We start from the raw sequence: 72,089 nt of genomic DNA, 5'->3' as shown, positions 1-72,089 counted from the left end.
TAGCCCAAGAGTTGGCGGTGGGTGGTGATGACTAGCTCCCTCCCTCTAGTCTTACACTGCTAAATTAAAGACGGCTAGCACAAATAGTCCACGAGTAGCTTTGTGCGAAATTCAAAAAACAAACAGATTGCCTATGTCCATGTAAATTAAGTAACATATAACATATATCCCATGTGGTCTAGTGGCTAGGATACCTGGCTCTCACCCAGGAGGCCCGGGTTCGATTCCCGGCATGGGAAGTTGTCATTTTGGTCCGGCATAATTAAGCGTGTTGAGGAAGCGTGCGACTCCTGACATGAGGGTCGCGGATAGCATCCCGTCGCGCCAAAACATGCTCGCCCTTTCAGCCGTGGGGCCATTATAGTGTGACGATCAATCCTACTATTTGTTGGTAAAAGAGTAGCCCAAGAGTTGGCGGTGGGTGGTAATGACTAGCTGCCTTTCCTCTAGTCTTACACTGTTAAATTAGGGACGTCTAGCACAGACAGCCCTCGAATAGCTTTGTGCGAAATTCAAAAAACAAACAGATTGCCTTCGTTTAGTTTTGTACGAAATTCAAAACTAATCAACATCAATTTGTAAGAGCCTTGCCTATATTCACATAATCCTTTCAAACACAACTACATGTTAATAAACACTATTTTCATTATTTTATGCTATCATTCATCTCCTAACACTCAACACAACTTTTGGGACAAGTTTCAAGAGAATGAGTTTCAGGGACGTTTGGTGATTTGTCCTGATGGGAAATTGAAAGCATAAAAGGTAAATTATAAAATTGAAAAATAAATTGCACGACGGCTAATAAAGATAAAATTATTAACTTGTAGTCCAATTAAAAATAAAAACAAGATATATTTACTTTATCTACATCTTAATTCCACACTCCTTATCTTTTGATTGAATAAATTGTTACATCTTCATAAAAAACCATCAGTCTTTATTTTCTTAAATAGCTTTTTTCTCTATCACAATTAACACTGAACTTGCAAATCTTTCTCGTTGTTGTGCATTTCTAGTGGGGCTTTGTATTCTTTTTAAATGAGAGAAATAACACTCAACTAAGACACCGGCGACTGTAAGAATCAAAGCTAACTGATACAACTTTGTTAGTTGTTCCAGAAATGCATGTTACCTCGCATTTCGCAAACAATAAAGTAATTCATTCGTTTGTTTTCCTTGTAAATCAGCGTCACTTTTCAAAGCATTTTCCATTATCATCTTGCAATGATATTAGTACTAATTCAAAAAATGTTTTCAAAAAGCTCAAGGAATGCAATGCTTTTCAAGGTTTGAAATCAAATTTCAAATTTATTATAAACTGCATTCAAAATTTCATAAAATAACTTTATGTATGTAATTTAATGTCTTCTCCGATATCATTTCTTATTCACTTAGAGGGGGTGGTGTATAATCCATTGGCTGCTGTCCAAAATTTATTGAAATCTTCTGACTTTTTTTGTTGTTGTCGATATTTAATCTGCTTTATTCATACAGCACGGGATGTGTCAAATATTCTATTCTGTAAGACATCTGCTATAAATTTGTATATGAAGAAAATACCCGAAAATATATTCAACAAGAAATTGAACTCAAAATATCTGACATCCATTGAATGTGCTTTTCAACAGATAAAGGTTTTAGTATTTTACTTGCCAAAATTATCAACAATATTTTGAAATAAGTCAACCACTTCCTTGTATTCCAAAACAGTTTCAACATGGCAGTAATTATAATTCCAACAAATAGGGACCACTTTCGGGAACCTTTTCTTTGCTTAGATATCTAAAGGGTGCACATGTTTTGCTGATTACATAAAGAAATAAATAGAACGATTTAAGTTTTGAAAGAATCTGTAACATACCTTAATCTTCGTCACAGATTCTAACACTAAATTCAATCTACGTGCTCATTCAGCTCAATTCATCACGCTTACCCCATTATAGGTTTGGGCAAAATCTTTTGACCCAATATTTAATTCATCGACTTAATTTAATATTTTCTTGTATGTACCTACTGCTGTTCGTTGTGCATTAACATTTGTAAACCCCCAAAAACCTATTGCAAATTTCACTACCTTTAGTCACATATCGCACAACACTAGAAAGCTATAAAATGGTTCTTGCATCAGTAGCTTCATTTGAGGTAACAGCCACAAACAAAGAATTACTTATTTTGCTTTTAAATTTCGTCATCAATACTTCCCATACATAATTAATGAAGTCATTCTGGATTCTATTTGACAGGGCACAAAAAACACTCGATTTCTCTAAATGAGATTTCAATAAGGCATCATACGTCTATTAATCTTTTTTTAAAATGCTTCTTTTCATCTACACCTTTTTATTGCACATTTTCACATTATTTAATGATGGTTATTTAGTTGGAATTCAATCCGGGATTTTAAAAATCTAGTTAGGCCTAGAGTTGAAAATATATGACTGGAGAAATTTACAAATCTTTTAATTGCCTTATGCATTTTATTTAAGTCATTACATCCGCTTGAGTTCCTGGTTCCAAATTTACATCAAAATAATAAACTTGGCCAGTAGAAAAACTTCTGCAAAGAAAGTCAAGCGTTAAACAAGTTGTCCTGTCCCATTAAGTTATCGATTCCCCTCGGTAGACTCATCAGATAGCCGGACGGCTTTCCTATAAGAAAATACACACACACTCACATTCGTTTACGCTGAAATTTTGAACGCACTACTTTGTTTTTTCTGTCAAGCTAAGAGGTGACATCGGTCTTCCATTTTTGATGATGTCTTCTTTATCACTAGGACTCTTCGTACCAAAATTGTTTACTAATTTTTCCTAGTATCTTTTGCATGCATATTCGAATGTGTAGGAAAAAAAGCTAAAACCAATTAAAAAGAAAGCATTTTGCGAGTTGTTGTCCAGATTCTTCCAAACAGTGCTTTCATTCGTATAAGGTGGTTACTGATTATGTACAGTATAGTATAATGCTTCCATATCAATCAGTTGCAAGCTCATAACTTCATATTTAGCTGATGCTTGACGATAAAATTACAATCCTGGAAGATAAATCACCTCACTGAGGTTTGATCTCTGAAATCAGGTTAAAGTAATGGCCAAACACTAGGTTTATAAGACCTGTCCAAACAATCGTTCCAACTGATTACTTTTATCTGTATGTATTTTCTCTAAAATCAATAATATCTGTTGTGTTACAATTGGTATAGCATTTTGTGTGAACGTCTTTCATCTGGTGCGAGATGGGTTTTAACTTCTCTCTGTCCAGGAGACTTGCTGCAAATGGGCTCCAGCATCGATTGCAATACCATATTCAGTAATTATGGGTTCGTGCTTGAAGTATTAAAACAATTACGTATTTCAAAATGGGTAGTATGTATATTAACACTTTTATTGATAAGGAGAGAACAACGTTTCGACCTTCCTAGGTCATCTTAACCTGAAGATACATTTTTATTTCGAGTGGGTTTCTCGTCATCAAGAAGCACAACAATCAGCTGAGCATATCAAATATTTGGCATACTTGTTCCCATTCATCTGATGTTCAGTGTGGAACCCTTAGAACTTGCATAATTTAATATGCTCTTGTAAGCACAAGAAGTGGAATGTGGGTGAGAAGCTTGAATCTCTTTTGTCAAATTCAGTATTGTATGACTGGAGATAATTGGGCTCGTGGGATTTAGAATAACAGAACTGTTGATGACATTTCTTAAGAATGTCACCTTCTCCTCCATTACGTGGTCCTGATGTATACCCTCTCCCAGTAGATCCCAATTCACTTGACATACGATTTACTCGCACTTTTGTGTTAATTGAATGATATCTTGCTATCATTAATCCGCTTTGAGTTTTATAAACGATACAGTATTTGAATCAAAATATTATAGATTGGATAATAACAAAATGTATCAGTTTTATTAGGCAATGTAATTTCTAATGTGTAATAATGATTTTAACTCTAGTAAGAAAGTCATGATTTCATTGGCCGATAGTTGGAACATTGTTTCCCATACTTTTGTCGTCTACACCACTCAAATAAATATGGTTTCTTGCGCGCCTCCCTGCTTTTTTTTTTTTTTTAAGGAGACAAAAAGTAAATTAAGTAACATAAAACATATATCCCATGTGGTCTAGTGGCTAGGATACCTGGCTTTCACCCAGGAGGCCCGGGTTCGATTCCCGGCATGGGAAGTTATCATTTTGGTCCGGCATAGCCAAGCGTGTTGAGGCGTTCGACTCCTGACATGAGGGTCGCGGGATAGCGCGCCAAACATGCTCGACCTTTCAGCCGTGGGGCATTATAGTGTGACGATCAATCCCACTATTTGTTGGTAAAAGAGTAGCCCAAGAGTTGGCGGTGGGTGATGATGACTAGCTGCCTTTCCTCTAGTCTTACACTGCTTAATTAGGGACGTCTAGCACAGATAGCCCTCGAGTAGCTTTGTGCGAAATTCAAAAAAACAAACAGATTGCCTTCGTTTAGTTTTGTACGAAATTCAAAACTAATCAACATCAATTTGTAAGAGCCTTGCCTAGATTCACATAATCCTTTCAAACACAACTACATGTTAATAAACACTATTTTCATTATTTTATGCTATCATTCATCTCCTAACACTCAACACAACTTTTGGGACAAGTTTCAGGGACGTTTGGTGATTTGTCCTGATGGGAAATTGAAAGCATAAAAGGTAAATTATAAAATTGAAAATAAATTGCACGACGGCTAATAAAGATAAAATTATTAACTTGTAGTCCAATTAAAAATAAAAACAAGATATATTTACTTTATCTACATCTTAATTCCACCCTCCTTACCTTTTGATTGAATAAATTATTACATCTTCATAAAAACCATCAGTCTTTATTTTCTTAAGAAGCTTTTTTCTATCACAATTAACACTAAACTTGCAAATCTTTCTCGTTGTTGTGCATTTCTAGTGGGGCTTTGTATTCTTTTAAATGAGAGAAATAATACTCAACTAAGACACTGGCGACTGTAAGAATCAAAGCTAACTGTACAACTTTGTAAGTTGTTCCAGAAATGCATCTAACCTGGCATTTCGCAAACAATAAAGTAATTCATTCGTTTGTTTTCCTTGTAAATCAGCGTCACTTTTCAAAGCATTTTCCATTATCATCTTGCAATGATATTAGTACTAATTCAGGAACTGTTTTTTCACCTCTTCCCGTTTCTTAGTGTCAAAATGCTCAAGGAATGCAATGCTTTTCAAGCTTTGAAATCAAATTTCAATTTTATTATAAACTGCATTCAAAATTTCATAAAATAACTTTATGTATGTTCTTTAATGTCTTCTCCGAATCATTTCTTATTCACTTAGTGGGGGTGGAGTATAATCCATTGGCTGCTGTCCAAAATTTATTGAAATCTTCTGACTTTTTTTGTTGTTGTTGTTGTCGCCATTTAATCTGCTTTATTCATACAGCACGGGATGTATCAAATATTCTATTCTGTAAGACATCAGCTATAAATTTGTATATGAAGAAAATACCGCAAAATATATTCAACAAGAAATTGAACTCAAAATATCTGAGATCCAATGAAAGTGCTTTTGTACAGATAAAGCTTTTAGTATTCCACTTCCCAAAATTATCAACAATATTTTGAAATAAGTCAACGACTTCCTTGTATACCACGAAAGTTTCAACAAGTCAGTAATTATAATTCCAACAAATAGCGACCACTTTCGGGAATCTTTTCTTTGCTTCGATATCTAAAGGGTGCTCATGTTTTGCTGATTTCATAAAGAAATAAAGAGAACGATTTAAGTTTTGAAAGAATCTGTAACACTCCTCAATCTTCGTCACATATTATAACAATAAATTCAATCTACGTGCTCATTCAGCTCAATGGACATCACGCTTACCCCATTATAGGTTTGTGCAAAAACTTTTGACCCAATATTTAATTCATCGACTTAATTTAACATTATCTTGTATGTACCTACTGATGTTCGTTGTGCATTAACATTTGTAAACCCCCAAAACCTATTGCAAATTTCACTACCTTTAGTCACATATCGCACAACACTAGAAAGCTATAAAATGGTTCTTGCATCAGTAGCTTCATTTGAGGTAACAGCCACAAACAAAGAATTACTTATTTTGCTTTTAATTTTCTTCATCAATACTTCCCATACACAATTAATGAAGTCATTCTGGATTCTATTTGACAGGGCACAAACAAACACTCGATTTCTCTAAATGAGATTTCAATAAGGCATCATACGTCCATTAATCTTTTAAAATGTTTCTTTTCCTCTACACCTTTTATTGCACATTTTCACATTATTTAATGATGGTTATTTAGTTGGAATTCAATCCGGGATTTTAAAATCTAGTTAGGCCTAGAGTTGAAAATATATGACTGGAGAAATTTACAAGTCTTTCAATTGCCTTATGCATTTTATTTAAGTCATTAAATCCGCTTGAGTTCCTGGTTCCAAATTTACTTCAAAATAATAAACTTGGCCAGTAGAAAACTTCTGCAAATAAAGTCAAGCGTTAAACAAGTTGTCCTGTCACATTAAGTTATCGATTCCCTCGGTAGACTCATCAGATAGCCGGATGCGGCTTTCCTATAAGAAAATACACACACACTCACATTCGTTTACGCTGAAATTTTGAACGCACTACTTTGTTCTTTCTGTCAAGCTAAGAGGTGACATCGGTCTTCCATTTTGATGATGTCTTCTTTATCACTAGGACTCTTTGTACCAAAATTGTTTACTAATTTTCCTAGTATCTTTGGATCCATATTCGAATGTGTAGGAAAAAAAGCTAAAACCAATTAAAAGAAAGCATTTTGCGAGTTGTTGTCCAGATTCTTCCAAACAGTGCTTTCACTCGTATAAGGTGGTTACTGATTATGTACAGTATAGTATAATGCTTCCATATCAATCAGTTGCAAGCTCATAACTTCATATTTAGCTGATGCTTGACGATAAAATTACAATCCTGGAAGATAAATCACCTCACTGAGGTTTGATCTCTGAAATCAGGTTAAAGTAATGGCCAAACACTAGGTTTATAAGACCTGTCCAAACTATCGTTCCAACTGATTACTTTTATCTGTATGTATTTTCTCCAAAATCAATAATATCTGTTGTGTTACAATTGGTATAGCATTTGTGTGAACGTCTTTCATCTGGTGCGAGATGGGTTTTAACTCTCTCTGTCCAGGAGACTTGCTGCAAATGGGCTCCAGCATCGATTGCAATACCATATTCAGTAATTATGGGTTCGTGCTTGAAGTATTAAAACAATCACGTATTTCAAAATGGGTAGTATGTATATTAACACTTTTATTGATAAGGAGAGAACAACGTTTCGACCTTCCTAGGTCATCTTAACCTGAAGATACATTTTTATTTCGAGTGGGTTTCTCGTCATCAAGAAGCACAACAATCAGCTGAGCATATCAAATATTTGGCATACTTGTTCCCATTCATCTGATGTTCAGTGTGGAACCCTTAGAACTTGCATAATTTAATATGCTCTTGTAAGCACAAGAAGTGGAATGTGGGTGAGAAGCTTGAATCTCTTTTGTCATATTCAGTATTGTATGACTGGAGATAATTGGGCTCGTGGGATTTAGAATAACAGAACTGTTGATGACATTTCTTAAGAATGTCACCTTCTCCTCCATTACGTGGTCCTGATGTATACCCTCTCCCAGTAGATCCCAATTCACTTGACATACGATTTACTCGCACTTTTTGTGTTAATTGAATGATATCTTGCTATCATTAATCCGCTTTGAGTTTTATAAACGATACAGTATTTGAATCAAAATATTATAGATTGGATAATAACAAAAATGTATCAGTTTTATTGGGCAATGTAATTTCTAATGTGTAATAATGATTTTAACTCTAGTAAGCAAGTCATGATTTCACTGGCCGATAGATGGGACAGTGTTTCCCATACTTTTGTTGTCTACACCCGTCAAATAAATATGGTTTCTTGCGCGCTCTCCTGTTTTTTTTTTTTTTAGAAGGAGACAAAAAGTAAATTAAGTAACATAAAACATACATCCCATGTGGTCTAGTGGCTAGGATACCTGGCTTTCACCCAGGAGGCCCGGGTTCGATTCCCGGCATGGGAACTTATCATTTTGGTCCGGCATAGCCAAGCGTCGCGGGTTCGCATCCCCGTCGCGCCAAAAATGCTCGACCTTTCAGCCGTGGGGACGTTATAGTGTGACGCTCAATCCCACTATTTGTTGGTAAAAGAGTAGCCCAAGAGTTGGCGGTGGGTGATGATGACTAGCTGCCTTCCCTCTAGTCTTACACTGCTTAATTAGAGACGACTAGCACAGATAGCCCTCGAGTAGCTTTGTGCGAAATTCAAAAAACAAACAGATTGCCTTCGTTTAGTTTTGTACGAAATTCAAAACTAATCAACATCAATTTGTAAGAGCCTTGCCTAGATTCACATAATCCTTTCAAACACAACTACATGTTAATAAACACTATTTTCATTATTTTATGCTATCATTCATCTCCTAACACTCAACACAACTTTTGGGACAAGTTTCAAGAGAATGAGTTTCAGGGACGTTTGGTGATTTGTCCTGATGGGAAATTGAAAGCATAAAAGGTAAATTATAAAATTGAAAAATAAATTGCACGACGGCTAATAAAGATAAAATTATTAACTTGTAGTCCAATTAAAAATAAAAACAAGATATATTTACTTTATCTACATCTTAATTCCACCCTCCTTACCTTTTGATTGAATAAATTATTACATCTTCATAAAAACCATCAGTCTTTATTTTCTTAAGAAGCTTTTTCTCTATCACAATTAACACTAAACTTGCAAATCTTTCTCGTTGTTGTGCATTTCTAGTGGGGCTTTGTATTCTTTTTAAATGAGAGAAATAATACTCAACTAAGACACTGGCGACTGTAAGAATCAAAGCTAACTCGTACAACTTTGTAAGTTGTTCCAGAAATGCATCTAACCTGGCATTTCGCAAACAATAAAGTAATTCATTCGTTTGTTTTCCTTGTAAATCAGCGTCACTTTTCAAAGCATTTTCCATTATCATCTTGCAATGATATTAGTACTAATTCAGGAAATGTTTTTTTCACCTCTTCCCGTTTCTTAGTGTCAAAATGCTCAAGGAATGCAATGCTTTTCAAGCTTTGAAATCAAATTTCAATTTTATTATAAACTGCATTCAAAATTTCATAAAATAACTTTATGTATGTTCTTTAATGTCTTCTCCGGAATCATTTCTTATTCACTTAGTGGGGGTGGAGTATAATCCATTGGCTGCTGTCCAAAATTTATTGAAATCTTCTGACTTTTGTTGTTGTTGTTGTTGTTGTCGCCATTTAATCTGCTTTATTCATACAGCACGGGATGTATCAAATATTCTATTCTGTAAGACATCAGCTATAAATTTGTATATGAAGAAAATACCGCAAAATATATTCAACAAGAAATTGAACTCAAAATATCTGAGATCCAATGAAAGTGCTTTTGTACAGATAAAGCTTTTAGTATTCCACTTCCCAAAATTATCAACAATATTTTGAAATAAGTCAACGACTTCCTTGTATACCACGAAAGTTTCAACAAGTCAGTAATTATAATTCCAACAAATAGCGACCACTTTCGGGAATCTTTTCTTTGCTTCGATATCTAAAGGGTGCTCATGTTTTGCTGATTTCATAAAGAAATAAAGAGAACGATTTAAGTTTTGAAAGAATCTGTAACACTCCTCAATCTTCGTCACATATTATAACAATAAATTCAATCTACGTGCTCATTCAGCTCAATGGACATCACGCTTACCCCATTATAGGTTTGCGCAAAAACTTTGACCCAATATTTAATTCATCGACTTAATTTAACATTATCTTGTATGTACCTACTGATGTTCGTTGTGCATTAACATTTGTAAACCCCCAAAAACCTATTGCAAATTTCACTACCTTTAGTCACATATCGCACAACACTAGAAAGCTATAAAATGGTTCTTGCATCAGTAGCTTCATTTGAGGTAACAGCCACAAACAAAGAATTACTTATTTTGCTTTTAATTTTCTTCATCAATACTTCCCATACACAATTAATGAAGTCATTCTGGATTCTATTTGACAGGGCACAAACAAACACTCGATTTCTCTAAATGAGATTTCAATAAGGCATCATACGTCCATTAATCTTTTTAAAATGTTTCTTTTCCTCTACACCTTTTTATTGCACATTTTCACATTATTTAATGATGGTTATTTAGTTGGAATTCAATCCGGGATTTTAAAAATCTAGTTAGGCCTAGAGTTGAAAATATATGACTGGAGAAATTTACAAGTCTTTCAATTGCCTTATGCATTTTATTTAAGTCATTAAATCCGCTTGAGTTCCTGGTTCCAAATTTACTTCAAAATAATAAACTTGGCCAGTAGAAAAACTTCTGCAAATAAAGTCAAGCGTTAAACAAGTTGTCCTGTCACATTAAGTTATCGATTCCCCTCGGTAGACTCATCAGATAGCCGGATGCGGCTTTCCTATAAGAAAATACACACACACTCACATTCGTTTACGCTGAAATTTTGAACGCACTACTTTGTTCTTTCTGTCAAGCTAAGAGGTGACATCGGTCTTCCATTTTTGATGATGTCTTCTTTATCACTAGGACTCTTTGTACCAAAATTGTTTACTAATTTTTCCTAGTATCTTTGGATCCATATTCGAATGTGTAGGAAAAAAGCTAAAACCAATTAAAAGAAAGCATTTTGCGAGTTGTTGTCCAGATTCTTCCAAACAGTGCTTTCACTCGTATAAGGTGGTTACTGATTATGTACAGTATAGTATAATGCTTCCATATCAATCAGTTGCAAGCTCATAACTTCATATTTAGCTGATGCTTGACGATAAAATTACAATCCTGGAAGATAAATCACCTCACTGAGGTTTGATCTCTGAAATCAGGTTAAAGTAATGGCCAAACACTAGGTTTATAAGACCTGTCCAAACTATCGTTCCAACTGATTACTTTTATCTGTATGTATTTTCTCCAAAATCAATAATATCTGTTGTGTTACAATTGGTATAGCATTTTGTGTGAACGTCTTTCATCTGGTGCGAGATGGGTTTTAACTTCTCTCTGTCCAGGAGACTTGCTGCAAATGGGCTCCAGCATCGATTGCAATACCATATTCAGTAATTATGGGTTCGTGCTTGAAGTATTAAAACAATCACGTATTTCAAAATGGGTAGTATGTATATTAACACTTTTATTGATAAGGAGAGAACAACGTTTCGACCTTCCTAGGTCATCTTAACCTGAAGATACATTTTTATTTCGAGTGGGTTTCTCGTCATCAAGAAGCACAACAATCAGCTGAGCATATCAAATATTTGGCATACTTGTTCCCATTCATCTGATGTTCAGTGTGGAACCCTTAGAACTTGCATAATTTAATATGCTCTTGTAAGCACAAGAAGTGGAATGTGGGTGAGAAGCTTGAATCTCTTTTGTCATATTCAGTATTGTATGACTGGAGATAATTGGGCTCGTGGGATTTAGAATAACAGAACTGTTGATGACATTTCTTAAGAATGTCACCTTCTCCTCCATTACGTGGTCCTGATGTATACCCTCTCCCAGTAGATCCCAATTCACTTGACATACGATTTACTCGCACTTTTGTGTTAATTGAATGATATCTTGCTATCATTAATCCGCTTTGAGTTTTATAAACGATACAGTATTTGAATCAAAATATTATAGATTGGATAATAACAAAATGTATCAGTTTTATTGGGCAATGTAATTTCTAATGTGTAATAATGATTTTAACTCTAGTAAGCAAGTCATGATTTCACTGGCCGATAGATGGGACAGTGTTTCCCATACTTTTGTTGTCTACACCCGTCAAATAAATATGGTTTCTTGCGCGCTCTCCTGTTTTTTTGTTGTTTTTTTTTAGAAGGAGACAAAAAGTAAATTAAGTAACATAAAACATATATCCCATGTGGTCTAGTGGCTAGGATACCTGGCTTTCACCCAGGAGGCCCGGGTTCGATTCCCGGCATGGGAACTTATCATTTTGGTCCGGCATAGCCAAGCGTCGCGGGTTCGCATCCCCGTCGCGCCAAAAATGCTCGACCTTTCAGCCGTGGGGGCGTTATAGTGTGACGCTCAATCCCACTATTTGTTGGTAAAAGAGTAGCCCAAGAGTTGGCGGTGGGTGATGATGACTAGCTGCCTTCCCTCTTGTCTTACACTGCTTAATTAGAGACGACTAGCACAGATAGCCCTCGAGTAGCTTTGTGCGAAATTCAAAAAAACAAACAGATTGCCTTCGTTTAGTTTTGTACGAAATTCAAAAACTAATCAACATCAATTTGTAAGAGCCTTGCCTAGATTCACATAAACCTTTCAAACACAACTACATGTTAATAAACACTATTTTCATTATTTTATGCTATCATTCATCTCCTAACACTCAACACAACTTTTGGGACAAGTTTCAGGGACGTTTGGTGATTTGTCCTGATGGGAAATTGAAAGCATAAAAGGTAAATTATAAAATTGAAAAATAAATTGCACGACGGCTAATAAAGATAAAATTATTAACTTGTAGTCCAATTAAAAATAAAAACAAGATATATTTACTTTATCTACATCTTAATTCCACCCTCCTTACCTTTTGATTGAATAAATTATTACATCTTCATAAAAACCATCAGTCTTTATTTTCTTAAGAAGCTTTTTCTCTATCACAATTAACACTAAACTTGCAAATCTTTCTCGTTGTTGTGCATTTCTAGTGGGGCTTTGTATTCTTTTTAAATGAGAGAAATAATACTCAACTAAGACACTGGCGACTGTAAGAATCAAAGCTAACTCGTACAACTTTGTAAGTTGTTCCAGAAATGCATCTAACCTGGCATTTCGCAAACAATAAAGTAATTCATTCGTTTGTTTTCCTTGTAAATCAGCGTCACTTTTCAAAGCATTTTCCATTATCATCTTGCAATGATATTAGTACTAATTCAGGAACTGATTTTTCACCTCTTCCCGTTTCTTAGTGTCAAAATACTCAAGGAATGCAATGCTTTTCAAGCTTTGAAATCAAATTTCAATTTTATTATAAACTGCATTCAAAATTTCATAAAATAACTTTATGTATGTTCTTTAATGTCTTCTCCGGAATCATTTCTTATTCACTTAGTGGGGGTGGAGTATAATCCATTGGCTGCTGTCCAAAATTTATTGAAATCTTCTGACTTTTTTTTGTTGTTGTTGTTGTCCATTTAATCTGCTTTATTCATACAGCACGGGATGTATCAAATATTCTATTCTGTAAGACATCAGCTATAAATTTGTATATGAAGAAAATACCGCAAAATATATTCAACAAGAAATTGAACTCAAAATATCTGAGATCCAATGAAAGTGCTTTTGTACAGATAAAGCTTTTAGTATTCCACTTCCCAAAATTATCAACAATATTTTGAAATAAGTCAACGACTTCCTTGTATACCACGAAAGTTTCAACAAGTCAGTAATTATAATTCCAACAAATAGCGACCACTTTCGGGAATCTTTTCTTTGCTTCGATATCTAAAGGGTGCTCATGTTTTGCTGATTTCATAAAGAAATAAAGAGAACGATTTAAGTTTTGAAAGAATCTGTAACACTCCTCAATCTTCGTCACATATTATAACAATAAATTCAATCTACGTGCTCATTCAGCTCAATGGACATCACGCTTACCCCATTATAGGTTTGCGCAAAAACTTTTGACCCAATATTTAATTCATCGACTTAATTTAACATTATCTTGTATGTACCTACTGCTGTTCGTTGTGCATTAACATTTGTAAACCCCCAAAAACCTATTGCAAATTTCACTACCTTTAGTCACATATCGCACAACACTAGAAAGCTATAAAATGGTTCTTGCATCAGTAGCTTCATTTGAGGTAACAGCCACAAACAAAGAATTACTTATTTTGCTTTTAATTTTCTTCATCAATACTTCCCATACACAATTAATGAAGTCATTCTGGATTCTATTTGACAGGGCACAAACAAACACTCGATTTCTCTAAATGAGATTTCAATAAGGCATCATACGTCCATTAATCTTTTTAAAATGTTTCTTTTCCTCTACACCTTTTTATTGCACATTTTCACATTATTTAATGATGGTTATTTAGTTGGAATTCAATCCGGGATTTTAAAAATCTAGTTAGGCCTAGAGTTGAAAATATATGACTGGAGAAATTTACAAGTCTTTCAATTGCCTTATGCATTTTATTTAAGTCATTAAATCCGCTTGAGTTCCTGGTTCCAAATTTACTTCAAAATAATAAACTTGGCCAGTAGAAAACTTCTGCAAATAAAGTCAAGCGTTAAACAAGTTGTCCTGTCACATTAAGTTATCGATTCCCCTCGGTAGACTCATCAGATAGCCGGATGCGGCTTTCCTATAAGAAAATACACACACACTCACATTCGTTTACGCTGAAATTTTGAACGCACTACTTTGTTCTTTCTGTCAAGCTAAGAGGTGACATCGGTCTTCCATTTTTGATGATGTCTTCTTTATCACTAGGACTCTTTGTACCAAAATTGTTTACTAATTTTTCCTAGTATCTTTTGGATCCATATTCGAATGTGTAGGAAAAAAGCTAAAACCAATTAAAAGAAAGCATTTTGCGAGTTGTTGTCCAGATTCTTCCAAACAGTGCTTTCACTCGTATAAGGTGGTTACTGATTATGTACAGTATAGTATAATGCTTCCATATCAATCAGTTGCAAGCTCATAACTTCATATTTAGCTGATGCTTGACGATAAAATTACAATCCTGGAAGATAAATCACCTCACTGAGGTTTGATCTCTGAAATCAGGTTAAAGTAATGGCCAAACACTAGATTTATAAGACCTGTCCAAACTATCGTTCCAACTGATTACTTTTTATCTGTATGTATTTTCTCCAAAATCAATAATATCTGTTGTGTTACAATTGGTATAGCATTTTGTGTGAACGTCTTTCATCTGGTGCGAGATGGGTTTTAACTTCTCTCTGTCCAGGAGACTTGCTGCAAATGGGCTCCAGCATCGATTGCAATACCATATTCAGTAATTATGGGTTCGTGCTTGAAGTATTAAAACAATCACGTATTCAAAATGGGTAGTATGTATATTAACACTTTTATTGATAAGGAGAGAACAACGTTTCGACCTTCCTAGGTCATCTTAACCTGAAGATACATTTTTATTTCGAGTGAGTTTCTCGTCATCAAGAAGCACAACAATCAGCTGAGCATATCAAATATTTGGCATACTTGTTCCCATTCATCTGATGTTCAGTGTGGAACCCTTAGAACTTGCATAATTTAATATGCTCTTGTAAGCACAAGAAGTGGAATGTGGGTGAGAAGCTTGAATCTCTTTGTCATATTCAGTATTGTATGACTGGAGATAATTGGGCTCGTGGGATTTAGAATAACAGAACTGTTGATGACATTTCTTAAGAATGTCACCTTCTCCTCCATTACGTGGTCCTGATGTATACCCTCTCCCAGTAGATCCCAATTCACTTGACATACGATTTACTCGCACTTTTTGTGTTAATTGAATGATATCTTGCTATCATTAATCCGCTTTGAGTTTTATAAACGATACAGTATTTGAATCAAAATATTATAGATTGGATAATAACAAAAATGTATCAGTTTTATTGGGCAATGTAATTTCTAATGTGTAATAATGATTTTAACTCTAGTAAGCAAGTCATGATTTCACTGGCCGATAGATGGGACAGTGTTTCCCATACTTTTGTTGTCTACACCCGTCAAATAAATATGGTTTCTTGCGCGCTCTCCTGTTTTTTTGTTTTTTTTTTAGAAGGAGACAAAAAGTAAATTAAGTAACATAAAACATATATCCCATGTGGTCTAGTGGCTAGGATACCTGGCTTTCACCCAGGAGGCCCGGGTTCGATTCCCGGCATGGGAACTTATCATTTTGGTCCGGCATAGCCAAGCGTCGCGGGTTCGCATCCCCGTCGCGCCAAAAATGCTCGACCTTTCAGCCGTGGGGGCGTTATAGTGTGACGCTCAATCCCACGATTTGTTGGTAAAAGAGTAGCCCAAGAGTTGGCGGTGGGTGATGATGACTAGCTGCCTTCCCTCTTGTCTTACACTGCTTAATTAGAGACGACTAGCACAGATAGCCCTCGAGTAGCTTTGTGCGAAATTCAAAAAAACAAACAGATTGCCTTCGTTTAGTTTTGTACGAAATTCAAAAACTAATCAACATCAATTTGTAAGAGCCTTGCCTAGATTCACATAATCCTTTCAAACACAACTACATGTTAATAAACACTATTTTCATTATTTTATGCTATCATTCATCTCCTAACTTTCAACACAACTTTGGGACAAGTTTCAAGAGAATGAGTTTCAGGGACGTTTGGTGATTTGTCCTGATGGGAAATTGAAAGCATAAAAGGTAAATTATAAAATTGAAAAATAAATTGCACGACGGCTAATAAAGATAAAATTATTAACTTGTAGTCCAATTAAAAATAAAACAAGATATATTTACTTTATCTACATCTTAATTCCACCCTCCTTACCTTTTGATTGAATAAATTATTACATCTTCATAAAAACCATCAGTCTTTATTTTCTTAAGAAGCTTTTTCTCTATCACAATTAACACTAAACTTGCAAATCTTTCTCGTTGTTGTGCATTTCTAGTGGGGCTTTGTATTCTTTTTAAATGAGAGAAATAATACTCAACTAAGACACTGGCGACTGTAAGAATCAAAGCTAACTCGTACAACTTTGTAAGTTGTTCCAGAAATGCATCTAACCTGGCATTTCGCAAACAATAAAGTAATTCATTCGTTTGTTTTCCTTGTAAATCAGCGTCACTTTTCAAAGCATTTTCCATTATCATCTTGCAATGATATTAGTACTAAATCAGGAACTGATTTTTCACCTCTTCCCCTTTCTTAGTGTCAAAATGCTCAAGGAATGCAATGCTTTTCAAGCTTTGAAATCAAATTTCAATTTTATTATAAACTGCATTCAAAATTTCATAAAATAACTTTATGTATGTTCTTTAATGTCTTCTCCGGAATCATTTCTTATTCACTTAGTGGGGGTGGAGTATAATCCATTGGCTGCTGTCCAAAATTTATTGAAATCTTCTGACTTTTGTTGTTGTTGTTGTTGTTGTCGCCATTTAATCTGCTTTATTCATACAGCACGGGATGTATCAAATATTCTATTCTGTAAGACATCAGCTATAAATTTGTATATGAAGAAAATACCGCAAAATATATTCAACAAGAAATTGAACTCAAAATATCTGAGATCCAATGAAAGTGCTTTTGTACAGATAAAGCTTTTAGTATTCCACTTCCCAAAATTATCAACAATATTTTGAAATAAGTCAACGACTTCCTTGTATACCACGAAAGTTTCAACAAGTCAGTAATTATAATTCCAACAAATAGCGACCACTTTCGGGAATCTTTTCTTTGCTTCGATATCTAAAGGGTGCTCATGTTTTGCTGATTTCATAAAGAAATAAAGAGAACGATTTAAGTTTTGAAAGAATCTGTAACACTCCTCAATCTTCGTCACATATTATAACAATAAATTCAATCTACGTGCTCATTCAGCTCAATGGACATCACGCTTACCCCATTATAGGTTTGCGCAAAAACTTTTGACCCAATATTTAATTCATCGACTTAATTTAACATTATCTTGTATGTACCTACTGATGTTCGTTGTGCATTAACATTTGTAAACCCCCAAAAACCTATTGCAAATTTCACTACCTTTAGTCACATATCGCACAACACTAGAAAGCTATAAAATGGTTCTTGCATCAGTAGCTTCATTTGAGGTAACAGCCACAAACAAAGAATTACTTATTTTGCTTTTAATTTTCTTCATCAATACTTCCCATACACAATTAATGAAGTCATTCTGGATTCTATTTGACAGGGCACAAACAAACACTCGATTTCTCTAAATGAGATTTCAATAAGGCATCATACGTCCATTAATCTTTTTAAAATGTTTCTTTTCCTCTACACCTTTTTATTGCACATTTTCACATTATTTAATGATGGTTATTTAGTTGGAATTCAATCCGGGATTTTAAAAATCTAGTTAGGCCTAGAGTTGAAAATATATGACTGGAGAAATTTACAAGTCTTTCAATTGCCTTATGCATTTTATTTAAGTCATTAAATCCGCTTGAGTTCCTGGTTCCAAATTTACTTCAAAATAATAAACTTGGCCAGTAGCAAAACTTCTGCAAATAAAGTCAAGCGTTAAACAAGTTGTCCTGTCACATTAAGTTATCGATTCCCCTCGGTAGACTCATCAGATAGCCGGATGCGGCTTTCCTATAAGAAAATACACACACACTCACATTCGTTTACGCTGAAATTTTGAACGCACTACTTTGTTCTTTCTGTCAAGCTAAGAGGTGACATCGGTCTTCCATTTTTGATGATGTCTTCTTTATCACTAGGACTCTTTGTACCAAAATTGTTTACTAATTTTTCCTAGTATCTTTGGATCCATATTCGAATGTGTAGGAAAAAAGCTAAAACCAATTAAAAAGAAAGCATTTTGCGAGTTGATGTCCAGATTCTTCCAAACAGTGCTTTCACTCGTATAAGGTGGTTACTGATTATGTACAGTATAGTATAATGCTTCCATATCAATCAGTTGCAAGCTCATAACTTCATATTTAGCTGATGCTTGACGATAAAATTACAATCCTGGAAGATAAATCACCTCACTGAGGTTTGATCTCTGAAATCAGGTTAAAGTAATGGCCAAACACTAGATTTATAAGACCTGTCCAAACTATCGTTCCAACTGATTACTTTTTTATCTGTATGTATTTTCTCCAAAATCAATAATATCTGTTGTGTTACAATTGGTATAGCATTTTGTGTGAACGTCTTTCATCTGGTGCGAGATGGGTTTTAACTTCTCTCTGTCCAGGAGACTTGCTGCAAATGGGCTCCAGCATCGATTGCAATACCATATTCAGTAATTATGGGTTCGTGCTTGAAGTATTAAAACAATCACGTATTTCAAAATGGGTAGTATGTATATTAACACTTTTATTGATAAGGAGAGAACAACGTTTCGACCTTCCTAGGTCATCTTAACCTGAAGATACATTTTATTTCGAGTGGGTTTCTCGTCATCAAGAAGCACAACAATCAGCTGAGCATATCAAATATTTGGCATACTTGTTCCCATTCATCTGATGTTCAGTGTGGAACCCTTAGAACTTGCATAATTTAATATGCTCTTGTAAGCAAAAGAAGTGGAATGTGGGTGAGAAGCTTGAATGTCTTTTGTCATATTCAGTATTGTATGACTGGAGATAATTGGGCTCGTGGGATTTAGAATAACAGAACTGTTGATGACATTTCTTAAGAATGTCACCTTCTCCTCCATTACGTGGTCCTGATGTATACCCTCTCCCAGTAGATCCCAATTCACTTGACATACGATTTACTCGCACTTTTTGTGTTAATTGAATGATATCTTGCTATCATTAATCCGCTTTGAGTTTTATAAACGATACAGTATTTGAATCAAAATATTATAGATTGGATAATAACAAAAATGTATCAGTTTTATTGGGCAATGTAATTTCTAATGTGTAATAATGATTTTAACTCTAATAAGCAAGTCATGATTTCACTGGCCGATAGATGGGACAGTGTTTCCCATACTTTTGTTGTCTACACCCGTCAAATAAATATGGTTTCTTGCGCGCTCTCCAGTTGTTTTGTTTTTTTAGAAGGAGTCAAAAAGTAAATTAAGTAACATAAAACATACATCCCATGTGGTCTAGTGGCTAGGATACCTGGCTTTCACCCAGGAGGCCCGGGTTCGATTCCCGGCATGGGAACTTATCATTTTGGTCCGGCATAGCCAAGCGTCGTTCGGGTTCGCATCGCATCCCCGTCGCGCCAAAAATGCTCGACCTTTCAGCCGTGGGGACGTTATAGTGTGACGCTCAATCCCACTATTTGTTGGTAAAAGAGTAGCCCAAGAGTTGGCGGTGGGTGATGATGACTAGCTGCCTTCCCTCTAGTCTTACACTGCTTAATTAGAGACGACTAGCACAGATAGCCCTCGAGTAATTTTGTACGAAATTCAAAACTAATCAACATCAATTTGTAAGAGCCTTGCCTAGATTCACATAATCCTTTCAAACACAACTACATGTTAATAAACACTATTTTCATTATTTTATGCTATCATTCATCTCCTAACACTCAACACAACTTTTGGGACAAGTTTCAAGAGAATGAGTTTCAGGGACGTTTGGTGATTTGTCCTGATGGGAAATTGAAAGCATAAAAGGTAAATTATAAAATTGAAAAATAAATTGCACGACGGCTAATAAAGATAAAATTATTAACTTGTAGTCCAATTAAAAATAAAAACAAGATATATTTACTTTATCTACATCTTAATTCCACCCTCCTTACCTTTTGATTGAATAAATTATTACATCTTCATAAAAACCATCAGTCTTTATTTTCTTAAGAAGCTTTTTCTCTATCACAATTAACACTAAACTTGCAAATCTTTCTCGTTGTTGTGCATTTCTAGTGGGGCTTTGTATTCTTTTTAAATGAGAGAAATAATACTCAACTAAGACACTGGCGACTGTAAGAATCAAAGCTAACTCGTACAACTTTGTAAGTTGTTCCAGAAATGCATCTAACCTGGCATTTCGCAAACAATAAAGTAATTCATTCGTTTGTTTTCCTTGTAAATCAGCGTCACTTTTCAAAGCATTTTCCATTATCATCTTGCAATGATATTAGTACTAATTCAGGAACTGTTTTTCACCTCTTCCCGTTTCTTAGTGTCAAAATGCTCAAGGAATGCAATGCTTTTCAAGCTTTGAAATCAAATTTCAATTTTATTATAAACTGCATTCAAAATTTCATAAAATAACTTTATGTATGTTCTTTAATGTCTTCTCCGGAATCATTTCTTATTCACTTAGTGGGGGTGGAGTATAATCCATTGGCTGCTGTCCAAAATTTATTGAAATCTTCTGACTTTTTTTGTTGTTGTTGTTGTCGCCATTTAATCTGCTTTATTCATACAGCACGGGATGTATCAAATATTCTATTCTGTAAGACATCAGCTATAAATTTGTATATGAAGAAAATACCGCAAAATATATTCAACAAGAAATTGAACTCAAAATATCTGAGATCCAATGAAAGTGCTTTTGTACAGATAAAGCTTTTAGTATTCCACTTCCCAAAATTATCAACAATATTTTGAAATAAGTCAACGACTTCCTTGTATACCACGAAAGTTTCAACAAGTCAGTAATTATAATTCCAACAAATAGCGACCACTTTCGGGAATCTTTTCTTTGCTTCGATATCTAAAGGGTGCTCATGTTTTGCTGATTTCATAAAGAAATAAAGAGAACGATTTAAGTTTTGAAAGAATCTGTAACACTCCTCAATCTTCGTCACATATTATAACAATAAATTCAATCTACGTGCTCATTCAGCTCAATGGACATCACGCTTACCCCATTATAGGTTTGCGCAAAAACTTTTGACCCAATATTTAATTCATCGACTTAATTTAACATTATCTTGTATGTACCTACTGATGTTCGTTGTGCATTAACATTTGTAAACCCCAAAACCTATTGCAAATTTCACTACCTTTAGTCACATATCGCACAACACTAGAAAGCTATAAAATGGTTCTTGCATCAGTAGCTTCATTTGAGGTAACAGCCACAAACAAAGAATTACTTATTTTGCTTTTAATTTTCTTCATCAATACTTCCCATACACAATTAATGAAGTCATTCTGGATTCTATTTGACAGGGCACAAACAAACACTCGATTTCTCTAAATGAGATTTCAATAAGGCATCATACGTCCATTAATCTTTTTAAAATGTTTCTTTTCCTCTACACCTTTTTATTGCACATTTTCACATTATTTAATGATGGTTATTTAGTTGGAATTCAATCCGGGATTTTAAAATCTAGTTAGGCCTAGAGTTGAAAATATATGACTGGAGAAATTTACAAGTCTTTCAATTGCCTTATGCATTTTATTTAAGTCATTAAATCCGCTTGAGTTCCTGGTTCCAAATTTACTTCAAAATAATAAACTTGGCCAGTAGCAAAACTTCTGCAAATAAAGTCAAGCGTTAAACAAGTTGTCCTGTCACATTAAGTTATCGATTCCCCTCGGTAGACTCATCAGATAGCCGGATGCGGCTTTCCTATAAGAAAATACACACACACTCACATTCGTTTACGCTGAAATTTTGAACGCACTACTTTGTTCTTTCTGTCAAGCTAATAGGTGACATCGGTTTTCCATTTTTGATGATGTCTTCTTTATCACTAGGACTCTTTGTACCAAAATTGTTTACTAATTTTTCCTAGTATCTTTTGGATCCATATTCGAATGTGTAGGAAAAAAGCTAAAACCAATTAAAAGAAAGCATTTTGCGAGTTGTTGTCCAGATTCTTCCAAACAGTGCTTTCACTCGTATAAGGTGGTTACTGATTATGTACAGTATAGTATAATGCTTCCATATCAATCAGTTGCAAGCTCATAACTTCATATTTAGCTGATGCTTGACGATAAAATTACAATCCTGGAAGATAAATCACCTCACTGAGGTTTGATCTCTGAAATCAGGTTAAAGTAATGGCCAAACACTAGGTTTATAAGACCTGTCCAAACTATCGTTCCAACTGATTACTTTTTATCTGTATGTATTTTCTCCAAAATCAATAATATCTGTTGTGTTACAATTGGTATAGCATTTTGTGTGAACGTCTTTCATCTGGTGCGAGATGGGTTTTAACTTCTCTCTGTCCAGGAGACTTGCTGCAAATGGGCTCCAGCATCGATTGCAATACCATAATTACTGAATATGGTAAGACCATATGACCTAGGAAGGTCATCTTAACCTGAAGATACATTTTTATTTCGAGTGGGTTTCTCGTCATCAAGAAGCACAACAATCAGCTGAGCATATCAAATATTTGGCATACTTGTTCCCATTCATCTGATGTTCAGTGTGGAACCCTTAGAACTTGCATAATTTAATATGCTCTTGTAAGCACAAGAAGTGGAATGTGGGTGAAAAGCTTGAATCTCTTTTGTCATATTCAGTATTGTATGACTGGAGATAATTGGGCTCGTGGGATTTAGAATAACAGAACTGTTGATGACATTTCTTAAGAATGTCACCTTCTCCTCCATTACGTGGTCCTGATGTATACCCTCTCCCAGTAGATCCCAATTCACTTGACATACGATTTACTCGCACTTTTTGTGTTAATTGAATGATATCTTGCTATCATTAATCCGCTTTGAGTTTTATAAACGATACAGTATTTGAATCAAAATATTATAGATTGGATAATAACAAAAATGTATCAGTTTTATTGGGCAATGTAATTTCTAATGTGTAATAATGATTTTAACTCTAGTAAGCAAGTCATGATTTCACTGGCCGATAGATGGGACAGTGTTTCCCATACTTTTGTTGTCTACACCCGTCAAATAAAAATGGTTTCTTGCGCGCTCTCCTTTTTTTTTTGTTTTTTTTAGAAGGAGACAAAAAGAAAATTAAGTAACATAAAACATACATCCCATGTGGTCTAGTGGCTAGGATACCTGGCTTTCACCCAGGATGCCCGGGTTCGATTCCCGGCATGGGAAGTTATCATTTTGGTCCGGCATAGCCAAGCGTGTTGAGGCGTTCGACTCGTAACCTGATGGTCGCGTGTTCGCATCCCCGTCGCCCCAAAAATGCTCTACCTTTCAGCCGTGGGGGGCGTTATAGTGTGACGCTCAATCCCACTATTTGTTGGTAAAAGAGTAGCCCAAGAGTTGGCGGTGGTTGATGATGACTAGCTGCCTTCCTTCTAGTCTTACACTGCTTAATTAGAGACGACTAGCACAGATAGCCCTCGAGTAATTTTGTACGAAATTCAAAACTAATCAACATCAATTTGTAAGAGCCTTGCCTAAATTCATATAATCCTTTCAAACACAACTACATGTTAATAAACACTATTTTCATTATTTTATGCTATCATTTATCTCCTAACACTCAACACAACTTTTGGGACAAGTTTCAAGAGAATGAGTTTCAGGGGCGTTTGGTGATTTGTCCTGATGAGAAATTGAAAGCATAAAAGGTAAATTATAAAATTGAAAATAAATTACACGACGTCCAATAAAGATAAAATTATTAACTTGTAGTCCAATTAAAAATAAAAACAAGATATATTTACTTTATCTACATCTTAATTCCACCCTCCTTACCTTTTGATTGAATAAATTATTACACCTTCATAAAAACCATCAGTCTTTATTTTCTTAAGAAGCTTTTTCTCTATCACAATTAACACTAAACTTGCAAATCTTTCTCGTTGTTGTGCATTTCTAGTGGGGCTTTGTATTCTTTTTAAATGAGAGAAATAATACTCAACTAAGACACTGGCGACTGTAAGAATCAAAGCTAACTCGTACAACTTTGTAAGTTGTTCCAGAAATGCATCTAACCTGGCATTTCGCAAACAATAAAGTAATTCATTCGTTTGTTTTCCTTGTAAATCAGCGTCACTTTTCAAAGCATTTTCCATTATCATCTTGCAATGATATTAGTACCAATTCAGGAACTGTTTTTTCACCTCTTCCCGTTTCTTAGTGTCAAAATGCTCAAGGAATGCAATGCTTTTCAAGCTTTGAAATCAAATTTCTATTTTATTATAAACTGCATTCAAAATTTCATAAAATAACTTTATGTATGTTCTTTAATGTCTTCTCCGGAATCATTTCTTATTCACTTAGTGGGGGTGGAGTATAATCCATTGGCTGCTGTCCAAAATTTATTGAAATCTTCTGACTTTTTTTGTTGTTGTTGTTGTCGCCATTTAATCTGCTTTATTCATACAGCACGGGATGTATCAAATATTCTATTCTGTAAGACATCAGCTATAAATTTGCATATGAAGAAAATACCGCAAAATATATTCAACAAGAAATTGAACTCAAAATATCTGAGATCCAATGAAAGTGCTTTTGTACAGATAAAGCTTTTAGTATTCCACTTCCCAAAATTATCAACAATATTTTGAAATAAGTCAACGACTTCCTTGTATACCACGAAAGTTTCAACAAGTCAGTAATTATAATTCCAACAAATAGCGACCACTTTCGGGAATCTTTTCTTTGCTTCGATATCTAAAGGGTGCTCATGTTTTGCTGATTTCACAAAGAAATAAAGAGAACGATTTAAGTTTTGAAAGAATCTGTAACACTCCTCAATCTTCGTCACATATTATAACAATAAATTCAATCTACGTGCTCATTCAGCTCAATGGACATCACGCTTACCACATTATAGGTTTGCGCAAAAACTTTTGACCCAATATTTAATTCATCGACTTAATTTAACATTATCTTGTATGTATCTAGTGTTGTGCGATATGTGACTAAAGGTAGTGAAATTTGCAATAGGTTTTTGGGGGTTTACAAATGTTAATGCACAACGAACAGCTTCATTTGAGGTAACAGCCACAAACAAAGAATTACTTATTTTGCTTTTAATTTTCTTCATCAATACTTCCCATACACAATTAATGAAGTCATTCTGGATTCTATTTGACAGGGCACAAACAAACACTCGATTTCTCTAAATGAGATTTCAATAAGGCATCATACGTCCATTAATCTTTTTAAAATGTTTCTTTTCCTCTACACCTTTTTATTGCGCATTTTCACATTATTTAATGATGGTTATTTAGTTGGAATTCAATCCGGGATTTTAAAAATCTAGTTATACCTACAGTTGAAAATATATGACTGGAGAAATTTACAAGTCTTTCAATTGCCTTATGCATTTTATTTAAGTCATTAAATCCGCTTGAGTTCCTGGTTCCAAATTTACTTCAAAATAATAAACTTGGCCAGTAGAAAAACTTCTGCAAATAAAGTCAAGCGTTATACAAGTGTCCTGTCACATTAACTTATCGATTCCCCCCGGTAGACTCATCAGATAGCCGGATGCGGCTTTCCTATAAGAAAATACACACACACTCACATTCGTTTACGCTGAAATTTTGAACGCACTACTTTGTTCTTTCTGTCAAGCTAAAAGGTGACATCGGTTTTCCATTTTTGATGATGTCTTCTTTATCACTAGGACTCTTTGTACCAAAATTGTTTACTAATTTTTCCTAGTATCTTTGGATCCATATTCGAATGTGTAGGAAAAAAAGCTAAAACCAATTAAAAAGAAAGCATTTTGTGAGTTGTTGTCCAGATTCTTCCAAACAGTGCTTTCATTCGTATAAGGTGGTTACTGATTATGTACAGTATAGTATAATGCTTCCATATCAATCAGTTGCAAGCTCATAACTTCATATTTAGCTGATGCTTGACGATAAAATTACAATCCTGGAAGATAAATCACCTCACTGAGGTTTGATCTCTGAAATCAAGTTAAAGTAATGGCCAAACACTAGGTTTATAAGACCTGTCCAAACTATCGTTCCAACTGATTACTTTTTATCTGTATGTATTTTCTCCAAAATCAATAATATCTGTTGTGTTACAATTGGTATAGCATTTTCTGTGAACGTCTTTCATCTGGTGCGAGATGGGTTTTAACTCTCTCTGTCCAGGAGACTTGCTGCAAATGGGCTCCAGCATCGATTGCAATACCTTATTCAGTAATTATGGGTTCGTGCTTGAAGTATTAAAACAATCACGTATTTCAAAATGGGTAGTATGTATATTAACACTTTTATTGATAAGGAGAGAACAACGTTTCGACCTTACTACGTCATCTTAACCTGAAGATACATTTTTATTTCGAGTGGGTTTCTCGTCATCAAGAAGCACAACAATCAGCTGAGCATATCAAATATTTGGCATACTTGTTCCCATTCATCTGATGTTCAGTGTGGAACCTTTAGAACTTGCATAATTTAATATGCTCTTGTAAGCACAAGAAGTGGAATGTGGGTGAGAAGCTTGAATCTCTTTTGTCATATTCAGTATTGCATGACTGGAGATAATTGGGCTCGTGGGATTTAGAAAACAGAACTGTTGATGACATTTCTTAAGAATGTCACCTTCTCCTCCATTACGTGGTCCTAATGTATACCCTCTCCCAGTAGATCCCAATTCACTTGACATACGATTTACCCGCACTTTTGTGTTAATTGAATGATATCTGTCTGTCATTAATCCGCTTTGAGTTTTATATACGATACTGTATTTGGGGCAAAATATTACAGATTGCAAAATAACAAAAATGTATCAGTTTTATTGGGCAATGTAATTTCTAATGTGTAATAATGTTTTTTGACTCTAGTAAGCAAGTCATGATTTCACTGGCCGATAGATGGGACAGTGTTTCCCATACTTTTGTCGTCTACACCCCTCAAATAAATATGGTTTCTTGCGCGCACTCCTGCTTTTTCTGTTTTGAAGGAGCCAAAAAGTATAGTATGTAATAAAAAATATACATCGCATGTGTTCTAGTGGCTAGGATACCTGGCTTTCACCCAGGGTGCCCGTGTTCTCTTCCCGGCTTGGGAAGTTATCATTTTGGCCCAGCATAGCCAAGCGTGTTGAGGCGTTCGACTCGTAACCTGAGGGTCGCGGGTTCGCATCCCCGTCGTGCCAAACATGCTCGCCCTTTATAAGGGCCTTATAATGTGACGATCAATCCCACTATTCGTTGGTAAAAAAGTAGCCCAAGATTTGGAGGTGGGTGGTGATTACTGGCTGACTTCCCTCTAGTCTTACACTGCTAAATTAATTACGTGTAGCGCAAATATCCCTCGAGTAGTTTTGCGCGATGTGTCAGATAGTCCGATGTGGCTTTTCTATGAGAGAATCACACACCAAAACTAAAAAACTTGAGTTACTTAAAATTTATAAAATCGATTTCTGTTTTGGTAAATTATAGATAATCATGTTAGCTTCTGAGTCAGTATTGTCAGTCTTTTTCAATATGTTTTATTGCATTACATTTTTTTATATTACTATAGCTAGCTAGTTTAGCTTTACTTTGATTCATACTTGTATTTATAAGAAAAATATATTTGTGTATAAATACAATGTCAACGTTTACGCCGCTATTTTTTTTTTTTTTCAGCGATAGCATAGCTCCATTTTAAAAGGTTTTGGTCAGGTTTTGAATTTCGCGCAAAGCTACGCGAGGGTTAACTGCGCTAACCTTCCATAATTTAGTAGTGCGCAAGACTGGAAGGAAAGCATCCACCGCTAAGCCTTGGGCTACTACTTTACTAACGAATACTGGGTCTAACCACACATTATAATGTCCCCACGGCTGAAAGATCAAACATGTTTGGTGTGACGGGGATTCGAATCCGCGACCCTAAGATTACAAATCGAGTGCCTTAATAACCGAGCCATGCTCGGCACATTCAAAAGGTAGCGCGCAGAGATATAGTTGTATTTATAAATTCAAAATTGTTTATCTTCCTTCATTGAAATAATAGATAGAAAAAAAAAAAAGGTTTAGGTTATTAACTTCACCTTTACAAGATTTATAATACTATTAAATATTTAAACACGAAATTCATGTAGAAATGTTATGTTGAAAAAACCAACAAATATGTAAAAAATATATAAAGCAAAGCTTATTTAAAATAAACAACTGCACTAACCTTCACAGTGACTTCATTTAATTTATCACGAGTTTTCCATGGTTTTCTCAATTTTTTAGTATTTTTCATTGGTCTTTGAAATATGACGTCAAATTAATTTTGGTAAAACTTATATTTCGCGGATATTTATTTAGTTGAGTCCTAGCTTAAAAAGTTTTTAGTCTTTAAGGGAGAGCAGCGGTTCCAACAACTGCCTTGCGTTAAAGGGAAGAGAGAAAGACAAATGCTTCTTTACTTTACTGAAAAGTAAAAAAGAAAAATATCAACAAACGTTAGAAACCTATCAAAGTACCACTAGCGACAACGCTTTGATTCGAGGATACGCTATTTGCAAACTGTCAGTTTTTTCTTATTTTATCATTGAAACATAATAACCAAGTAATATTTTGATAATTACAAATGTTAAAAGAATAAATATGTACATATAGTTTAGTTTAAGTTTACTATACTGTGGTGTACATCCGTCATGATATCAACATATAGCGTAATACGTCATCGTGTCAGCTTTCATTACAGTAGCATGATATTTGTCAGTTTCTTTAACGTTAGTTTGTTATTGGTCTGATTTTACGGAATAATACAAGGGTTGCAGTGACATAAATACGTTCACGTTTCGTGGAAGGAAATTACAGCGTGTGGTGTTAATTTAAGTTTTAAGGTGGAAAGTGTAATTATACTAGTTGTGTTTTAATATAAAATATCTTACACACAGAGAAAAATTATAAATTCATTGAGTTTTGTATTTAGCCTATTTCTAGCTTAAAAGTAGTTCAAATTATTTACCAATAATTCTAAATTAAAGTTATACTAGTTCTACATACGTCATATTTGAAAGACATACTTCCTACGCATAGGTGAGTGCCATGTGTGAAATATCTTTAGAAGTTCGAATAGTGTTCGTTATTTTTATTTTATTTGTACGTCAGAAAAGTTGTGCGTTTCACTAAACTTAGGCCTAATGTATTAATAATGTGATATTGTTGGAAAGATAATTAAATAACCCAACTTATTCCTCACTGGCTAGAGTTTGTACTAAATAACTTGATTATGTTGTGCTTAAATTTTCCAAGTTTTAATTTAGTTCCTATGCTAACGTAAATTTCATGAATTTTGAATGTGATATTTCAACCTCTCCTCAATTTTTTTTTTTCTCTATCTATGTTGAGAAATCATGGTGTTGCATGAAGCTGTCTTGTGTGTTCAAGTTTGGTATTAATGATAATTGATGATGAATTATAGCAGTAGGAAGTTCGATTTTTTTCCAGAAATATTACTATAGAAAATAGAATCATAATCTACGTGAAACCATCTTGTAAGTTAACTGTTTAATATACTAAATATAACTTCGTATTAATCTTATTTGTATATGTAAAAAATATTTTATATTAATGTTCCTCTTCCCAAAAGAAGTGTAAATGTAAATTTATATTGTTGTTGATTCAATTGGTTTACAGTTGGTGTCAAAAAATTCCTTTGTTGTTGTTTGTATTTGAGCAACGTATAATTGAATATTAATTCTGATACTGACTGTTTTAAACTGATGTTGCGAGCACTCCTTTGACTAACAATACAAAAACCATATTCAGATGAATTTATACATCAAAAATAAATCGTATGGATTATTTCAAATGATAATTTGTATGAACCTGCTAAAAAGATAGTTTTTATGAACTGTAAAGACTCAAAATATTTTAATTATCTTTATGGTATTTTTAGTTGTTTTTTTATTTAATTATTAATTAAGAAACATGTAAATCCTCAATGATACAAATCTTAGTTATAGATAGGCAATGGAAGAATCTTACTGATGGTGGAACATATTACATGTTTAAAAAACATAGTTCTCTCTCCTTTAGACAGACCAATGTTTCATTGAATAATATTTAGAGGTTGTAGAAGGTAGTTAAATTTTACCTTGTTGTTTACATTATATTTGTATGTTCCAGAACGTTCAAAAAGGTTTTATAATGTTTACTTACACTATTATAGAACATATCCAAGAACATTCTGGAATATTTCAGAGTATTCCATATTATTCAAAATGTTCAGGAGCATTCCATTTATATATAGTTCATACTGTTACTTCTATAACACTACATGATATTACAGCAGTTTCTACAATTTGTACAAGACTATTTCAGATATACCAACTTGGGCAGAAATATGAAGAGTTTCTGAACTAGGCTAATTTATCTTGGTACCATCCATCTTTATGGAGTACAACTTGTAGCACCTACAACTCTGCATCATACATGATCTGGATGTTGATGGGACGATTTGATGTCACTGACCATAAGGAAAGAGTACTTGGTAACATTTGCATGTTTGTTGTTCAAGTTTATCATAGAACATGGTTCATGTTTCCCAATGCCAGTTCTTCTCCTTGCAGTGATCTTGTTAAGCATAAGAAAGAAAATTGTGTTCTTTTTTATTTAAAAAAAATTTTACTGAAACCTGTGGTATCTCAATGCTGGTTTTACACTACTTGACTTTGCTGTATTCACAAAGTCAAAAGAAGTAGCAAAGCCACTAAACAAGGAAGCCACTGATGAACCTCCAAAGCACATTCAGCCTGAGAACATTTTAGTTGAAGATACTATGACAAAGAACTCAACAAATTTCTTCAGTTGCTTTGAAATTTCTTTTGTATTTTGGTCATGAGTCTTGAGAGCTCAACGAGGACTACAGGGTGATACTACAGACAGTTAAACACTTGAATGTGGTAAATGATAATGTTGAAAGGGAGGGTGACCCTTAATGAAGAGTTTTTATGCCATCCTAATAAAGAAAATAGAAGCAATTCTTTCTTCAAGTTGTGCAGATCATAGAAGACACTTTTCTAACAGCAGAAAGGAGACAATAACAATACAGAAGTGACCAACCACACCAAAGCTGTTCAATTATGTAACTGTACTGTTGTACATGCGATAAAGAAACAACACACTTTAAATAAATCATTTATAACAAATAAATATTTTATATTACACTATCAGACCACAACAGTCTAGAATTACAACCTTATTGAGGAATCTGTAAATATGGTTCAAAATGGATGAAGTTTGACATTTAATGTGTTTTTGTCCATTAACAAAATTAAGGGATGGGAACTTTAGGCTTTTTAACTGGCAATTAAGGACTGCCCTAATAAGTGTATGAGTAAATGGATAAAAATGTTATTAAAATATAAGAAAAGATGCTTTAACAAATTTGCCTGCTAATATCATGTTAACACATCCGTCTTTTTTTTTTTTTTTCATATGAATCTTTAACATGTTAATTAGCAAAGGGGCTACCACTAGGGTGAGCATGTAGATAAATAAGTTCCTAGTGCTATATCATGACTGTGTGTGTCCTACCCTCTTGTAAATGACAGAAGAAAATGTTTCACTAAAGTTTCATGTCACTTGGCCTGTGATTTCTGCAGTGGTTTGTTTTGGTTATCACTTAAGCTACAATATGGTAGTATTGTGCAAACATTTTAGTTCGAATGAAAAGTACAAGTGTATTACAAGAACCTGATTCATGGTCATTTGAGTAGAACATGTAGGTTGGGATATTAGTTATGAGTTTAGTGATTCCAAGTCTAATAATGAAAGAGGTTTGGATTGTACAGAGTAGGTAAACATTCAGGGCGATTTGTCTATAGCTGATGCTGTCAATCCAGTCACTGTTGTCTTTTATTGGACAGTCGCAAGTCATTACAAATCTGGCACCAGAGGCCATACCAGCTGACATTTTCAAACTTTATGATGGAGGACATTGTGAACATGATGGTCACTGGAAAAAATAGGTTTGCTGAGCAAATGCTTATTTCTGATCCCTTCCTGATACCAGTAAATAATGCAACTTCCTTTACATTACAGACTTAGTGCATGGATTAACGTTACTGCAGTTGCAAATGTAATAATGTAACCCCAAAGTTGAAAAATATGTTTCTGGAAAGTGTTAATGACCAATCATTGGACAGAATGAATGAGTTCCTCAAGACATTTCTTATCCCTGTGTTAAACACTAATAAATGTTTTGGTGGTAGCCTTGTATTTTATGGAGATCAACACATCATTAAGAGTTAAACAACATTTCAAGGAAAAACTTGTTCATGTTAAACGATGAGAAGGATTTAGCAACCTCAAAATGTTACTACCTCATGATAAGTTTTACCTTTTTTAAAACTATTGAAACTTCCAGCTTATTGCATCACAACATATGTGTATCTCAAGTTATTTTCTAGGTTCACAAACCTTGGATAGCGGTTATGAGTTCTTGTATCTAACATTATTCACTAAGTTTAATTACAAGAAAGTTTTCCATTCTGACATGGTTAGTAGTTCCACATCAGTTTTTTTAATAGATTTCACAAGATATTACTAGACTACTCCAGATTCACTAAAGAAGGTACCATATTGTTCAGGTGCAGGACTACAATTGACAACCTTGTAAATGTACAAATATTTGATAAAAGAAAAAAGAACCAACAAAAGAGAATCTTCAGTAGCTATGGCACTTGAAATTCTTTTTGGCAGGATTAGAGCAAATTAAGCTATTAGATCTTGTGCTTGGTTAAATACATCAACTGAAGGAGTTTAACTTCTTGAGTACAAAACTAATAAGATCTCAAATCACTCAAGATGTGATGGAGCTGCGAGATAAAAGTTTGTGTGTGAAAAAAATAAGATAGAGCATTTCTATGACCTTTTACACTATTGCTAAAAAGTCACATTTTAACACTGCTCTTTAACCCGTAAGTAGGAAAAAAATCTTTTATTCTATTAATATTGGTAGAATAAAAAATTGAATTGTTTCTCTAAATACCAAATTTCATAGTTATTAAACCTTGTTTGTGTGGTAAACTACAATTATTTTGTGTGTAACTTTTGCATTATGCTTCATCTACCATATATAATCTGTTGATACAAGTTTATTAAAAATAAATTAATGCTACTAGGTTTTCTTTTGATACTAATATTTAGCTTATTGTTTATTTTTTACATCTTTCTAGTCAGACACAAGAACCTTAAATATGAGTCTTTTAGCTAAACTCTTTGGTGGTGGAAAGTCTAAGCAAAACACACCAACTCCAGCAGAAGCCATTCAACGATTAAGAGGTATTGAAGATGTGCTTATCAAAAAGCAAGACTACTTGGAAAAAAAAATTGAACAAGAAATTCAAACTGCAAAGAAAAATGGTTCCAAAAACAAAAGAAGTAAGTTTACCTTGAGGCTTTAGTCTTGTTTTTGACCTTTCAAGGCTCTTAAATATTAATCTTGTCTGCTTAACAATTTTTGTTTTCACTGAAGAGTATATTCATCGTGGGATATTTTAGTGCAATTGTATTTTATTTTGGGCAAATGAGTAACAGTTATCAAGAAAAATAATAACATGAAATTTCAAAGTTAGAAGTGCATTTGGTTTTTGGGATATATTAGTTTGTGCTACTGATCCAAATTTCATATAAATAAAATTATATCATTGTGAATTTTATATCTTCTAAATGCAATAAATGTGTTTGGATATAATTAAATATCACAAATAATTATTTTATAGTACTATTAAAACAAAAACTTGCATACTTGCATGCATTTTGGGTTTTGGGACAATGCTATTCTGCTTAATTTTGGTCGTATGCTTGGGATTATAAATCATATTCCATTCTCAGACAGAATTAATCTAGGCTACCCCATTTCTTGTCCACTATACCAGGCTTTGTTACTTTTGGGTAATGTCTACCTGTAAGCTTGCTCACCTTTATGTCTATTCTTGTAGGTTTATAGCCTGTATTAGGAGAAAATCATTTCTCATTCTTTTTTAACTGTGTACAACTCAGTTTTCATTTCTTGTTTCACTTCATTTCTATGTGTACGACTCACTTTCATTACTTTCCCAATGTTGTTTTCTTGCAGCTGCAAGTTATTTTTTGTTCCATGCATGCTTCCATGATTTATTATTTCACTTTATTCTTCACAGGCTTCTTATGCAAGGAATGGTATTTTTCATTCTGTATCTGATCAATCTTTCTGTTGGTTCTTGTCATTTGCATACTTTGCAACCTCACTTGTGCAAGCATACTTCTATTTCCACGATCTCTCCTATTTCCTTCTTAGTTGCCCTTCTTTGTTAAGCATACTTCTATTTCCACGTTCTCTCCTATTTCCTTCTTAGTTGCCCTTCTTTGTTAAGCATACTTCTATTTCCACGATCTCTCCTATTTCCTTCTTAGTTGCCCTTCTTTGTTAAGCATACTTCTATTTCCACGATCTCTCCTATTTCCTTCTTAGTTGCCCTTCTTTGTTAAGCATACTTCTATTTCCACGATCTCTCCTATTTCCTTCTTTGTTAAGCATACTTCTATTTCCACGATCTCTCCTATTTCCTTCTTAGTTGCTTCTTTGTTACATACTTCTATTTCCACAATCTCTCCTATTTCCTTCATAGTTGCTCCTTCTTTGTTAAGCATACTTATTTCCACGATCTCTCCTATTTCCTTCTTAGTTGCCCTTCTTTGTTAAGCATACTTCTATTTCCACGATCTCTCCTATTTCCTTCTTAGTTGCCCTTCTTTGTTAAGCATACTTCTATTTCCACGATCTCTCCTATTTCCTTCTTAGTTGCCCTTCTTTGTTAAGATACTACTATTTCCACGATCTCTCCTATTTCCTTCCTAGTTGTTCTTCTTGTTAAGCATACTTCTATTTCCACGATCTCTCCTATTTCCTTCCTAGTTGCTCTTTGTCTCTCCCTATTTCCTTCTTAGTTGTTCTTCTTGTTAAGCATACTTCTATTTCCACGATCTCTCCTATTTCCTTCTTAGTTGCCCTTCTTTGTTAAGCATACTTCTATTTCCACGATCTCTCCTATTTCCTTCTTAGTTGTTCTTCTTTGTTATATACTTCTATTTCCACGATCTCTCCTATTTCCTTCTTAGTTGTTCCTTCTTTGTTAAGTATACTTCTATTTCCACGATCTCTCCTATTTCCTTCTTGTTGCCCTTCTTTGTTAAGCATACTTATTTCCACGATCTCTCCTATTTCCTTCAGAGTTGTTCCTTCTTGTTAAGCATACTTCTATTTACACGATCTCTCCTATTTCCTTCCTAGTTGTTCTTCTTTGTTAAGCATACTTCTATTTCCACGATCTCTCCTATTTCCTTCTTAGTTGCCCTTCTTTGTTAAGCATACTTCTATTTCCACGATCTCTCCTATTTCCTTCTTAGTTGCCCTTCTTTGTTAAGCATACTTCTATTTACACGATCTCTCCTATTTTCTTCCTAGTTGCCCTTCTTTGTTAAGCATACTTCTATTTCCACGATCTCTCCTATTTCCTTCAGAGTTGCTTCTTCTTTGTTAAGCATAATTCTATTTCCACGATCTCTCCTATTTTCTTCCTAGTTGCTCTTCTTGTTAAGCATACTTCTATTTCCACGATCTCTCCTATTTCCTTCCTATTGCCCTTCTTTGTTAAGCATACTTCTTATTTCCACGATCTCTCCTATTTCCTTCTTTGTTAAGCATACTTATTTCCATCGATCTCTCCTATTTCCTTCTTAGTTGCCCTTCTTTGTTAAGCATACTTCTATTTCCACGATCTCTCCTATTTTCTTCCTAGTTGCCCTTCTTTGTTAAGCATACTTCTATTTCCACGATCTCTCCTATTTTCTTCCTAGTTGCCCTTCTTTGTTAAGCATACTTCTATTTCCACGATCTCTCCTATTTTCTTCCTAGTTACCCTTCTTTGTTAAGCATACTTCTATTTCCACGATCTCTCCTATTTCCTTCTTAGTTGTTCTTCTTTGTTAAGCATACTTCTATTTCCACGATCTCTCCTATTTCCTTCTTATTGTTCTTTCTTTGTTAAGCATACTTCTATTTACACGATCTCTCCTATTTTCTTCCTAGTTGTTCTTCTTTGTTAAGCATACTTCTATTTCCATCGATATCTCCTATTTCCTTCTTGGTTGCCCTTCTTTGTTAAGCATACTTCTATTTACACGATCTCTCCTATTTTCTTCCTAGTTGCCCTTCTTTGTTAAGCATACTTCTATTTCCACGATCTCTCCTATTTTCTTCTTAGTTGTTCTTCTTTGTTAAGCATACTTCTATTTACACGATCTCTCCTATTTTCTTCCTAGTTGTTCCCTTCTTGTTAAGCATACTTCTATTTCCACGATCTCTCCTATTTTCTTCCTAGTTACCCTTCTTTGTTAAGCATACTTCTATTTCCACGATCTCTCCTATTTCCTTCTTAGTTGCCCTTCTTTGTTAAGCATACTTCTATTTCCACGATCTCTCCTATTTCCTTCTTGGTTGCCCTTCTTTGTTAAGCATACTTCTATTTACACGATCTCTCCTATTTTCTTCCTAGTTGCCCTTCTTTGTTAAGCATACTTCTATTTCCACGATCTCTCCTATTTCCTTCGTAGTTGCCCTTCTTTGTTAAGCATACTTCTATTTCCACGATCTCTCCTATTTCCTTCGTAGTTGCCCTTCTTTGTTAAGCATACTTCTATTTACACGATCTCTCCTATTTCCTTCGTAGTTGCCCTTCTTTGTTAAGCATACTTCTATTTCCACGATCTCTCCTATTTCCTTCAGAGGTTGCCCTTCTTTGTTAAGCATACTTCTATTTCCACGATCTCTCCTATTTCCTTCGTAGTTGCCCTTCTTTGATAAGCATACTTCTATTTCCACGATCTCTCCTATTTCCTTCCTAGTTGCCCTTCTTTGTTAAGCATACTTCTATTTCCACGATCTCTCCTATTTCCTTCCTAGTTGCCCTTCTTTGTTAAGCATACTTCTATTTCCATGATCTCTCCTATTTCCTTCCTTGTTGCCCTTCTTTGTTATTTCTTACATATCTCCTTGTTTTTTTCAATTAGTACTCACTTGTTTATTTTCCCTTTTTAATCTGTCCTTTCTGCTTTTGAATTAAATTTATTTTCTAAAAGCCTGCTTTAGTTTAGTGCTATATGCTTAATATATTCTTTCACTCTTTCATTTTGTTAAGAATTTGTAAATGATCTGACCTCTGCAGCAGACTGTTTTGTTTTTCAGGAAATATGTTTGTTACTTAGATAAATAGCTCTATTCTATGTTTGGTTATTGCCTTGTGGATTTTAAAGTGAGTTTCCATTGCATTGTTTATTTTGGTTATGCATGGAATGGATAAGTCTTGTAATCATTTGGCACCAATCTTGATATTTGATGGCTAGTAGAGTGGAAATGCCCGAGTTTGTATAGTTATTAGACTACCAAGTGTACATCCTATGCATCTCAGTTTTACTTCCATGTAAACATCATCAAGAAATATTTGGATGAATCTCTTGTGGTGTTTCTTAACTGGTAATTGGAAGTCCCATTAATCAATTGCTTTGGAATAATTATTTATTACAGTGTTTCTTAAACCATGGTAGATGCTGCCAGACAACTATCTTCCCTCTTCAACAACAACAACAAAAAAAAAAAAAAGTAATAGGTCTAGTGCTCAGCTGCTTACTCTCTAGTCAAAAGTAAAAAAACAAATATGCAGCAGTTTAAAATTAGTTACAGCTGTAAGTAGTTTCAGTAGCTTTGCCATAACAAGGACAAGGTGAGCAAGTTTTGTGGCAGAATTTTAATTATTTGAACAATTGAAATACTCAAACAGTAGTAATTAGAAACACTAATTTCAATTAGTTTATCGTCTTTGCATCATTTGATATATTTGGAGTTTCAGTTAATCAGCTGTTGGAATACTCATTTTGAGTAATCTGTTTAATTATAATTTCATTTAATTGATTAGTTTTGACACTAATTAATGAAATCACTACTCATAAGTAGTTGATTAAACCACACGTCTCTAAGCCTAGAAGTACCTGAACTTTTAATTAAGCATGGTAGACCATTTAATTTTCTAAACCAAAGACCCAAACCTTTCAGTGACTTTTCCATACTGGTTTAAAGACACCAGATTTAAAACTCAATTATTATTACTACTACTACTTACATTTCCAGATTTAAGTGTTTTCACTGCATTCCATTTTCTTTCTTTTTGAACCACTTTAAATTCTCCCTACAGTACCTTTGTAATTCAGTGACAACATTCAAAACAGAATTTCCTCGTGTGCATAGGACATGTGACCAACATTTCAAAGATAAGTCTATTTACCAGGACACTGATGTAATAGTCATTCAAAACTAGTCAACTTTTGAAATATTGTAAGTATAAGTACTAACATTTATTTTAATATATAGAAACCAAACACACTGTGCTGCTTTAGTAATAGGTTTATACAGTAATCTTCCCTGGGACAAACCAGGTATGGTTGTGGACATGTTTTTGGGATCCTTGCTCTGACTTCTTTGTTCAAAAAATTATAGTTTTTCAATCCTGCATACAATAAGTGATGGTTAGTTTTGCATGATGTAATTATAAGAATACCACATTTTATTTATCAGTATATTTTGATCATTTTTATGTTTTCAAACTTCAGTTAAGTGTACTAGATCTTGTAAATATAGTCACCATCACTTGATTTGTGTAATCCTACTTTCTCTCACATTTAACTTATCTAATAACTATTAGTCTTTACATGATTTGTTTTCTGTATAACTGAAATAAAATTGTGAATTGTTTACTTGTCAGTTACCTTTTTTATAAAGCAAATGATATGCCTACCAATTTGTTAATGGAAGCTACAAGTAATAAAGAACTTCTCTCACAATATTGTTTCTTATTTTTATAAAGATATTGTTGTGGCTTAACATGCTTGTGTTTAATGTGTCAAAATCCTCTTATGTTTTATAATAAAATTATCCAGTTGGAAAAATTTCAAATTTTACACACTTCTGTATATCTGTGTACCTTTAGTTGCTCTCCAGGCCCTGAAGAGAAAAAAAAGATATGAAAAACAGCTGACCCAAATTGACGGTACTTTAACAACAATCGAGTTTCAACGAGAAGCCTTAGAAAATGCGAATACCAATACAGAAGTTTTGAAAGTCATGGGACTTGCTGCAAAAGCACTAAAAAATACTCATGAAATGTAAGCTAAAGATTGATAAATTAAACCTTGAGAAACTGTAATTTGTCGAGAGCTTAAGAATTTATTGTTATATAAGGATAGAATAAAAAAAAAAATAATTTCATTTTGGCATAGTTTTGAATGGTTATGCATTCATGTAATAGAACTTGATGTTAACCATAAGCTTGTGTACAAAAGTCTTAAATTTTAAATGAAACAACTGCTTGTATGGATGATAAAGATGCATTTGTATCTATAAGAATTTGTTGAATCTTAGAAAATGTAAATTAGATATAAAAAAAAAAAAAAAAAATGCGACTGTCTACCTTTGTGTGCATGGGCAAGGGTCAAAGTGCATGCACAAACTACGACCTTTTACAGAATGCTATTCAATGTGATATTAGATATTTGATGTCAGAGTTATCAACTATTTTACCAGTTTATGGTAGAAGATAATAAATACTAAGTACAATGGACAGGGGTATTGAAAAACCTGTTAAGTGCATTGTTGATGTCCTACAGATCAGTATGCAAACTGATGAACAGAAGTGACCTTATTCTTTACATGAACCTGTCACTCCAACTTGTAGAGGTTCTTAGCTCATTACATTATGTTAGAGCTAATTTAACTAGTAACCCATAAATAGTGAGAGGTTTGTAATATCTGAATTCTGGACTGATTGATTATTTTGGTAAATGTCTTGTTTGTTAAAGGTCATTTAACTAACCAGTCCTTAAAATGTTTTCTCCAAAATCTAAGTTTGATGCATATTTGTAATAAATGTGCTACTTCCATAAAGCAGAAGTTATGTACGGGCATATCTGTCATGGATGACTCAACATTTTAAAATTTCATATCATTAATTCTTATAAAACTATTTCGAACAAGAATATATTCTTCTAAACTAAAGTTTTTCAGTTTCACAATTTCATCCACTTATTCCTGCAGAACATATTGATCCTAAGTTCTAGAACCCTAATACTTCCATGAATTGTGCCAAAGTATAATATCCGTAGAAGTATCTCTGTGTGTAAGGCATTGTGCATTTTAAAGTTATGTAATCTGTTTTCAACATATTCACACAGATTTGCAGAATATCCATGTTTAGCATGTGTTGAACTGTAGTCATTTCATTTCCTAAGGTAGACATGAACAGATGACACAGTTCAGTGCATTCGAGATATATATGCACCCAAGTTCATTGGTACTAGCTTATTGAAGACTCGAGAATCTCTTGATTTATCCAGGTGACATCGACTCGTATGTTCTCACCAGAAAAGATATTTCAGTCAAATACTTCTATTGTAAAACTGTTCTATTTACATGAAAACTGTCATAACAATGAACCAAATATATTACAGGTACAAACTTGTGTTATCATATAAATAAACCAAGTGTGTCACAAACATTTGGCTAATTGGCTGTATTTTTGTGGCCTGTGACAATTTGTTTATATAGTGTGATATACACGCTAAACTTTATAGCATGTAATTATTGAAAACTTTTTTCTTTATAGTGGAATTGCCACAGAAAGAGAGATTGGAAAAATTATAAAGGTGTTTGTTACTTGAACATTGGGTTTATGAAGTAATTGTTTTTTTAATTTAGAAATACAGGACTATAAGATGTCATTTCCTTTGTTTGTTAAAGTTTTATATTTTTTCAAAATTACAGTGTATTTCTTTTTTTAGGGATATTGATGACGTACAAAACCTGATGGATGAAGTACAAGAGCAGCAGGAAGTAGCCAATGAGATATCTGAAGCTATATCAAATCCTGTGGGCTTTGGACATGATGTTGATGATGTAAGTTTGTATTTATATTGTTATTAGTCCTTTATTGTGTCGTAGATCAAAATTTTCTTCTGTGCTTTCATTTTTATCTTGTATTTGAATTTGATTCAATTCAGCAATTTGCACTAATGGTCAAGAATAGCCGTTAAAAATAAATATCTATATTAACAACTACTCGTGATTTGATGTATTCTTAGTTATGTAAATGGGGAAAAGCAATTAATGACTTTCCTTGTTTCTTATTTATGGATAAGTCATGCATGTATAGTATGAAAATGCTGACCAGAAGTTTTATTTTTATGCAATTTGCATAAAATTAGATTAGCTTTGCTAATCCAAAGTCTTAATGCAGAAACTTTTAGGTTAATATTAACTCATGTGACATTTAAAACCATGATGTCAAAGTTTCATTTATGAAATATTCCTTCTCTGAACTCTGTTTGCTGAAGGGTTGAGTTGAATGTTTTCTCACCAATGAACTTTGACTCGTATACTAGAGTGATACAAATGCATTTGCCTGAGACAAGCTGTAGCTCTGATCAAGCAAGCTTAAACCCTCAAGGTGCATGCCTGTCTACATGGGTCCACATTTTGACAATCAAGTATTTGAGGGTTTTGTTCATTACCAATCATTTTGGACAAACAAAAATTGATTGGTCATTAGGTGAGAACCCACAGACATCTGACATTCTTGGACACTGTTCAGTTGTTCTTTGCAACACACAGCATGGTTCATAAAAGTCTCTTCAATAACCTCAGGTTTTCAGGTTTCAAGAAACAAAGATTACATCCATTTCATTGCTTTTAATTTTAAAAGTTGTTAACATTTAGACATGTAAATCTCACTAATTCTTGTGTTAATATTGTTGATTAACTTTCTTTACTACAGTAAAGATTAAGACCTTTTTTCCCACTGGATTTTGATGTGGTGTTATTTTTAATTTTTTATATGCATGATGGTTAGTAATGATTTCATTTTTCGATTTCCTGTTATGTCTTTATGGTTTAAGTTAACATATCCCTTTCAATAGAAATAAATATTTGTGTGTATTAAAACTGAATGGTGTATTTGAAGTAGAGACAGTTGATTTTTTTCTTCTTGTGAAACCTAGGGGGTGTGGATTTTTTTTTAAAAAAACTTCTTGTCTAAAGGATAAGTCACTAGAAAAACGTATTTGTCTTTATTAAGTCTGTTTGACCCCTACTTGTTCTCCAAAAAACACTTGCATAAATTGGAATATAGCTTGTAGGTTATTTTGCATTTTCTTAACAGTTAAAAATAATTCTCTGGATTCACGCATTGAGAAAGTGAGATAAACAGCACCAATAACATAGTTGCTTGCATAATTTCTGTAAATTTATCATGTTATTGCAATATCTCTATTAATTGTGTAATTGAGCTGACACACCACAAAGGTACTGTACTGAGTTGCAGTGTTTTTAAGAGTTTGTAGAATGATAATATTGAATATTTTAAAAACATATCAGAGTAACACTGAAATATGGATTATTTTTTGCTATATTCTTTGTGTTTGAATTGTGTAGATTAAATAAACTAGATAATGTATGAGTATTAATAATCAGCTTTTAATTATATGTGCATAAGGAGAACTTAGATACAATTTTTCTGTTCATTTTATTACCAGTGCTTAAAATATGCTATGAAGTGGGATATTTATCAATTAGAATCTTTAAAAAGTATTATAAAGAAATCTAAAAAAAAGATATAACTATATTATTATTTTCATCAAATGTTATAAAATCAATCTTATTTTTGGGCAAAAGTGCTTTTTACATCCATAGACTTTTTTAGTCAAAATGCTGTGCATCTATCTATACAAGGTCATTGTCAATTCAGTTGTATTTAAAATGGTTCAAACCACATTTTGCATTTGTAAATCCATGTATTTTATGGTTTTTAACACTTAACTATTATAATTTTAAAATACAGCATGTAGAATACCCTATGCACAAAGTCGATAAAGAAATCAGTGTACGTTGACAGTGTCGTAAATTAAAATAGTGTGTAATGTGTGTGTGTGTGTATTTATTTATTTATAATTTTATACATATGTGAATAAACTACAAATGTCCAGGATAGATTTGCTTGACTAGAGTTTTTAAATATGACAGTTTATATATTTCTGTAATTTTTATTGCATTATACATTTTTGCTAGAGCAGGAATTCAAACACTTCTATAAACAAAAGTAATCTCAGATAAGAAACAAATAAATGCACACTTAGATAATCTTTGTTGATTTACTGCAGGTTCGTATTTGTATATCCTGCCGACCGGTTTGAAAAATGTGTACGTGTGAACATTAAAATTTCTGGATCTAATCTGGATGCATTGAACATTAAAAACATGTTAATTATTTTATTATTATTAGATATATTCAGTAGTTTCTTAGCCATTGTTTTTGGTGATGATTAGGACGACTTGCTAAAAGAACTAGAGGACCTAGAAGAGGAAGAACTGGATCAACAACTATTGAATATAGCAGAGCCATCTACTGAGAAATTACCTAACCTACCACAGGCTGAACCAAGCCGACCAAGTAAGGTCCTCGGTTTTTGTCACCATTGAGATCAGTGTGAATGATCTGAGCAAACTTACACTGTAGTTATTTCATTATCCGTGGTGCGGATGAAGTTGAGCGTGTACGTCTTGTAATTAAGATGGTTTTATTGTGAATGGAGTAGTTATCACTTTTAATTGTTTGTCTGGCTTTTTATGTTTAGCCACTTCCAATTCTTTAGCTACAAATAAAGAATACTTGTGTTATTTTGAAGTCAAATTACGAAGTATGTTTTGTGATAAATGCTGTTAATTTCAAAATCCATCCATGCTTCAGAGGTATTGTGCATAAATAATTATCTACTTGCGAAAATTCATGGGAAACAACTACACAAAAGAAAATAAAACAAATGTGCACCTTCTTTTAAACACTGTTGTAAGTTTTCAAGTAAATCTTCACTGTCAATTTTAAAAGACCCCAAAAAGAAACTTTAGGGATAATGGTATGAAAATTTTGAAAGAGGCTAAACACAGTTATTTTAAATGATTCCTCTTACTTACTCATGTCTATTTTTTACAAAAATCTGTAGATTTAGTTCTAAGAGTCTTAAAAATTCTTTTATCCACTGGAGATGCGCATTTCAAAGTTTTGTTATCATTCTGAAATGCTCTTTGCATGTTGGTACCAATTTTCTAGTAAACTGGTCCAGTCCATCTTACAAAAGATTTACCTCTCATTGTTGGAACTCTCTCACAACACTTTCAGCATTTTTTTTTTTTTTTGTAAGATCAAGTTATTTTGTGAAATAATTCAAGAAAGGTTCAAAGATTCTCTAACAGTAGATAATACAGGTGCGGTTGAGGATTACAATGTTTATATATACTGCTAACCGTGGTGTCTACCCAAACATTCTTCTGTTACCCATTTACAGTGGCCACTTCCCAAGTTGCATTTGAAAAGCTGAACATGCAGGTAAAACTCAACATTTTCTTCTGAAATAATGGGGAAAAAGGATAATGTTAATATCAAATTATATTTCACAAATGGGATACTCAACACTGAATTGTTAAGAACTAATCACGCTATCATTTACATTTTAAACTGTGGCATGACTTAAAGAATAAAAATACAGATTTACTGTATGTTATTGTTGGTTGACTATTAGCATGACTGAAATGCTCAACAATTACTTTTTGTGATAGATAGTGTAAGTATCTTAGAGCTTCAGCTCTGAGTGAAACCAAGAGTGCAACACAACCATTTTAAAATCCATGAAATAATTTGAACTGATAGATTAGCTTAAGCTTTTCCTGCAGGGTTATTATTGAAATTGCACATTTTGTCATACCTTAAGTACTCAGTTTCAGGTTGTAATACCATCTCCTGATCAAACTAGTTTTGTTTTTATACTGCAGTCCCAGTTTGAAACTATCAGTTTGTACTTTAACATTATGTAAAAATAACAGAAAACTATTGTTGGTTATAATGGTTCATTTATTTAAATACTTTAAAATAACTATTGTTGATTATAGTGGTTCATTTATTTAAATACTTTAAAATAACTATTGTTGATTATAGTGGTTCATTTATTTAAATACTTTAAAATAACTATTGTTGATTATAGTGGTTCATTTATTTAAATACTTTAAAATAACTATTGTTGATTATAATGGTTCATTTATTTAAATACTTTAAAATAACTATTGGTTATAATGGTTCATTTATTTAAATACTTTAAAATAACTATTGTTGATTTTAATGGTTCATTTATTTAAATACTTTAAATATTGTCCATATTTCAACTCAGAGAGAGATTAGATGTGAAAAACGTTTTTCATTCTTGTTTCTGTTGTTTAGTAAGGTAACTTTTTTCCAATATCCCAAAGTCAAGTCCAGAAATTTACAACAAAATTTTACTTCAAAGAAGATTGCTAGGTGTATTATTATTTTAGTAATTTTTCAAGAACTTCTTTTATAATTTTTATTCTATACACCAAGTAAATTATGTAATCAATTAGTCATTATTCAAATGATTTTTATAGACATATCACTTTCAAGTCTCCAAACTTCTTTTAAACCTTTGTTAGGAAGCTGTACCCAAAAGCCAATCAGTAAGCCACTTCAGATGATATGTTATCAAGTTACTTAGAAAATAAAACATACTAAGCTACAGCTCAGTTGTTCAGTATTGTAGTTTTTTTTTTTTATCAAGTCTCTTCAGAAATTAAGATGAAAAGCAGCCTTAAGTCCCAACAGATATTTTAGTGACTTGTTTTTAACAACTGCTGAACTACTAACAGACCAAGTTGTTCAGTTTACTGGTCAGATAAAGTTGTAACCATTAAATAAACGACTTTATTTTAAACCAATCAAATATGTTGAAATAACCTAAAACTGTATAAGATACTATAAATACCCATGTGTGTGAGCTAAGGTTTTTAAAACCCTTTCTTCCAATGGGCTTGGTATAATATACACAAGTTATCTGCATATTTGCACACGTTAAGTATTTGCACCATAACTTTTGATACAGTAAGTATATCTTCACAAAATTTGGTAGACATATAGTAAAGATTACAGGTATTTTGTATACAAAAAAAATCAGATTTTTTTAATGAAACATTTTTACTAAAGATTTGTTTGGGAAAGTAGTATGTTTCATTACCACTCTGAGTGCATAGTTATTTCATATTATGATTTAAAAAAATATTCTTTGTCCCATAATTCGCAGATTATTTGCATAATCTATAAAACTTCCTAAATACATTTTAAACATTTGTTTTCAGTAAGACTATATTTTGTTATTTTATATAATTTAACTACGTGGGGTCTGTTGCTTGACCAGCCTTGTAACCATCATATGAAAATTAAGAAATAAATATAAGTTATTCTTTCTTCATGCTAGAATGACTACGTATTATAATACGAAAATACAAGTGTTTAGTCTAGGTTGCTCAAATTTCATAATGCTACATATTTACATATGTTTTTTAATGAATTGACCTTCAAGTCATGCTTAGCTAACGTTACATAACTTGTACTGATGTTGTGTACATACACTTGTTACGTATCTAGTAATATAAAACTTTGTCTTTCCTATCTTAGCTGTGTTTTAGTGGACTATTATTTTCTGATATACAGACATTTCAATTATTATATGTTTTACATGTATATAGATTATTACTATTTAGAAATAAATTAATTATTAAACTATAGAACAATAAATCAAGAAGTTAATCAAGCAGTTCTTGCTACAATTTTTGTATGCAGTTGCAGCTGGACATTGGTTGCTAAGCCTTTTAAAATTTCGCATGAGAACGTCAAGCAAGATATTTTTTGGTTTTATATGTGCAGTTGAATAAAAAACATCATAATAACTACACTGCATAGAATTTCATTATAACTTAGTGACTAAGATGTATTTAGATTTTAAAAAACCTGAAACTTCGAGCAGACACAAGACTCAACCTAACTCCTTGAAATCCTTCTGGGATTGAAAGAACATATATTTTCATGGATTAAAATGGTTGAAAAAAAGCAGTGGAGACATTATAAGCTGTTGATTGGCTATTCACATGTTATATATTGAATTTAATGTATACATGTTTTTAAAAATGGAGATAGCTGAATGGGGCCACTGTGTTTGATTCAATACATAAGCCATGTCTCAACAAAAGAAAAATATATGAAGTTCTTATTTTATATTCTAGGTTGATAATTAGTAATTTGAGTTACTAATTTGTACAGAACTATAAACTTAGTATTTTGACATCGTTAACATGTAATTTTAAACAGTGCTGCACTCAACATACTATGCAACTTACTACAATCTACATTTAGATGTGTTCTTTTAATATTTACTTTTAAATTAAGAAATTAACTTGTATATAATATTAAAATTTGGATTATAATCTGCAATTTGTTTCCAAACTTGTTGGCATAAACTCATAAAATAGTAGTTGAATAAAATTTTGAATTCAATTGAACAAACAAGATGACATGGCTTTGACCTGTGACCCACTGTGGAAGGCTGAAATTAATTTTTAGGCCTCAAAGTGCCCCCTCCCCTTCTGTTTATAACTGAGTCTGGAATTACACTAGTACTAATGGATTTCAAAATGACTCAATATTTAATCTAGATGATAAGAAACTGTCTGTGCCTTATATTTCTTACCTTTTTACATATGTTATATATAAATAGTTGAGAACTTTGTTCATCATAATGGTTAACTTGGTAAAGTACTTTGAATACTGCACTCCAATCAGTGTTGTTACTCTATAAGAAAACATCATATCTTATCAGTTTGTGTTTCACTGTATTATGCATTATTATATACAAGACACACTTGCATTGCATGAATGACATTACGGCAACAATAACTTACCTAAAGTATGGTAAAAACGCAGAAAATATGACAACTGGATAATATCTGTGTATGTGGATGGCATGGATATCTTGTATTGTACTTGTGTTTCCAGCTCACAGCTCCAGATTTAAGCATACTCAGCATCTGGTGGTCAATATTATGAAGGGTTGTTGACTTCTTTTGTAGAGAGATAAATGTTTTGACAGCTGTGGAGAAAAGTCTATCTCTGTTGTCAATAACAATCTTCTGTCATTTGTAGTTGCTTTCCATGGTGAAAAGATTAACCTTCAGAATAAATGTTTTTCTGTGAAAATTTGTTTTTTTCCCCCTCTGTCTTGTATATCAAACACTGGTGGATTTGGTGATTATTAGCTAACCTGTTCACTGTAGGCTGTTGACTAAAAATGTCAATATTTTTATTATTTTCATCAGTTATTAGATGTAGTGTTTTATGTCTATTTTGTTATTTTCCAAGTTTTTTATTCTTTTTTCCAAGCTTTACCCGTAATTGCTTTAACTTCCATTCACAATATGTGTACAAATTTAGTTTGCATTTAGCCAGAGTTGTTTATCCATTACTACACTTGTTTTTTTATAGACTTTCAAACTTGTGTATGTGTGTGTTATAGTGTTATGTAACATAATTTTTACAATGCTATCAAATGAGGAGGAAGGATATTTGCCACTTTGAAAAACGATAGTTTTCTTAGTTTTACGGCATCAGGTAAAAACTGTACTAGTTTATTTGACTTCAGGTAAACACTGTACTGGTTTCTTTGATAGATTCATTGATTTTTTTTTTATTTATATATTTGTGTAATTTTTCATTACTTAATTGTGTTAGGGAAAGCCAAAGTACATCATGAAGAAAATGAAGATGAGATGAAAGAATTAGCAGCATGGGCTTCCTAGGAACCTGAACCATCCCAAGATGTTGACCAGTGTAAGATGGTTTGTTTAATAACTTTAGCACTCACTTTTACATTTTATTATACCACAAAAATATTTTTCTATCACAGTTTAACAGTAAAAACTAATGGTGTAATAAAAAAAGAATTGTGATGTACTTCTCAAAAATATAAGTAAAAGTTTTGTTTTATAAATAACTCTATTAATATATTTATAGATAAACAACTCTCTCATTACTACATTTATTTTTAGATACACAAAAAAACCAACTAAAAAGAGATTTTAATATTTCATTTCTTGTATAAAAAGGCTGTATAGGAGTTTTATATAAATGTCTTAGTTTTATAGATGTCTTATATTGTATGTAATATGTTAATATGTGTCTGAGATCTGTCACATATTTGAAGGACACTTGTGGATGGTTCATGCAAATGAATTTGATGATTGACAACAATGATCCAGGAATGAAAAACAAGGAAATTGATTATTTTTGTAAAGTATCCAGACTTGTTCTTATTTGAAGTAATCAGCTAGACACCCAGTTGTTGGCTTCAGTATCATTCTATGTGATCATAAAATAGTGTGTATGTGATGATGTTACTTGTGGTGTGAGGTTATACAAGGTCCATGATTTGTACATGTGCACACACTTTTATTGCTTTGAATACACTTTTATTTCTCACCTGTACATAAGATATATATATTACGTATGTATGTGTGAGACAAATTGGTAAGTCTTTTTTCAGGCATTTAATCTCATCAAAATGTTCTTTCAAGATGAAATTTTCTAAAGATTTAGTCCATTTTTTCCAGCAAGATAAGTTCAAAATCACCATGCAATGAACACTTGTCACTTAATTCTTCTGGTTGAAATAAGTACAGATCTGAAGACTTGTAGATGTAGTAAACAGATCTTGGTAATTATTTATCTGCCAGCTTATTAGTTTACTTGTGAATTTGTTCAAGGAAGTGTCATATTAAACTTTCCAAGTTTTTATTGAGTGTTACCTTAGGGCAGTGGTTCCCAACCAGGGGTGCTCGCAACCAGGGTACAAGATAACATTTGTTTTGGCCACGTTCACCTTTATTCTTAAATAAATAATTACTGTGTGAGGGGTGCAAGAACATATTAAAATTTTTAAGGGGGTGTGGGGCATGAAAAAGGTTGGGAACCACTGCCTTAGGGAAATAAAAAGTGTCTAAGTATGCTAAGAACAATAAATGGTTGGATAAATCACTTTTTATATTGTAACAGATCAACTAACAAAATTCATATTTCATGAACAGTCGATCCTTTTCTTGGACGTTTGCATGGATAATTTATTTGTAATTTTCCAGAGTTTTCAATTGATAATCAGTAAAAGCACTTGTTAAAAGTGTCCCTCTTACATCTGGAAAATTTGTTTATTTTTTTTAACCAGTTGGTACAGTCCAAGTTTGACATCCAAGGTATCTTATTTTATCATACTAAGTGTACAAGATTGTCTATCTAGATGTTTAATATTTACCTCGAAGATACAGGTATTGGTTTTAAATTTATTGTATGTAATTTTTTCAAGGTTTAGTACTTGTATATAGATGTTCATGTGTTACATTAACATTATAATGTAAACTGCAACTTTCTTTATTCCAGGTACTTATCTTGGACAAGGATAATTTGAAGGTTTTGGTTTCATTAAGACGTCTGGGAAGCCATCCCCATTGTTATTTTCGGTTGTTGTTGTTTTTAAATTAAGTACTACTGATATTTTAAAATCATGTTTTAGTATGATTTTTAGTCAGTATGATTTCATATGAAAATTATTTCACTTTTGGTGTGAAATTGTGTTGCTCTATAAAGTTTATATATTTGTCACATCAATTTTCAAAACTTTATGTTGAAATTTTAAATTCCCATTGTAAATTATATTTTATGTTAATTTTAAAAGATATTGTAAATCTTTCAAGGTGTATTATATGATATTGTTCTTCCATCCAATACCGTCCACTAATACAGTAAGATACGCCAATCATGTCAAAACATTTGATACAGAACCATACATATGCATTACTGTTTGTATTAGTTACCTGTGTTTAGAGGCATCCTGCAAATAAACATCAAAATATTCACAATTACAAACAGGAAATACCACCCATTGGAAGGTTAAAAATCTTTAAATTGATGGTATATGTGTGATATTCTGTTACCATGTAGTTAGTTTCATCTTCAGTTAAAGAAGTTACCAAATGTAGACTTCTTTCATATGAACTGAACAGTAAACTTTCATATTTTATTTTCTACATTGAACATTTTCCAGAATGATATGGTGTTTTGTACCTGTAGTTGTAATAGATTTATATAATTTGTTTCCAATTCACTTACGTATTAAATTATTGCTTTAATACAGAAATGGATGTAGCAGTTTAAAGTACACGTTATAATATATTTTACGTTATTTCTGAACTATTCATGTTTATGAAGGAAATAACATGTAAACATATGGATTCTCAACAGCAAAGTTAAAGATACAAATATGAAAACCTGTATGGATTATCATAGGTTAGTTCTTACTGAATTTTGATATAAAAACACATGGAACTTAGCCACAACATTTTTCTACATTATTTCATTAAACACAAGACCACAGATACTTTATAAAACTACTGTAGTTATATCTATCAAACCTGTTTTTTTGTCCTAGTCTGAATTCTTACCAACAGTATTGTGGATATGGAAGAATGTGTAGGATTATAAATTTATCTTATTTTATTGAATGTAATACAATTTTGGAGAAATGAATTTATATGATAAATAACTGTATATGAAAAAAAATATTCTAAAAGTTTAAAAAGTCACTTGTATTGTGATGAATTGCATTTTGAAGTCTTGTACCAAATATTTAAGTCTTTTCTTTGTGTAAAGAAACCTTTTTGTTGTCATTTTCAATACCTTAAGTATTTGTTTGTATAGATATTTTCACTACTGTATTTGGTTTTCTGTACTTACTGTGTGTTCCTTTTTTTTAGTGATAAATCTATTTAATTGAAATGTTTCAAGACAAAGATTTGTAGATGTTCACAGATACAAAGGTTATTTTGGTGTACTTAATCAACCGTGATATCAAAGTATAAAACCCGTATTTTATTTCTGTTATTATTATTATATGTTTAGACATCGTATGTGGTTTAATTAGTTTCTGTATCTGGTTGTTAAAGGAGACTTGAATTTAATAATTTTGACAACAACAGTGTTGAAGATTACGAGAGTCATTATTATTTTTTGAGTTGTGAACATTAAAGCAAAGTATACTTTTTATTTTAATTTGTATTAAATTTTAGGTGTTAGCATTGAAATAAAATTCTTAATTAGCACAGGTTTAGTAGAGTCATATGTGCAATATTTTATCTGAATATGTACACTACAAGCAACGTTGCATGTAATGTGAAACTGTTTCATGCTGTTTGGTATAAAATTAAGTTGCTAAAGAAGTCTTTAGTGGTATATATGGTCAAGAGAGAGACACATACATACACCATGTTTCTGAAAGGATAAGGCCTTGCAATAAATCAGTTTTCTTTCTGAGTTTTCCAGATATCGATTTCAAAACAATGTCCAGAAAATGAGGAGAATGTTCTTGCTCACCAAGATAACTGATAATTGTTTCATGGTGATGAAGAACAAGGTGGTGAGATGAATCCTCTCAAACTGGAGTTGTATATATTTATTGGTGTTTTTAAAGCTTTACTTTCTTGGAAATTCATGCATAATTTATGGTTATGAGTCAGCCACAAACCGTGTTTTGGACCTTGGAAACAAATTCAAAACTTTTATTCTGTAGGAAAAGTGAGTGTTTTTTTTTTTATCTTTCAGTAGTTTTTACAAGGATACACAGCTTATCTAAAGCTTTTTGATGGACACAGATTTCTACAAGAAACCATTAATCTACTTGGTTAAACTGTGTGTCATCTTCACGAGACAGAGTGAGTTTCTTGATTTAACAGAGGAACAACTGAACACGTGCCCCTTTATTGTCAACCCAAGAATTAAATAAAACGTGGACTTAGGCAAAGCAGGGGTTTAAAAAAAAGTTCTATCCTTAAATCTTAAGGTGTGGAACTACAGTTTCTGCAAAACAAGGTTAAACACTGAAGGTTACTACTAGGCATGTTAAACTTTAACCATATGAATAAGACTGGAAGTAAGTACTATATTTTATTAACATTTTTTTGTTACCAGTGGTCATGTGACAGAGTGAATTACAATATTCATAAACTTATGTGAAATTCAAACAAAAATCAAGCATGTATATTTCGCTTGAGTGTTCAGCAGTATGTAACTTAATGTAGTTTTTACTTTAAGTAACTTTCAGTTAGGACTAGATGTATCAAAAGCATTTCGGTAAAAGAGGATAACACATCTGACACGTTGAGCTCTCGTCTGGTTATCAGGCACTTTATAATGTACAGTTTAAAGTGTTTCAAATCATGTAATATCTTACTTTATTTGTTAGCCTGACACAGACTGAACTTTTGACTTGATACAATCTACTTAAAATATTTTTAAGAAACTGTTAAGAATCGACTATAAGGAATTAGTGAGGAAGAGCAACATGTTGTTAATATTGTTTTAATTCGAAAAAGTTCAGCCTTCGTTTTGATTAATAAAATGTTACTGATTTATTAGAATATTTTTTGAAGTGTGTTAATTGTAATTTGTGACCAGTATCTTACATTTTTATTGCCATCTGTTGATAATTTTGTTAACTTCTAGTCTGGAAAGATATGTTTCTAGAAACATCCTTTAGTTGATAGTTTTTATTAAAATAACCTGGAAGTTTCGTGGCAGGTTAAGGTTATATTAAAACGATTAAAAGAGAGAGCTTAGAGTTTTTCAGGAATGTGTGAATAATTTCGTAGGCTTGTAATTCCAATGTCTTTTCTTATCAGTGTATAACGTATGTAACACATGATGGAAACTGCTGTAGTATGTGAAATAATTATGCTACTTAGTAGTCATAAAAATTCATTTTATTTCATCATGTAAATGAACACTTAAGCTACGTTTTCCTTTTTTATATTATGACATGGTACACTGAAGTGGTAAAACAAATAGCAGAACTGTGTGTGTTTTTTCAACATAGAGATATTATTGTATTGTGTTTAGAATTCTAAGTAAATGTTTCAAGAAGAAATGAAAAACTGTTTGTAATAAAATTGACATCAATACCCGATGTCACTTATCTAAACTTTGTTTTAATCAATATGTATACACAGCTGTTGCAATGCAGTGTGTCCCAGCAAGATATTTATAATTAAATGACCCTGTTGTTTGCCCTTTTTGAAATCCACTTTCATACGTTAGCTGTTTCCATCTTTCTGCATAATGAATCAAAATATATGATGGTTGACGTAACACATTTTAGTATGATGATAAAAGTATTAGCAGTCGGTGTGAAACAAGCGACCTCTATAGGATACGCTGCATAGACTATTTCATTGGTGCATAAGCGAGTAATTCCGCACTTTGCCGATAATGTGTGGAATAATTGTTATAACTGTGTTTTTAGACATATGCAGTGCAGCAGTGAAAAGTGCCCCAAAATGACGTAATGGTTGGCGTTCCGGGCTACCTATGGAAAGATCCAAAAATTCGAGTCGTTTAACTCATTAGCTGTCAGGGTGAATAGCACCGAGTGATATCAACTGTTTGCCTTTCCATATCTTCATCGTTGTTTTGTATTTTTTTTAATTAAAGTGAATTTTGACAATGCATTTACTATGGTCGGCTGTTCTAAATAAAAGATAGCTGCACCTTAACCATAAAGATCTCTAACCTGGCAATTTAGATATAGTGTATTGCGTAAAGTGTCATTAATGTTGCGAATCACCAAATAATGAACTTGCGCCTCGTTGATGGACAAGTCTGAAATCCTTGTGGTATATCGCGATATGTAAATATTGACTAATGTGTAATCCTTTCCATTCACGAGATTAATCATTACATATATTTTTCACTTTAGCTTCTTTCAAGTCAAATTATTCCATATGAGAAAAACAATACACAAATATGTAATAACTCCAATTTAGAAGTATCGCTAACCTAGTTAGAATTACCAATCCTCCTAACTGAATTCAAAAAGGAAGACTTTATAAGGCTAATCTCAAAACATTATGTAGTACAATATAAACAACTAAATCTCTTCTATAGAATGTAACTTTTTAAGTCGGTTCGCATCTGCTAACTAGATTATCTTTAAAAAGCATAATTCAATATATAACAAAATGTAGTCCAATTTAAAAAAACATTACTTAACTATTTAGTTTTAGAAAATCTCTATCATACACTTAATGGAATTTTACAGAACCCATTTTCTTACAAAATAATTAATTATTACAACTTCTGGTTAATCCGATGTTGAAAAACGTAACTAACGGTTATGTCCAAAAACGGATCTCATAGAAATTCTGAACTCCGATCTTGGAGACTAAATAATCTATCTTGCAAAATACATTCTATTTATACGTTGGAAAAAGTTAAGTAGCAAAATCTAATTACTCCAATGGAGAAAAAAGAAACTGTTATCCATTTTGCAAGAAAAAACTGGCTTAATTAAGAAATATAAGTAATTAGGCCAATAAAAACTAAATTGGTCCAAGCTATAAAAATCTGTTATCCCAATTGAGAAAACAGACTTTCTTACTTTACAATAAAATGAATAGATTAATTCGATCTAAAAATATGTCGTTACATCGATAAAAATTTAAATCGATCTAATTTAGATAAAATCTAATAATTAGTTCTGTCTAAAATAATTAATAAGAAAAAATAGAAAATATTTTAATATTTATCTAAAAAACGTCTGATATTTTGCAAATTATCGCTACAGTAACTAATATTTTGTTAAATACGACAGAATTATATTAATTTTTTTTAAATATTACACAATATAACAAAAGTTTTACTTGTTCTTGGGCAGAAAGTGTTATTTCTCGGTTGCTTAGGCCAAAAGTAAATGGAAAAAGACTTATTTTTCTCTTCAAACTTTGCTTTTGTAACCTGGGAGCGTATAACGAAAACATGATGGGAGACTGTATTTGGGGGCTAATACGTGAAAGTGATTTACATTACAGTCGCAAATCTCGAAAAACGACTCGCTTCTAAACATTATTGTATAACTTTAGTATAAATACATGTAAATATTGATTCACATGTTGTTTTATTCAGACCTTATGTAAATGAAAATGTGCAAATTTACCCGTTTTTACACAGAAATAGGTTTAATTTCTAAATTTCATTATCCAGGTCACAAAAGCAAAGTTTGAAGGGAATAATAGTCATTTTTGTATTTTACAACATAAGCAATTAAGAAATAACATATACTATCTAGGAACAAAATTTATGTTACGTATGTGTTATCTAATCATTGAATCTCTTTTGCTTGGGAAATTTATTAAAAAGTTGGTTTAATGATTTTAACCCAATATCGTATGAAATGTTGTATAGCAGTGACTGTAATAAAGACATGGGTGAAAAAAAAAGTTACACATGCAGGTAAGAGAAAAACGCAGTTTAGAAATGGAACAAAACGACAAATTCCAACATTTCGCTTTATTATCAAACACATGCTTAAACCCTGCTATGAATTAATAGTTCGTATTCTATAGTTCTAAATGTTTTGTGTATGTGTAGGTTTCTCTCGTAGTGACAATAACGCCCATGCACACGAACGATAAGTTTGATACTTTCCACTATGATAGAGGTCCAGCTTACCTCTTCCTTTGGTTAACTTGTGTCCAGGGTTACTGATGAGTGGTGACTACTAAATTGGTATAAACCAATCATTCCCCTTGATGAAAGTGAACTGAACCTTCCTTAAACTTAGATGAAACAGTTTTCGGAATATACCTAATTTATTTATTATATATTGTATTTGCTCAACTTAGCTGTCATCGATACTAGTTTCCAAAGTAGTTTCCAATTTTTTTTTTACCTGTCTTTATTACCCAGTTTTATAGTGAAGATAGTGATAATTTTGCACAAAGTTTCTATAGTTGTATAGTGTTTAAAATTTTATAAGTTATTACTTGGAACATATCTGTTTATATATATTTTCTACACAAAGAAAAAAATGAGTAATTTTTAAATTTTATTTTGTACTCGAGACCAAGCACAATTTTGTTTTACCAGAAAGCAGATAGGGCTAGCACAATTTTGTTTTATCAGAAAGCAGATAGGGCTATAAGTTAATTTTTTTTTAATTCTGAGATATCTTTTACTCACCTACAATGGTTCTGTATTTCTATGCGATTTCAGTAATGTGAGCAAGAAATTGTACTTTTATTTTTTATTATGATTATTCGTATTAATATCCACTGTTTGGGTACCTTTTTTTTTTTTTTCGTATTTTAACGTCTTGGTGATTATAAAATTCACCACCATCAGGACTATTGACGAGGATATACCTAATAACATAATGACAAAAGAACTTGGCGCGTTGTACTGATGAATTGGCTTACGATATATTATATTTTTATCTGAATCAAACATTCTTTTTATAAATTGGAAGGCGGAGAAACACGTCGAATTGTTTATGTATGTGTTTAAAGTAGAAGAGTGTATACAAAGCAGGATAATAAATATCGAAATACGACTTGGGGTTTCGAGACCCGTTTTAAATTTTAAAGCAGGTTTTTAAATTTTCCAAATAATAGCGTAATTAAAAACATCTCAACAATGACACTCAAAAATAAAAACCAATAATCTATCAGACGTGCATAGTTTACAGTTTTGAAACAATGACAAAACTAACAAATTCTACAATGACTTCAGTAGTAATATAACTGTGTATGTTCCAGTTTTTCAAATAATGACGTATGCCAACAAATTTCAACAATTACATACCTAACAATAAAACAGACTATCAGATAAAAATCACAAATATATTCAAGTACAGGCACGTTTCAGTAGATATTTTTCCTTTCCATTCGGTGACTTTCGGTTTGTACAATGAACGTAAGAAACATAATATACATATGTGTGATTTAGAACTAAACGCAAACAGAAAAAATTCACTAGGTTGACCCCTAAGACAAAAAAAAAAGAATCACTGATGATTAATGATTCATTAGAAATATATGTTTTCGTTTCCGCAGTTTTGTCGTTTATTTTAAAAGGAAAAAGCTTTCATTTTAATAGAATTAAAAAACAAAAACTTGTGGAAGTAGTTTACATTATAAATAAACTATTGGTATTTTACGAAATAGTTATATGCTCCCCCTCTTCTTCTTTTTTTTTTCACGAAACGTTTTCCTTCTGAAATCTCGAATCCACACATCCACAAATAAGTTTCCATCTTTTCACATTTAATTAAATAGTAACAACCAAGCGGCTTTTAAAACTCCTATTTAAACATTATTTTGTCTTTCATTGGTTACTAATCTTCAAACTATTTGTTAGCGAAATAAGAAGTAATATTCAACGACTAAGGCCGATAAGTTGGATATGGAGAGCTGTATGACGTAATTTCCGGTTGGTTGATTGGTCATGAATTAAATAACCTGCAAATTTACACATGACTTGGACTTACGGTAGGCTTTTCCAAAGAACTGCTTGATTCTGCCTTTATTCTTGATGGAGCTAGCTGCTGTGAACATCTTGTCCAAACTCACAGAGTTCCGTTTCTTAACTGGTCTGTCCGCATGAGAGCGTTTCAGTCGAATTTGACTGAGGATTCCTACCAGCAGTTCGTCAACATGATGATTGATGCCTGCTGATGTTTCAATAAATTTGCACTGCTGATACGTAGCCAAAGATCTGCCAGCTGAAACAAAAGTACGCGAAACTTATAGAAGATAGCTAATTGGCTATCTTATCTTATTACCTAGTTAAATATCAAGTCTAGTGATTCTACACACACCGAATAAAGATCTGAACATATGTTTTCATAAGGTAAATTCGTTAAGGAAGGCTAGTTTAAAGTAAAGTTACACGAGGACTATCTGTGCTACCCGTCCCTAATCTAGCAATATAAGACAAGAGGGAAGGCAGATAAACATCACCACCCACCGCCAACTCTAGGGCTACTCTTTTACCAGCGAATAGTGAGATTGACCATCACATTATAACGCCCCCACGGCTGAAAGGGAGAGAATTTTTGGCGCGACGGGAGCCTTAACACGCTTGGCCATGCCGGGCCTACGAGTAACACACTATCAGGTAAAAACTTCAAATTAACTACATTTAGTACTTTAGATACATTTTCTATAGTTCCAGTTATTGTTCTTTTTTACCACTTTCTAATTAATTTGTTATATTTTTGCGCATTGCTACACGAAGGTTGTTTGCACTTGGCAATCTTAATTTTTAAATAGCAGCTAGAGGGTTCTTGTTGTTGTTTTTTTAGCAACACAGTGGGTCGTCTGCACTCTGCTCGACGCTGAAAATCTTGTACCGAAGTTTAACATTGTAAGTTCGTAATTTTACCACAGATTCATCAGGGAAAGGACAAAAGAAAAAAATTAGTCAACAACATCTCTTGAGCTGTTCTTGTCTTAACAAATAATGGGATTTGATTGTCACCCGTATAATGCACCCAATGACTCAAAAGTGTGGACCACAGAACCTCAGCTTCCCAGTCTGGCACAATAACCACTATATGGCACTTGGTCTTATATAATATAAGAAAATTACACTGGAGTAGCATAATATTTTGTGTTTCATGCTGAGATCGGCTGATTTAAAAAAAAAAACGCCAATCGTTATCATAAAATAAAAACTTGATGATGCTCCAACACTCTTTTCATCTGAAATTACTTTTAATTTCTATAAGATTCAAAATACTTCTGTGGTTTTACAGGACAATGTTTTCCTATTTCGGAAGGTAATATTAGAGGTGTTACAAAATGTCGTTGTACCACTCTCGAAAATACAGTATTATAAAAATTATAGGTTTTGTTATTGCTCAGACAGGTAAATATTCCTTGTTCACCTAAATGCTTTGAATATTTTCACTTCTACTCATTAAGGTATGCAGCTTACTTATTAGTGGCCAAGTTACTCATTGTCAAGGGTCAGACCACTTAGATGTTGTTGATGACTGTTTGTTTTGAATTTCGCGCAAAGCTACACGAGGGCCATCTGTGCTAGCCGTTCCTAATTTAGCAGTGTAAGACTAGAAAGAAGGCAGCTAGTCATCACCACCCACCGCCAACCCTTGGGCTACTCTTTTACTCAAGAATAGTGGGATTGACCGTTACATTATAACGCCCCCACGGCTGAAAGGAGAGGCATGTTTGGTGCGACCAGGATCTCAGAGTTGGAAATTCAGTTCAATTCCGTAAAGAATGTGTTTTCGTTCCTCCTGTTATTTGCTATTGTGATTTTTATGCAGTGAGGTAAATCAGTAGGCCTGATACTATTATACTACAAAGACAATATTAGAGGTCTTTAATGAAAATTTCCAGGTGATCCCTAGTAAATAAAGCTTATCTGGGTTACCACTTTAATATAGAAATGTCTGTCATTTAACTTTCTGATATTAAATGTATAACAGTGTGCTCATACGTAACCAGAAATGATCGAAAACAATATTAGAAAAGTCGAATTACATCTACTTACCCTCAGTGCTAACCATTCTTAACCGGGCTAAGTCTGTTTTATTTCCAACTAAAATCACGGCTTTTCTGTCCACATCTTCTAGACTTTTAATCTGGTTTAAGATGGTTCTGGCTTTATGAAAACTGGCTCTGTTGGTTACAGAGTATACAACCACATAGGCATCAGCATTAAATTCCATTAAGTTGAGCTCGATGTCTGTCTAAAAAAAAAAAAACAGGACAAGTGTGCTTACAAATGTAATTTTAGCCCTAATCGTATTACGTTCCACCAATTTTATGAAATTTGGTTAACATCATAAGTATTCTTATTAAAGTAATTAACCCTGGGTTTATTATTTCTTAGATAGACTTATGTGTAACCCCACTTGAGTATTCGTTTTGATAATCCTATCTTCGGAATACTTTAACATTACAAATACTTTATTTAGTAACGAAATAAATTCATGCACAAACTGTTGATACTAGTATAAGGTTCATTTCTCCGCTGTGGGGTTCAAAGGTACCTAATTATTCGTAGATGTTTCAATGTACCGATCAATCTTGTACATCATCTTTAATTGCACACTCAAGGAGCACATCAATATGTCCGAAGTTTTGATACCCGTGGTGGGCACAGCACAGATAGATCATTGTATTGCTTTGCACTTAACTACAAACAAACAAACTCTCCCAAGGCAAGTACGAACCACCCTCACTTTAGTACTCTGGCCCATGGTGCCTGAGTAGGTACGCTTTGCTAACCTGTGAGTGAGGAATGAACCGAGTTTCAAACATGGCGCCCTATGACAGAGGAGGTCAAGAACATAACATACGATGTCAGGTTCGGGCTTAGCGATCCTAAAGACATACTCCTAAACCCTCGTCATAGTCGGGTGATCTGCCGACTGCGTTTTAAAATCCTTTGGTAGGGGGTAACAAGATGTATAGACAAGGACAATCCAGGAACACCCTGAATTCCAAAGGCAAGTTTTGTTCTGCTAGCTCCAAAAATGTAGGTGGAGTTTGTAAACAAATAAATTCACACTCAAAACGTAGATTAATAGAGAACAGATACCCTAAGAGAGGACCGTACCTGAAAACAAACCCAATTAGAACCATCTGTCTGTAATTTCTGAGCACGTGAGTTACATTGGATACAGTAGCTTGCAGGTGAAAATACGGACACCTTTTAAGAAATGGCGCTTCCACGATCCTGAAGGGAGCTAGAAACACAAAATCTGCTCATAGTGGCTTCCCTAATTTTGAAACGATAAACTAGATGGAACAGTACCGCTCTAAATCTTGGACCATTATTGTTTAACATTGGGACATGACCATCGCTTTCATAGCAAGTTAGGAGCCTGGCATGGCCAAGCGCGTTAAGGCGTGCGACTCGTAATCTGAGGGTCGCGGGTTCGAATCCACGTCGTGCCAAGCATGCTCGCCCTCCCAGCCGTGGGGGCGTTATAATGTTACGGTCAATCCCACTATTCGTTGGTAAGAGAGTAGCCCAAAGCGTTGGCAGTGGGTGGTGATGACTAGCTGCCTTCCCTCTAGTCTTACACTGCTAAATTAGGGACGGCTAGCACAGATAGCTCTCGAGTAGCTTTGTGCGAAATTCAAAAACAAACAAACAAACAATCATAGTACATTAACGTTATCAAAGTGCGGAACGCGTCTTTGTGACAGTGGGATATGAAATAGGAGTCCTCAGATTTACAGTTCGAGCACTCTAACCAGTCAGTCATGCCAAACCCCAAATATATAAATAAAATAAGCTAAAATAACGCTTTTAAATTCTTATTCTTAAAGCTCCAGAATTGTTTGTTTTTGTTGTTTTTTTCTTTCGCACAAAGCTACACGAGGACAATCTACGCTAGCCGTCCCTAATTTAGCAGTGTAAAACTATTTATCGCCACCCACCTACAACTATTGGGCTACTCTTTTTACTAACGAACTTCAGGATTGTTTGTTTCAGAGTGTTTGTTTATATCGGATATTCGCGTAAACCTTATCTGCACTAGTTGAGCTGATACACTATAGGAAAGCATGTAATGAACAGCACTCAGCGAATTGTGACGTTTAAGTACCATCCTTATAACTTACCGACAGCTGCAAACAGCTGGATAAAGGTGTATTGATATACTAGGTTATAGCGTTTAGTTTATAATTTCTGGCAGGAAATGTTGGATGGCCCTGTGGTAATACTGTAGATTTCGAACTGCGTTGCCAGGTTCGAACCTGGGCAATACCACAAATATTTCCCATACTTTTAGTTTTGTTCCCCGATAGTACAGCGATAATACTACGGATTTACAACGCTAAAATGAGGGGTTCGATTCCACTCGGTAGACTCAGCAGGTATCCCGATATGGCTTTGCTATAAGAAAATACATACACACGCAAAGGGGTTCTGTTTTAGAGCAACGGATCATGGACTATTGAACCTCATAATTACACAATCCGGCACGCTTCCACTAGGACACGCGCCTATCCATTTCAAAGTTGAATAACTTCTTGAAATTGAATAATAACTGATCATGTTTCAAAATTCTGAAAGATCTCCTACACACCGTTTCAAGCGTAAAACAGTACAGTGTAAAAACGAACTGATCATATGGTATTTTCTGTACAGTTTTCTGAATTTTTCTATTGAATACGAATTGGTATACATAGCTAAAATTTATTATACGTGTTACCAAATGACTCAACGAGTGTTTTTGTTTTCAAAATAGTTTGTACAGGCACCACTGTAGCTTTTGAAAACTGGTAAAAATATTTTATTGTTTGTTTTTGAATTTCGTGCAAAGCTACACGAGCACTATCTGCTCTAGCCGTTCCTAATTTAGCAGGGAAATGCTAGTAGGAAGGTAGCTAGTGATCACCACCCACCGCCAACTCTTGGGCTACTCTTTACCAACTAATAGTTGGATTGATCGTTACATTATAACGTCTCCACGGCTGAAAGGGCGAGCATGTTTGGTGTGACGAAGTCTCGAACCCGCGACCTTCAGATTACGATTCGAGTGTCTTAACTGTCCTGGCGAACTTTGTTTCACGCCGAATCATATTTTTCTAAGCTTCTATTTAAATATTGACTTAATTATAATTAATACATCAAAACAAATAGCTCAGTTAAGACACTGAAGAACACTATTATATCCTCGCAGAAATGAGGGGATATCGAATATTTTTAGAGCTACCCTGTACCCTTAAATTTATATCTACGGTAAATAATTAAACCTTACGTTCTTTTGTTGAGGTTTTTAACGAATAAATTTGACTGCTGTTAACGAAAGAATGTTCTGAACAAATATGCACAACGTGTACCATCATTTTTGTATAAGACGTTAGACAGCTGGGTGCTCAGTTTTAGTTTGTTTAGTTGCGTGGGGTTTTATTGAAGAAAGGAGGTATTATCATTTGAAAGAAGGTTATAAAAATGTTTTGGTTTCAGACAAGCACGCAGTTATGCTTGTGGCGAGCTGCCAATGTCAGTTTAACGCTGTACATGCAGAACGCAGTTATAACCTTTGAATCATCTTTTCATCAAAGATTTTACGCAACCCTAAGCTATTTAAAGTATGTAACAACGTTGAGTATAAAAGAACAAAAGCTAGATTTTTGTACTGCTAAGAAACCATTAAATTTCTTATATATATACACAGAATATCATAATTTCGTGGTGTTTTAAAATACAATGCAGAAATGTAGAAAAAACTTATCGCAAGAAAACTGCCTTATTTCAGTTAAAAAATAGTGCAGATGATGAATAAAAGGAAACTTGCAAGATTTGTCAACGATTAACAGTTTCTAAGATGATTTATGTTTGTTTGCTCAATAACAATGCGCTATCTGTGCTCTTATCGAAACCTGATTTTTATGGTTATAAACCTCCAGTCTTACCACTGAGCCACTGGAGAACAATCGCTGATAAAACATTAACATCTAAAAATCCAAAGTTATTTACCAAATTAGTAGAACCTGGCATGGCCAAGTGTGTTCGATTCCTAATCCGAGGGTCGAGGGTTCGAATCCCGGTCGCACCAAACAAGTTCGCTCTTTCAGCCGTGAGGGCGTTATAATGTGACGGTCAATCCCACTATTCGTTGGTAAAAGAGTAGCCAAAGTGTTGGCGGTGGGTGGTAATGACTAGCTGCCTTCCCTCTTGTCTTACACTGCTAAATTTAGGGACGGCTAGCGCAGATAGCCCTCGAGTAGCTACGTGCGAAATTCAAAACAAACAAACCAAATCAGTATAAAGCTTTAATGTACTAAACGTTCAGAGTGTTGCAGAAGTTTGTACCCTTACGGAAAATAGACAATTATTTGCTTCAAGTTAAAACAAATAAATTTCTAATAACAGATTACGTGATTTCGGAAATAAAATACCCTTGTGGCACAGCACAAATGCGTTTGTGTGGCTGTTTATGGCACGCAATTTAAATAATGAATAAATTATGTATTTTTTTCCAATAGGTCCAGACCTCTGGGACATTCTGTATGTTAGATAAGTACTTTGTGACACTTTTTAGTGTACGAAATACATTCTAGTATTAGATAAATATCACAATTGTAAAACAGTTTTAGAATGTTTACTCCTACACAGATTGTCTAACATTGTACTCCATAAAGTCATCATAATTAATGCCAAAACATGAACTATTGTATCTTGGATAAAGATGTGCAGTGTGGGTGGAAATTATTTCGTTAGTACTAAAAAAGCTGAATTTCTGTAAACAGCAATTTTACAAAGAGGAACAAAAGATATGAAAGTTGTAATTTTCCTTAAGGCTGTGGAAAGGCTTATTGTATGACATATTTATCCATATGCTGTGTAAATAATGAGAATATTATAACCGGTGTGCATAATTTATATAAATTGTGTACTTATTTATTTCGAACCATTTTCATTTATCTTTATCGTCGACTTCTCTACTTGCATTAAGACTAAAACATTGTTATTCTGTAAATGTTTAATGGTGACTTATGACGGTTACTTCTAGCAATTAAAGTGTGTTTTACAAATTTTGAAACTCCAACGAAACAGTGCCCGGTATGGCCAGGTGGGCTAAGGCGTTCGACTCGTAATCCGAGGGTTGTGGTTTCGAATCCCCATCGCACCAAACATGCTCGCCCTTTCAGCCGTGGGGGCGTTATAACATGACGGTCAATCCCACTATTCACTGATAAAATAGTAGCCCAAGAGCTGGCGGTGAGTGGTGATGACTAGCTGCCTTCCCTCTAATCTTACACTGCCAAATTAGGGACGGTTAGCGCAGATAGCCCTCATGTAGCTTTGCGCGAATTTCAAAACAAACAAACAAAGCTTTGAGAATAAAATGAACTTGAAATAGTTTTAAAAAAAATTAGTAAGTGGTTATAAAGAATAATTTCAATTTTTTAAACGTCTGAAATGCATTGCAAATTTGCCGATAGATATCTTAAGAGTTGACAAAGACAACACGTTGTTGTATAATTTTTTATTGTTGTTTAGTTTGGTTTAAATTTTGCGTGATGCTACACGAGGACTATCCGCGCTAGTCATCCCTGATTTAGCAGTGTAAGACTAGAATAAAGGCAGCTAATCATCACCACCCACCGCCAGCTCTTGAGCTACCCTTTTACTAACGACCGTCACTTTATAACGCCCCCATGGCTGAAAGGGCGAGCATGTTTGGTGTGAGGGGGATTCGAATCCGCGACTCTCGAGTTAAGAGTTGAGTGCTTTAACCACCTGGACATGCCGGGCATTTTTGTTCTTAAACAATATCAATTCGATGTTTCATTTTTGAAATAAAACCGTTACTCGACAAAGCAACATGTATATTTACTTTCGCATGGTGTAATTTTACGTGTATTTTGTTTGTGTTTCAAACTTCTATCATATTATCCTTTATAGTCTGACGTCAAATAATACCGTGAAACATTCGCATTATAATTGTACAGATAAAACATATAAACAGGAAAATAATTCATTTTTGGAAGATGTTTTGTTCTGACCCGGCAGGGCAACGGGGTTAAGGCGTTCGACTCGTAATCTGAGGGGCGCAGGTTCGAATCCCCCTCGCACCAAACATGCTCGCTCTTTCAGCCATGGGGGCGTTATAATGTGACGATCAATCCTACTATTCGTTGGTAAAAGAGTAGCTCCCGAGTTGGCGGTGGGTGGTGATGACTAGCCGTCCCTAATTTAGTAGTGTAAGAAAATTAAAAAAAAAAAGAAAAGTTTTTATTCTATTCTTTCCGTACTTTCGTAGAGTTTAATGTGCAGAAGCAGACTGGTCGTTTTTCTGGAAATGTTTATCAGGTCTTTTTTACTTCTCTGCCTTTCACTCTCTGCGAATACTGTGTCAATAATCCAACAGTTGTTATTAATTTTAACTTTGAAAGTGTGTTACCAGCGGTGACTGAATCCCGAATCTTAGCCCTAGATCCTCACGCTTAGAAAAGTTTGTTTGTTTTAGAATATTTACTGAAAGTTAATTAAAAAGCTATCTAACTACCTGTGCTTAACCGTCCCTAATTTTGATAGATTAGAATAAAAGCGGCTGATCAACAGTATTCATCGGCAATTTTTGGATTTTTCTTGCCTGACTGAATGGTAGGATTTGATTGTTACCTTTATATCGCATCCACGGATCCAAAATAAGCGGATCGTGGTCTTTTATAGCAACGGGACGCGAATTATGGAACCGTCGGATTGACAATCTGGACAAGCTAACCAGTGGGCCATCTCCCGACCCCCCTTAGAAATGAATAATACAGACAAAGCCACAAATGTATATTACAGTACTTCCCCCCGCCCTGATGGCACCCCGGGACGTCTACGGACTTAGACTGCTGGAAACAGGGCTTCGATGCTCTTCGTGGGGAGAGCACAGATAACCCTTTGTGTTGATTTCCGCTTAACATCTTCGAGCTTGTTACAATATATATTATATATATTGTTGCAGCAGGTGTCGGAGTATTGTAAATCCAACTAGTGAACAAATAGTTTATACTGGTACAATAATTACGAAATATTTTGTTTATTAAAGTTTTAGTTACGATTAAACAAGTAATTATGTTTTAAAAACGTATTTAATATTTTATTTTTAACACCTACTCTGCTAGTCAATGAGTCCTAATTCTGGAAATAGGGTTAGCTTCACGTATTTAAGTCAAAACAAAAACTAATTATCATTATAAAGGGTTCAATGCTTTAGTCTAAACACCCACACACTTTACCACTAAAGATTTCATTCTCAATAATATTCGGCCATGAAAATATGTAGTTTAAGGATTCTTTAAACTATGTTTTTCTTGTGTAAAAGTGTTTATTCTCAGGAAGATCACACTTGTTAACCACATAAGATTTGTTGAGCCTTTCTCGGCTATCTGTGTTGACATAATTCTCGAAAACCGGCGAAGAAAACATATTTTTATAACATAGGGTATTACCTATATATGGCCACTACAGTGCTTTGTGTGAAAATTTTAATTGAGTTATGGGTTTTACTCTCTCACGGCCTAGAAAAAAATATTGAAAATTCGACCCCGCTCGTGGGTAATTTAAATACAAGCCACCGCAAGTTTAAAAAAAAAATGAGAGAGAGAGATAGTGTGTTGTTTTTTCTTAGAGCAAAACCACATCGAAACTGAAAAGCTTTGTTTTGGAATTAACTGTTACACGCGTCACCCTAAGTCGCAGACAGGGTGTTAAAAACACTACGTTTCGCAAGGTTATTCTAGTATCGCTCCATAGTAGGACTTGAATAATATAGATAAGCCTTACTGAGCATAGTGTTGTTGTTTTCTTTAAATACAATTAAAAAGAACCATTAAAAGCCACAATTACTTGTTTTATCTCATACTATATAAAACTTTAGCTTTCATAACACAAGCTTCTTATAAATAAACATAACTCCTGGTAATGAAGTGTTGGATTACACAGAGTGTCTATATTAACAAAGGGCCCCGGCACGGCCATGAGTGTTAAGGTGTGCGACTCGTAATCTGAGGGTCACGGGTTCGCGTCCCCGTCGCGTCAAACATGCTCGCCCTCCCAGCCGTGGGAGCGTTATAATGTGACGGTCAATTTCACTATTCGTTGGTAAAAGAGTACCCCAAGAGTTGGCGGTGGGTGGTGATGACTAGCTGCCTTCCCTCTAGTCTTACACTGCTAAATTAGGGACGGCTAGCACAGATAGCCCTCGAGTAGCTTTGTGCGTAATTAATAAAAAAACAAATGTTAACAAAGATGTTTTAACTTTTATAAAAACGTACCTTGTTTTCAGAAATTGTTTGCTCAACAAACAATAGCTCAGATTCTTCTCCGTTTAAGATAACCGTGACCAGTTTTTCGTCACATTCATCTGAAAAGGAAAAATAGATATCTCAGTAACAACTGTCAGAAGGATCAGACCCAACACGTCTGTGAAACAAGTACGAAATGTGCGTAGGTGTTTGATATAATTGTTTAATCACGCTAAGATTACATGGAACATTTATTTTCATATATATGTGATTTTTATTACTTTTTTAGCATTCTGAGCGGCTAAATATAAATATTCTACTTAAGACAATAATATATAATAATGTGTACTGTTCAACTGAGCTTCATGCTAAGACGATTTTACTACGTTTCTGAATTATGAATTTGTATTTTGAATTTCGCGCAAAGCTACTCGAGGGCTATCTGCGCTAGTCGTCCCTAATTTAGCAGTGTAAGACTAGAGGGAAGGCAGCTAGTCATCACCACCCACCGCCAACTCATGGGTTACTCTTTTACCAACGAATAGTGGGATTGACCGTAATATTACAACGCCCCCATGGCTGAAAGGGCGAGCATGTTTGGGGTGACGAGGATTAGAACCCGCAACTCTCAGATTACGAGTCGAGTGCCTTAATCACCTGGCCGTGCCGGTCCTCACAAATGGAACTACCGCGTGGGATTATGCGCAGGCTTTTCAACTTTCTAGAAAACAAAAAATGTAAAATAAATATTAGGGAAACCTTCTCGTATTTATTTACTCCACCCACAAGCAGACGTTTTTTAAAGGAGGTTAGCTTGCCCTCTCTTACTCACCATGTATGTGAGTAAAAGACCCTAACTCAGAGTACTCAATCACAATTTGCGGATGTTGTTGTTGTCTGAAACAGTACTCCCGCTCTTTTCACAGCAACCACAATGAAATAATACTGTAGAATATTATTAAAAATATCGAATGAAACTAAATTTACCTATAACTCTTTTTAGCAGTATTTACAAAACAGACAAGACATAAAACTGACCAACCAAAACTATACATAAAGAGAACATTTCTCCAGACCACGACATCAGAAAAGTATATCGGAATAACTCACAACTCTAACTTAACGCGGGTTAAATGACATTAATAATATACTGACAAACATTTGGAAATGTACAAATTATGCAAAGAGTCTGACGGAAAGAAAATGAAACCTCGTCAGATAATATAATTCAAATATACAGAACTTGTATACGTCCTTTCATACAATATGCATGTCCATCGATAAAAAATCTCTCTTACTTTGCACATAAAGTGCCCCGCACTCCATTGTAAAACTTCATGCACAACTGCGCAATTATGCAAACTATCACCGATAGACTCTTGTGTAATTTTCTAGATTAAATCGTGAAAAATTGGCAAAAAAACATCTCCTGTGAACGTGATGGAAGTAGGCATAAGCACTTCTCCCCAGTTAACATATATTTTATGAAAAAGGATATAATGATGGCACCGAATATTAGACTGAAACAAATCACATTAGATTTAGGCTAGGCTGGAAGGGGTTTTTCATGCAAAGTATTCTCGCTCAGTTTTAGAACCAACGTTTGTTTTGTTTTGTTTAAAAACTGGTGCAAAGCTACACGAGGGCTATCTGCGCTAGCCTTTCCTAATTTAGCAGTGTGAGTCTAGAGGAAAGCCAGCTAGTCATCACCACACACTGCCAACTCTTGGGCAACTCTTTTACCAACAAATCGTGGGATTGACTGTAACATTATAACGCCCCCATGACTGAAAGGACGAGCATGTTTGGTATTACGGAGATTTGAACCCGCGACCCTCAGATTACGAATCTAAGGCATTAGCCACCTGACCCAGAACTAATGAGGGGTGTTATTATATGCTGAGCCTTTCGCTATGTACAGCATATAAGAGATGGTATACACAGCACAAGAATACAAATAGTCAGAGTGAGTGTGGTTTACTCGGACCCTCATGTCGTATTAACATTTATATTCAACTGAAAATTTAAACCATAGTACGGGAGGGAGGAAGAAGTCACACGAATACGAAGTTCCCTGGTTTTAAGGCCTAAATCCCGGTAAAAAATAAATTGAAATACGGTGAAAAGAATACACTGTGTTACTTACTATAACTTAACTCGGCCAAGTCTGCCCCACAGTGGCTCAGCGGCATGTATGCTGATTTACAACGCTAAAAACCAGGTTTCGATACCCGTGGTGGGTAAAGCACAGATTGCCCCTTGTGTAGCTTTGTGCTTACTTCAAAACAACAACGGACAAGTCTCCGATTTATTATGTTACGTATTACGCTTTCAAATAGCCGTAGGTTTTAATTTAAAAGTTAATTTATCAAATTTATGATATTTGCCAACAAGATTGATGCACTAAATTTCTTTCTTAACACAAAAACACAAATATTTCAATATACAAACAACAAAAAAACAATACAATTTATTACATATGACGGTTATTACAAATGATGGTTTATATACAACATTTTTACAAACTTACAAACAATACTGATTCTTATATCTGATCTGGAACTAAGCCTTTTATCGATGTTCACGAAAGCCAAATTAATTTTTTTTGATGCACCTGTACACTTCTTTTGAAGACTAGCTAGCTTGAAGCACCTGTCAATTTTCACTGACGGCAATATTTAATGTTCTCGTAGAAATACTAACGTCCGAAGTTAATTTACTGAAGTTCAGTGGTTTATAATGTTCAAAAATCTATAAAACGTCCTGGTCAGACTCTGTAGTTTTCCAAATATTAAAGGATAATCACAGTTATAGCTTGCGAGGCTCATAGTATACCGACTGTAGCTGATCAATAATAATCTGTCTCTTGGCGCGTTGGTTTATATAGTTTAAAGCAAGATTCTCAAAC

The 72,089-nt window shown here is 33.7% G+C and overlaps 2 protein-coding genes and 7 non-coding genes across 13 annotated transcripts in view; 8 read left to right on the top strand and 1 right to left on the bottom strand.

Moving 5' to 3' along the window:
* The first annotated feature begins 167 nt into the window (after positions 1-167).
* TRNAE-CUC (transfer RNA glutamic acid (anticodon CUC)) lies at positions 168-239 on the top strand. The gene has a single exon. It is a non-coding gene; the product is annotated as a tRNA-Glu (tRNA).
* A 3,874-nt stretch (positions 240-4,113) lies between these two features.
* TRNAE-UUC (transfer RNA glutamic acid (anticodon UUC)) lies at positions 4,114-4,185 on the top strand. Its single transcript has one exon. It is a non-coding gene; the product is annotated as a tRNA-Glu (tRNA).
* Positions 4,186-8,050: 3,865 nt separating this feature from the next.
* On the top strand, positions 8,051-8,122 carry TRNAE-UUC (transfer RNA glutamic acid (anticodon UUC)). The gene has a single exon. It is a non-coding gene; the product is annotated as a tRNA-Glu (tRNA).
* Positions 8,123-12,002: 3,880 nt separating this feature from the next.
* TRNAE-UUC (transfer RNA glutamic acid (anticodon UUC)) lies at positions 12,003-12,074 on the top strand. The gene has a single exon. It is a non-coding gene; the product is annotated as a tRNA-Glu (tRNA).
* Positions 12,075-15,936: 3,862 nt separating this feature from the next.
* TRNAE-UUC (transfer RNA glutamic acid (anticodon UUC)) lies at positions 15,937-16,008 on the top strand. Its single transcript has one exon. It is a non-coding gene; the product is annotated as a tRNA-Glu (tRNA).
* Positions 16,009-19,887: 3,879 nt separating this feature from the next.
* On the top strand, positions 19,888-19,959 carry TRNAE-UUC (transfer RNA glutamic acid (anticodon UUC)). The gene has a single exon. It is a non-coding gene; the product is annotated as a tRNA-Glu (tRNA).
* Positions 19,960-23,717: 3,758 nt separating this feature from the next.
* Positions 23,718-23,789, top strand: TRNAE-UUC (transfer RNA glutamic acid (anticodon UUC)). The gene has a single exon. It is a non-coding gene; the product is annotated as a tRNA-Glu (tRNA).
* Positions 23,790-28,980: 5,191 nt separating this feature from the next.
* LOC143250981 (charged multivesicular body protein 4b-like) lies at positions 28,981-52,724 on the top strand. Of its 5 annotated transcripts, none has more exons than XM_076502237.1 (8): positions 28,981-29,634; positions 30,912-31,090; positions 33,780-33,984; positions 39,624-39,798; positions 41,470-41,584; positions 44,009-44,132; positions 49,305-49,403; positions 51,003-52,724. In XM_076502237.1, exons 2-7 carry the CDS (start codon positions 31,061-31,063, stop codon positions 49,370-49,372), a joined length of 717 nt encoding a protein of 238 aa, XP_076358352.1. In that variant the 5' UTR covers positions 28,981-29,634; positions 30,912-31,060; the 3' UTR covers positions 49,373-49,403; positions 51,003-52,724. The 5 variants fall into 5 exon arrangements, with proteins under 5 accessions (XP_076358352.1, XP_076358353.1, XP_076358356.1 ...); XM_076502238.1 differs by having other exon boundaries at positions 29,249-29,634; positions 30,922-31,090; XM_076502239.1 differs by lacking the exon at positions 28,981-29,634 and adding an exon at positions 29,714-30,092 and having other exon boundaries at positions 30,922-31,090.
* Positions 52,725-56,820: 4,096 nt separating this feature from the next.
* LOC143250980 (GTP-binding protein REM 1-like) overlaps positions 56,821-72,089 on the bottom strand; it is a 21,458-nt gene continuing 6,189 nt past the window's right edge. Inside the window, exons 2-4 of the mRNA XM_076502236.1 lie at positions 69,212-69,300; positions 60,966-61,164; positions 56,821-59,169 (exon numbers count right to left, since the gene is read on the bottom strand). Of these exons, the coding sequence (XP_076358351.1) occupies positions 58,898-59,169; positions 60,966-61,164; positions 69,212-69,300 (560 nt within the window). The 3' untranslated portion in view covers positions 56,821-58,897. The remainder of the gene's footprint in view (positions 59,170-60,965; positions 61,165-69,211; positions 69,301-72,089) is intronic.

The sequence above is a fragment of the Tachypleus tridentatus genome, chromosome 5, assembly GCF_004210375.1.
Source record: "Tachypleus tridentatus isolate NWPU-2018 chromosome 5, ASM421037v1, whole genome shotgun sequence".
NCBI classification, from domain to species: domain Eukaryota; kingdom Metazoa; phylum Arthropoda; class Merostomata; order Xiphosura; family Limulidae; genus Tachypleus; species Tachypleus tridentatus.
The sequence above is the reverse complement of the archived record's forward strand: the minus strand, read 5'-3'. Positions and strand labels throughout refer to the sequence as shown.

Excerpts from the sequence above, each read along its gene's own strand:
- LOC143250981 (XM_076502237.1), top strand. The coding sequence starts at position 31,061 with ATGTCACTGACCATAAGGAAAGAGTACTTG. Across the intron at positions 31,091-33,779 it reads CCATAAGGAAAGAGTACTTG|TCAGACACAAGAACCTTAAA; the intron begins GTAACATTTGCA and ends ACATCTTTCTAG. Across the intron at positions 33,985-39,623 it reads TGGTTCCAAAAACAAAAGAA|TTGCTCTCCAGGCCCTGAAG; the intron begins GTAAGTTTACCT and ends GTGTACCTTTAG.